Source organism: Chiloscyllium punctatum, chromosome 22, assembly GCF_047496795.1.
Source record: "Chiloscyllium punctatum isolate Juve2018m chromosome 22, sChiPun1.3, whole genome shotgun sequence".
NCBI classification, from domain to species: domain Eukaryota; kingdom Metazoa; phylum Chordata; class Chondrichthyes; order Orectolobiformes; family Hemiscylliidae; genus Chiloscyllium; species Chiloscyllium punctatum.
In genome coordinates, this window is record NC_092760.1 from 7,770,620 (window position 1) to 7,842,708 (window position 72,089).

Genomic DNA, 72,089 nt, shown 5'->3' on the forward strand with positions numbered 1-72,089 from the left:
AATCATTTTGTCACTTTCCCTTTCTGTGGTGTTTGTACCTGAAATAAATAGATGTATTTTTCAGACTTTTTATTTCTATAAATCTCTTGGTCCTGACCAGATATATTCAGGAACACTGCAGGAGGACAGGGAAGGAATTGCGGGGTCCCTGGCTGATATTTTTGCATCATACTTGGCCAACAGGTGAGGTCCCGGAGGACTGGAGGGTAGCGAATGCTGTGTCCTTACTCAAGAAGGGCTACGACGAAAAACCTGGGAACTATAGATCAGGAAACCTAAAATCTGTAGTAGGTAACTTACTGGAAAAGGTTCTGAGAGATAAGATATACATTCATTTGGAAAGACAGGGTGTGATTAGGAGTAAGATTAGAGTAGTGCTAGAAAATCACAGCAGGTCAAGCAGCATCTGAGGAACAGGAAAATCAATGTTTCAGGCAAAAGCCCATCATCAAACTCAGCACAGCTTTGTGCATGGGAGATCATGGCTCACAAATTTGTTTGAATTATTTGATGATGTGAGCAGCAACGTTGAGGAGGTCCGGGTGGTAAACATCGTCTATATGGATTCCAGTAAGGCCTTCAAAAAGGTTCCATATGGTACGCTGTTCTTGAAGGTTAGATCACCTGAAATTGAGGTGGAGCTGCCAAATTAGATACAAAATTGTCTTGAAGGTAGGAAGCAGGGGTAATAGCGGAAGGATGCTTGTCAGCCTGGAGGCCTGTGACTAGTGGAATGCCTCACGGTTTAGTGCTGTGACCACTACATATTACATATATCTATGATTTAGATGAGAATGTACAGGCATGATTTGTAAGTTTGAAGATGACAAGAAAATTAGCATCATCGAGAGTGAAGAAGGTTATCAGAAATTTCAGAAAATGCAGCAGTATCTTGATCAGCTGGAGAAGTGGCTGAGAAATGGCAAATGGATTTTAATATAGATCAGTGTAAGTTCCTGCATTTTAGAAAGTCAAATCAAGGTTGGAGTTTCCTGGTGAATGGTTGGGTCCTAAGGAGTGTAGTGGAACAGAGGGACCTTGGGATTCAGGTGAATGGTTCTCTGAAAGTTGACTCAGAAGTAGACAGGGCAGTGAAGAAAGCGTTTGGCACACTGTTCTTCATCAGGGTATATCATGGAGTATTGACATTAACGAGTTACGTTGCAGTTATACAGGATGCTGGTGAAGCCATATTGGTAGCGTTATGTTCAGTTTTGTTCACTTTGCTATAGGAAGGATGTCATTAAACTGGAAAGAGTGCAGAAGAAATTTACATAGATATAGCGAAGGACTCAATGGTCTGAGTTATTGGGAAGGTTGGACAAGTTAGGACCTTTTACTGAAGATGTATGAGGCTGAGGGGGAATCTGATAGAAGTGTATAAGATCATGGGAGGGATGGACAGAGTGAACACACTTTTTTTTGCCCAGGGGTTGTGCAATCACGGACTAGAGGGCATCAGTTTAAGGTCAGAGGGGAAACAATAAAAGAGAACTGGAGGAGCGACTGTTTTATACACAGAGTGTGGTACGCATATGGAATGATGTGCCAGCTGAAGTGGTTGAGGCGGGAACATTCGCAAAATTTAAAAGGCATTTGGACAAATACACGGACGGGAAAGGGTTAGAAAGATACAGGGCAATGGCAGGGAAATGGGGTTTGCGTGGATGGACATTTTGATCGGAATGGAAGGGCCTGTCTCCATGTTGTCGGACTCTCTGACTCTAACAACCATTGCTTGTGTCCCACTGAATGTTATATTGTACTTTCCCAATTCACTGGAGCGAACTTGACCCTCCAGGATACCATGATGTTTGACCAGAATGTTCAAGCATTCTATATTATATGCAGATACCATGTAAAATGCACCTTATTAATGTCACTATTCCTTAAAAGCTGTTTCAGAGCAAGGTTATCAATTCATCCTTCTGATCACACAACACCAAATCCAAAATAACCTGCTCTCTAGTTTGCTTCACAACATACTCTTAAACCCACCTCAAATACACTTACAGAATTTATTTTTCACAATGTGAGCAGTCACTTAGTTAATGCAGTTTAGATGCAACTTGAGACTTACCAGTAAAGCTGCAGTATCCACAATACTTGTCTATCGAATTTCGAGAGTATATGATGCTCAGATTTTCTGCAACCGTTTTGGTTTCGATATATAACACACCAATATTTGCTTCTCCTTGCTATTTGTAAACTCTACCTAAACTGATTCTGTGGAATCTGAGGGACAGTTCTGTGCCATTATTAATGATAGACTTGGACAAGACATTCGGGAATGCTCACCTCGACACTGAGATGATCTGAAGAAATGCCCATCAATACAGGACAAGCATCAATATCCTCCCCGCTCTGAAAGGATAAAGCTCACCGTATTCTCTCTGCTCCCTCACACTCACTGTGTATCTGTTATAGCACCTACGCACAGACAATCCTCATGGTCTATTTCCAAATAAGGCTCACGCACTACTAATCTCACTATTGAATTCAGCAACTTCCTTCCCACACTTTCTCTGTCACCCACGCAATATCCCCCCACACAATAACGCTATATGGATTCAAAACTGTCAACTGACTCATTCCGGACACCTCACAATTCCCCCCAGCCCCACCTACACCAGCACTAATAGCAGGGCCACCCACTCCTGCCCTCAATCCCTCTCTCCCTTTCTCCCATTCCAAGAGAAACAGCCTGGAATAGGGCAGAAATGGCCAAGCCGGGTGGTGGAATTGCCATTATCCATTCCCTCACCCCTCTAACCCAATCATGTGGGGAGGACACTAGTACAAGATGGAGTGTACTGGGATGCCACGCATGAAGGTTCTGAAACATCCATATCCCACTGACTGATTAAGGAACAGTGCTCAGTGAAAGATAATTCTTACATTCAACCCACTGGCAGTTCCAACAACAGGCCTTTCACTTCCCCCCCAAAAATACAGATGCAGACACTGAAATACACAGAATTATTGGTAAACACCCCAACGTACGAACAGACACAACACATACAAGGGGATAGGCAGATTCAACACGTAGAAACACACACAGACATATAGAGTGACACACAAATAGACACAAGCACAGATACAACACACAGGCTGATACACAGAAAGACAGACGTAGACGCACAAATACACAGATGACAAGAAGATGTGGACACAAACACACTCTCACTGACACGAGTGTCATTAAGACACAAATAGATAAGCTTTTGATTTGTAAGGGGATCAAAGATTCTCTGGGGAAGGCAGGAGAATGACGTTGAGGAACATATAAGAAATGATTGAATGGCATATTACAAACGATGGGCCGAATGGCCTCATTCTGCTACATTATTCATGCTCATGTGGTATTATGCTATCAGGTGCTCTCTTCCTGAGACAGCAGAAGAGGCTGGGTTTGATACATATTCCATTTGAAAGGGTCAGTGGCAATGTGGGACAGGTTTGGAGTCCGGAATAGTTTATGTTTATTTCTAATTATTCTTTCCTTATTTCTGAAAAGAGGTGGTGATTTGATGTTCAGTTTTAAAATAACAGGTCCCACAAAGAAATAAGGACGTCCCTTTCACTTTAGTGTTGTGCTTCCTGTGGTGTCCTCATCCTTAGGGAGCAGTGAAGACTCTTTTATAAAGTCATAGAGATGTACAGCATGGAAGCAGACCGTTCAGTCCACCCTGTCCATGCCGACCAGATATCCTAACCCAATCTAGTCCCACCTGTCAGCAACCGGCCCATATCCCTCCAAACCCTTCCTATTCATATACCCATCCAAATGCCTCTTAAATGTTGCAATTGTACCAGCCTCCACCACATCCTCTGGCAGCTCATTCCATCTTCGTTCCACCCTCTGCGTGAAAACGTTGCCCCTTAGGTCTCTTTTATATCTTTCCCCTCTCACCCTAAACCTATGCAATCTAGTTCTGCACTCCCGACCCCAGGGAAAAGACTTTGTCTATTTATTCTATCCATCCCCCTCATAATTTTGTAAACCTGCATAAGGACACCCCTCAGACTCCGACAAGCGAAAGATTAGGGAGTATTAGGGCCCGAGGATGCAGCCTGATAATATGTTAAACACGTGCTTCACTTTGGAGAAGCAGTTCCTGGATTCACTCAGTCCCCTAATAGAGTGCTTTAAGCAAAGTGACACACAAGCTGAGGAAGAATTGGACGTTTATGCAGGATAAAAAGTGGCAAATCCCTAGATCCGGATGAACTGTACCCTAGGCTGATGTGGAAGATGAGGGAAGAGTTTGCAGGCTCCGAAAAACTTTGTGTTTTTTTTTTATTTGGGATCTGGCCACAGAGTTGGTGTGATTGAATAGGACAGCATTTAATGTAGTTTCAATTTCCACACAGTGTGAGAAAAAAAATGCAATGAGTTTAAAGACCACCAAGTCTCACATCAGTGGGAGGAAAACAACTGTAGAAAATTGTGAAGGCTGATGAGGCTCGATCACTAAATATCTTCAAGGCAGAGATGGACAGATTTTTAAACAAGTGTTATGGGGAAAATGTCGGGAAGTGGAATGGAGGGTTGTCAGAATAAATATATGCAAATTGAAAGGAAAAAACAGACAGCGAGCGGATCGGCATACTGTCGCTCATATGTCCAATGGTAAACTTATTTTCCCAATAGCCTGTATTCAGTGAAATTTCAACCTCTTTCACTAGGGAGTGAGACGCAGTTTGGAATGCAATCAATAGATTCAAGGTATTCAGAAATGCAGTACTAATAGTCAGAAAAGACCAGAGGAATGCGAAAACGCGGTTTGGATGTCGGTGTAATACTTGCATCAGCGCAGTCACCACTACCAGAAGGAAGACCTCAGTAAGACACCTTCCAAGGTCAAGCGGTGACCTGCACTGACGAAAAGGTCACTATGTGCCTGGTGTCAAGGAGTGCTTCAGGCCCTAACACTTTTTCCCTGAAGTGTCTCCCTCCTTCCCTCGCCAAAACTAAATGTGGATTTGTCCATCGACATGCTGCCAGTAGCAGAGTAGATAGTCGTGCTTTGATTTGATTGGTTTCAGTGAGCAGCAGCTCAACAAAAGGTGCAGATAAGCTCAGGTAAACTCCTTTGAACTCTAGGTTTACAGCAGTCGAGATGGCAGTCAGGGCAGTCGCATGTTCCTCCTGCAGGATGTGGCAGTTCAGGGAGACTTCAACTTCGTGATGAATACACGTGTGTGGGAAGTGCACCCAGCTCCAGGTGCTGGGAGACACGTTCGGGAGGTGGAGCTGGATGCACTCCGGATCATCTGAGATACTGAGAACTACATAGAAAAGGTTGAAGATGCTAAAGAGATGTGAATGCAAGTCTGGAGATGTCACAGAGGTAGGAACGCAAGGCTGGAGATGTTACACAGAGAGGAAGGCAAGGCTGGAGATGTTACAGTGATAGGAAAGCAAGGCTGGAGATGTTACAGTGATAGGAAAGCAAGGCTGGAGATGTTACAGAGAAAAGCAAAGCTAGAGATGTTACAGAGATAGGAAAGCAAGGCTGGAGATGTTACAGAGATAGGAAAGACAGGTTGGAGAAGTTACAGGGACAGGAAAGCCAGGCTGGAGATGTTACAGATATTGGAAATCAAAGCTGGAGATGTGACAGAGATAGGAATGCAAGTCTGGAGATGTCACATAGTTGGGAAAGCAAGGCTGGAGATGTTATAGAGATAGGAAAGCAAATCTGGCGACAATATAGAGATAGGAAAGCAAGGCCGGAAATGATACAGAGATAGGAAAGCAAGGCTGGAGATATTGCAGAGACAGGAAAGCAATGCTGGACATGGTACAGAGATGGGAACCCAAGTCTGGAGATGTTACAGAGATAGGAAAGCAATGCTTGAGATTTTACAAAGACAGGAAAGCAAGGCTGGAGATGTTACAGAGTTGGGAAAGCAAGTCTGCAGCGGTTACAGAGAGGTGAAAGCAAGGCTGGAGATGTCACAGCGTTGGGAAAGCAAGTCTGGAGCTGTTACAAAGATGTGAAAACAAGGCTAGAGATGTTACAGTGAGAGGAAAGCAAGGCTGGAGATGTTGGAAAGATAGGATTGCAAGGCTGGCGATGTTACAAAAATAGGAAAGCAAGTCTGGAGACAATACCGAGGCAGGAAGGTAAGGCTGGAGATGGTACAGTGGTAGGAAAGCAAGGCTAGATATGTTACAGAAAAAGGAAAGCAACGCCAGAGATGATACAGAGATAGGAAAGCAAGGCTAGAGATGTTGCAGAGGTAGGAAAGGAAGGCAGGACATTTTACAGAGATAGGAATGCAAGGCTAGAGATATTACAGAGAGTGGAAAGCAACGCTAGAGATGTTAGAGAGAGAGGAAAGCAAGGCTGGAGATGTTACAGAGAAAGGAAATGAAGGCAGGAGATTTTACAGCGATAGGAAAGCAAGGCTAGAGATGTTGTGGAGAGAGTGGAAAGCAGGAATAGAGATGTTACAGAGATACAAAAGCAAGTTTGGAGATGTAGCGGAGAGATAGGAAAGCAAGGCCGGAGATGTTACAGTGATAGGAAAGCAAGGCTGGATGTGTTGCAGAGATAGAAAAGCAATGCTTGAGATGTTACAGAAAATGGAAAGCAATGCTGGAGATGTTACAGAGATATGAAAACAAGGCCGGAGATGATACAGAGATACAAACACAAGGATAGAGATGTTACAGAGTTGGGAAAGCAAGTCTGGAGCGGTTACAGAGATATGAAAACAAGGCTGGAGATGTTACAGAGATAGAAAAGCAAGGCTGGAGATGTTACAGAGATACAAAAGCATGGCTGGAGATATTGCGGAGAGAGAGGAAATCAAGACTAGAGATGTTACAGAGATACAAAAGCAAGGTTGGAGATGTTGCGGACAGACTGAGGAAAGCAAGGATGGAGATGTTACAGTGATATGAAAGCAAGGCTAGAGATGTTGCAGAGATAGGAAAGCAAGGCCAGAGATGATACAGAGATACAAACACACGGCTAGAGATGTTTCAGAGTTGGGAAAGGAAGTCTGGAGCGGTTACAGAGATGTGAAAACAAGGCTGGAGATGTCACAGCATTGGGAAAGCAAGTCTGGGGCTGTTACAGAGATGTGAAAACAAGGCTGGAGATGTTACAGAGAGAGGAAAGCATTCTGGAGACGATACAGAGATAAGAAAGCAAGGCTGGAGATGTTGCAGAGATAGGAAAGCATGATTGGATATGTTCCAGAGAAAGGAATTCAAGGCTGGAGATGTTACAGAGAGAGGAAAGCAGGTCTGGATACGATACAGTGATAGAAAAGCCAGGCTGGAGATGATACAGTGATAGGAAAGCAAGGCTGGTGATGTTACAGAGATAGGAAAGCAAGGCTAGAGATGTTACAGAAAAAGGAAAGCAAGGCCGGAGATGTTACAGAGTAAGGAAGGTAAGGCAGGAGATTCTACAGAGAGAGGAAAGCAAGGCTGGAGATGTTACAGAGTAAGGAAGGTAAGGCAGGAGATTCTACAGAGAGAGGAAAGCAAGGCTGGAGATGTTACAGAGATACAAAAGCAAGGATGGAGATGTTGTGGAGAGAGAGGAAAGCAAGACTAGAGATTTTACAGAAAAAGGAAAGCAAGGCTGGAGATGGTACAGAGATAGGAAAGCATTGCTGGAGATGATACAGAGAGAGGAAAGAAAGGCTGGAGATGTTACAGAGATAGGAAATCAAGGCGACAGATGTTACGGAGATACAAAAGCAAGGCTGGCGATGTTACAGTGATAGGAAAGCAAGGCTAGAAATTTTACAGAAAAAGGAAAGCAATGCTTGAGATGTTACAGAGATATGAAAGCAAGGCCAGAGATGATACAGAGATACAAACACAAGGCTAGAGATGTTACAGAGTTGGGAAAGCAAGTCTGGAGCGGTTACAGAGATGTGAAAACAAGGCTGGAGATGTTACATAGATACGAAAGCAAGGCTGGAGATCGTACAGAGCTGCGAAAGCAAGTCTGAAGATTTTACAGAGACAAGAAAGCAATGCTGGAGAAGTTACTGAGATAGGAAAGCAAGGCTGGAGATGTTATAGTGATCGGAAAGCAAGGCTAGATATGTTACAGAGAGAGGAAAGCAAGACCAGAGATGATACAGAGATAGGAAAGCAAGGCTAGAGATGTTGAAGTGATAGGAAATCAAGGGTGGAGATGTTACAGTGAGAGGAAAGCAAGTCTGGATACGATACAGTGATAGGAAAGCAAGCCTGCAGATGTTACAGTGATAGGAAAGCAAGGCTAGAGATATTACAGAGAGAGGAAAGCAAAGCTGGCGATGTTACAGAGAAAAGAAATAGATAAGAAAGCAAGGCTAGAGATGCTACACAGACAGGAAAGCAAGGCTGGAGATGTTAGAGAGATACAAAAGCAAGGCTAGAGATGTTACAGAAAAAGGAAAGCAAGGCTGGAGATTTTAGAGAGTAAGGAAGGGAAGGCAGGAGATTTTACAGTGATAGGAAAGCAAGGCTAGAGATATTACAGAGAGTGGAAAGCTAGGCTAGAGATGTTAAAGAGAGAGTAAAGCAAGGCTGGAGATGATACAGAGAAAGGATATGAATGCAGGAGATTTTACAGAGATAGGAAAGCAAGGCTAGACATGTTACATAGAGAGGAAAGCAAGGCCGGAGATGTTACAGAGGTAGGAAAGCAAGGCTGGATATTTTGCAGAGATAGAAAAGCAATGCTTGAGATGTTACAGAAAATGGAAAGCAATGCTGGAGATGTTACAGAGATATGAATGCAAGGCCGGAGATGATACAGAGATACAAACACAAGGCTAGAGATGTTACAGAGTTGGGAACGCAAGTCTGGAGCGGTGACAGAGATGTGAAAACAAGGCTGGAGATGTCACAGCGTTGGGAAAGCAAGTCTGGGGCTGTTACAGAGATGTGAAAGCAAGGCTGGATAATGTTGCAGAGATTGGAAAGCCAGGCTGGAGATGTTACAGTGTACAGAAGGAAAGGCAGGAGATTTTACAGAGATAGGAAAGCAAGGCTCGAGATGTTACAGAGATACAAAAGCAAGGTTGGAGCTGTTGAGGAGAGAAAGGAAAGCAAGGCTGGAGATGGTACAGTGATAGTAAAGCAAGGCTGGAGATGTTACAGACATAGGAAAGCAAGGCTAGCGATGTTACAGACAGAGGAAAGCAATGCTTGAGATGTTACAGAGATATGAAAGCAAGGCCGGAGATGATACAGAGATACAAACACAAGGCTAGAGATGTTACAGAATTGGGAATGCAAGTCTGGAGTGGTTAAAGAGTTGTGAAAGTAAGGCTGGAGATGTCACAGCGTTGGGAATACAAGTCTGGGGCTGTTACAGAGTTGTGAAAACAAGGCTGGAAATGTGACAGAGATAGGAAAGCATTCTGGAGACGATACAGAGATAGGAAAGCAAGTCTAGAGACGTTACAGAAAAAGGAAAGCAAGGCTGGAGATGTTAACGAGAAAGGAAAGCAGGGCCGGAGATTTTACAGAGTAAGGAAGGGAAGGCAGGAGATTTTACAAAGATAGGAAAGCAAGGCTGGAGATGTTGCAGTGATAGGAAAGCATGACTGGATATGGTACAGAGAAACGAATGCAAGGCTGGAGATGATACAGAGATAGGAAAGCAAGGCTGGAGATGTTACAGAGAGAGGAAATCAAGTCTGCAGATGTTACCGGAAAAGGAAAGCAGGGCCGGAGATGTTACAGAGTAAGGAAGGTAAGGCAGGAGATTCTACAGAGAGAGGAAAGCAAGGCTGGAGATGTAACAGAGAGAGGAAAGGAAGGCTAGAGATGTTACTGAGAAAGGAAAGGAAGGCAGCAGATTTTACAGAGATCAGAAAGCAAGGCTAGAGGTATAACAGAGATACAAAAGTAAGGCTGGAGACGTTGCGGAGAGAGAGGACAGCAAGGCTGGAGATGTTACATAGAGAGGAAAGCTAATCCGGAGATGTTACAGAGATGTGAAAGCAAAGCTGGAGATGTTACAGAGAGAGAGGAAAGTCTGGAGATGATACAGAGATAGGAAGGCAAGGCTGGAGATGTTGCAGAGAGATTGGAAAGTAAGGCTGGAGATGTTACCGAGACAGGAAAGCAAGGCTGGAGATGTTACAGAGATAGGAAAGCAAAGCTAGTGATGTTATAGAGAGAGGAAAGCAAGGCCGGAGATGGTACAAAGAAAGGAAAGGAAGGCAGGAGATTTTACAGAGATACGAAAGCAAGGCTAGAGATGTTATAGAGATATAAATGCAAGGCTGGAGATGTTGTGGAGAGATAGGAAAGCAAGTCTGGAGATGGTACAGTGATCGTAAAGCAAGGTTAGAGATTTTACAGAAAAAGGAAAGCAGTGCAGGAGATGTTACAGAGAGAGGAAAGCAATGCTGGAGATGTTACAGAGAGAGGAAAGCAATGGTGGAGATGTTGCAGAGATAGGAAAGCAAGTCTGGAGACGATACAGAGATAAGAAAGCAAGGCTGGAGATTTTACAGAGATAGGAAAGCAAGGCTAGGGATGTTACAGAGAGAGGAAAGCAAGGCTAGGGATGTTACAGAGATACAAAAACAAGACTGGAGATGTTGCAGAGAGATAGGAAAGCAAGGCTGGAGACGTTACTGTAATTGGAAAGCAAGGCTAGAGACTTTACGGAAAAAGGAAGTCAAGGCTGGAGATGTTGCAGAGATAGGAAAGCATGACTGGATAGGTTGCAGAGATAGAAAAGCAATGATTGAGATGTTACAGAAAATGGAAAGCAATGCTGGAGATGTTAAAGAGATACAAAAGCAAGGCTGGAGATGTTACAGAGAGAGGAAATGCAAGGTCGGAAATGTTCCAGAGAGAGAGGAACGTAAGTCTGGAGATGTTGCAGAGATAGGAATGCAAGACTGGAGACTTTACAGTGATATGAAAGCAAGGCTAGATATGTTACATGTGAGAGGTAATTTCGGTTTGCAACTTTAAGATGTGCCGAGACCACAGACTGATCTACAATAAAAGATAAAACTTTTGCTTCTTTTCTAAAACATTAGACTTTTGCTTTCTTAAAACATTTTGTATACTCAAAAGTAGAATAGTTTAAAATAGTGCATGCAGTTTGTGAGCAGAGTAAAACAAGCAGGCCCTTGATTGATGAAACCATAAACACAGGCAGGGAAGGATGAGTCCTTGACTGATAAAGACTGCAGGACAGGGAAACGACTCGAGAGACATCTGCTACAGATTGATACAGAGACATCTGCTACAGCACAGACAGAGAAGAATAAGTCTTTGACTGATAAGACTACAGGGAGAGAAAAATAACACCTCTAGGGTCTGGAGGCATGAAGGGGAGGGTCTGAAGACATTTGTTGCAGACTTTGTGATAAGGATGCAAGTTAGAGAATAATGATGTTTTTAAGAATGTGAACCTCATGGCTCGTTAAGAGCCAGGAAGGGGAGGGTCTGGAGACATTTGTTGCAGACTTTGTGATAAGGATGCAAGTTGGAGAATAATGATGTTTTTAAGAATGTGAACCTCATGGCTCGTTAGAACCAAGGAGGGGAGGGACTTGTGCTGTATATAATGAGAAACTTTGTAAGCCTCAGCGCGCCTTTTACTCAGAAGGCTGCCCATCTCTGCAGACTTGCTAATAAAGCTTTGTTTTCCTGAATTTGTCTAGAGCGATTATTAAGAAGCAATTTTCGTTTCTAACAACTTGGGGGCTCATCCGGTCAACACTCCGGCCGCAAGGGGAGCTGAGGAAGGACATCGGAGAAGGTGCACCCTGCCGATTTCGGCAGTCCCTGATTCCTTGCTTGTCGCCCCGCGCGGCTTGAGCGAGTGATACCCGGGAGGCTCAGGAAAACAAAGGAGGGGTGTAGCCGAGGCAGTGGGGACGGTTAACGATCGAGTAATTTCGGTGCACCGAACCCAGGTAAGAAAAAACTTGCGGGGACCGTGTTTCCGGAGGCCTGGGGACCTACGGGGTGCCTGTGGATTTTTCTACAGAGACGTGGGACTCAGCTATCTAGAGACCGGGGCTTGCCTGTGAGGGATTTTGCAGAGACCGTGTTTGAGGAGGAACGTGTACCTACGGGGTGCCTGTGATCTGTGTCACAGAGACGTAGGACACAGGAATCCAAAGACCGGGAGTGCCTGCAAAGGAACCTGGGCGATCACGGAACTGAAGGTCCGGGAATTGGCTAAATTGTGATAGATTATCACGGGAAAATTACGAAGTCCTCGGCAATGGGAAATAAGGGATCCAAGGCGAGTCAGGGAAAGGTAGGCTTGAACAGAGACAATGACAAATACCCCGGGGTACCTGACAATAGTCCGTTAGGAAGAATGTTAAATAATTGGGATCAGGGCGGGAGAAAAGGAAAATCTAAAAGGAAGATGGTATAATACTGTGAAAAGTGGTCCCAGAAATTAATTCAGGGCGACTCAGTGTGGTGGCCTAGATTCGGTACTGACGAAGACTGGGTCCGGCAAGCTCTCATTTTATATGTCAATTCAAAACCGGGTGATAATCTAGAAGAAAGTGATTATGCCTTTTGTTGGGTACCGGTTGCGATATCTTGCCAAATGCAGGCAACTAATGAAGACTCTAGAAGACAGAAAGAATGGGAACCTTTAGATCACTTACCGCCGCCCTACGTGACCCCGTCTGCCCCACAAAATGTTCCTCCGGGTGACGACGAATCAGGGGAAGGAAAAGAAAAAGGGGAGGAATCACAGGCTACCTCAGGGGTGCAGACCAGATCTCGAGCTGGAAGGGGTCACGGACAAAACCCTACCTCAGTTGAATTAATGAATCCACTCCGGGAAGTGCCCATGGGGGGCGAGGAAGGAGGGACGGGCTATGTGAACGTTCCCTTGACGAGTACTGAAGTACGGAATTTCAGGAGGGAGATGAAGGGTCTACTAGAGGACCCCATGGGCCTGGCTGAACAATTAGATCAGTTCCTGGGTCCGAATACTTACACGTGGGAAGAGATGTGTTCCATCATGAAAACATTGTTCTCTAGCCAGGAACGACAGATGATACGACAAGCTGCGCTGTTGGTCTGGGAGAAAGAGGGGGGAGAAGGAGGGGAGCAGAAGTTTCCCCTCACTGACCCCGAGTGGGATAAGAACACGGAGGAAGGACGGCGCAACATGAGAGACATGCGGGAATATTGGATAAAAGGAATAAGGCAGGCAGCCCCGAAGGGGCACAATTTTACCAAGGCCTTTGGTAATCATCAAAACCCGGAGGAAACCCCTACGGACTTCCTAGACAGGATTAGGAAGAACTTGCAGCAGTTCGCTGGGGTGGACCCTGAGACAGACGTGGGGCAACAACTCATACGGGTAGAGTTTGTATCAAAAGCCTGGCCGGACATACGAAAGAAGTTAGAGAAAATGGATGATTGGGATAGTAAATCTCTAAGTGAACTACTACGGGAGGCGCAAAAGGTGTTCGTGAGAAGGGACGATGAGAAGCAAAAGAAGGCGACAAAGATAATGATGCAAGCGGTGCAAAAAATGACAGCTGGAAGAAGGGAAAAGGGGGAGCCGTGGCAGAAACAGGAGAGAGGAGAGTCGTGGCAAGAGCAGAGGAAAAGAGAACCATGGCCGGAACAAAGGAAGAGTGGAGGAACGCGAGACCGCGACAGGGAAACGAAGAGGATACTCAGATGTTACTACTGTAATGAAGAGGGACATTTTAAACGGGAGTGCCCCCGCTACAAGCGGGAGGTGCGGTCGTACGCCCTGATGGAGGAAGATTAGGGAGGTCGGGGGTTCCTACCCTTGGGGCAAAACGACTATAGACAGGAACCCCTGGTAAACATGAAAGTAGGACCCCAAGGATCGGAGATCACATTTATGGTGGACTCGGGAGCCGAAAGATCAAGTATAATCCAAATACCCCCCGGCACCCGAACAGGAGGAAAAGTTATGGGGGTATCTGGAATTGGAGGACAGAAATTACAAGTCCCAATGGTGGAGGATGTGGAAATTGGGTATGAAGACAGAACTACTAAACGAGACCTCCTCCTACTGCCATCGGCGGGGTTTAATTTGTTAGGAAGAGACTTGCAGGTCAAACTAGGGATCGGAACGGTACCAAGTAACGGGGAAATGGTGGTAAGGTTGTTAGCCCTCACCGAAGAAGATGATCAACAAATAGACCCGGAAGTATGGTACCGAGAAGGGAACAGAGGGGGTTTAAACATCAAACCTCTCCAAATCACCATGTTACCAGGAAGAGGCCCCGTGAGAAGGAAACAGTACCCGATTGCTATGGAAGGACGCGAGGGGTTACAACCTGTGATAGAAAGATTAATCACAGATGGACTACTGGAGGAATGTATGTCCCCTTTCAATACTCCAATACTCCCTGTGAGGAAGCCGGATGGGACATATAGTCCAGGCTAGATACCCGGTGGTACCCAATCCCTACACGTTAATGAGTAAAATTTCACCCGAACACGAATGGTTCAGCGTAATAGATCTGAAGGATGCCTTCAGGAGTTGCCCCCTTGACGAAGAAAGTCGGAACCTTTTTGCCTTTGAATGGGAGAATCCCTTCACAGGACGAAAGCGACAGTTAAGATGGACGGTCTTGCCGCAGGGATTCACGGAGTCACCCAACTTGTTTGGACAAATACTGGAGCAGATCTTAGGAGGATTTCGGTGTAACGCGGAAAATCAATTGCTCCAATATGTCGATGATCTCTTACTCTCAGGACCAAGAGAAGAGGAGGTACGGGCAGACACCGTTGCCCTGCTGAACTTCCTGGGGAAACAGGGCCTACGCGTCTCCAGGACAAAACTCCAGTTTGTGGAGCAAGAAGTAAGATATCTGGGCCATCAAGTCAGTAAGGGGCATCGCCGTATCACGCCAGAACGAATATCAGGGATTACGGGTATGCCAATACCCAGGACGAAGAAGGAAATCAGACAATTCCTGGGGCTAGTAGGATATTGCCGGATATGGATTAAAAGTTACACCACTTTAGTAAAATTCTTGTACGACAAACTGGGACAAGAAGGACAAAAGGTGGACTGGTCAGATGAGGAGGAGCAGCGATTTAATATTATTAAAAGTAAACTGATCCGAGCTCCGGTATTGGCTTTACCCACCCTGAAGGAACCATTCCAGTTATATGTCAATAGCGCCGGCGGAATTGCCAAGGGCGTGCTTACCCAGCTGCGGGCAGGGAAACGTCAGCCGGTTGCATTTTTGTCAAAAATGTTAGACCCTGTGTCATGTGGATGGCCGACCTGTATACAGGCAGTGGCAGCTACGGCAATGTTAGTGGAAGAGGCCCGAAAACTTACCTTTGGAGGAAGGATCACAGTATATTCCCCACATTCGGTTAGTGCCATACTGGCTCAGAAGGCTCACCGCTGGTTAACAGACTCTCGCATCCTGAAGTATGAGACGATTTTGATGACCGGGGACGATCTCAATTTTGCAAAAGATCTCAGTTGCAACCCAGCCCAGTTTCTATACGGACGTCCTGTAGATGGAGAACAGGAGCATGATTGTGTGGAATTTGTAGACTTGCAGACCAAGAGCCGAGAGGACCTGCAAGAAGCCCCGCTGGGTGAAGGACAGGAACTGTACATCGACGGGTCCTCCCGGTGCATCAGTGGGGTACGGTACAGTGGCTATGCTATCATAGATGGTGCAGCGAAGCAGACGATCGAGTCCGGACGACTGCCCGGGAAGTGGACAGCCCAATCCTGTGAGTTGTACGCCCTCCAGAGGGCCCTGAAGTTGTTGGAAGGGAAGGTGGGAACCATATATACTGACTCAAAGTATGCATACGGGATCGTTCATACTTTTTGGAAAATCTGGAAAGAGCGAGGATTGATAACTTCCCGGGGAAAAGAATTAGCTCACGAACAAATGATCAGCCTAACGTTGGAAGCCCTGGCGTTACCTACGGAACTTGCAGTAGTCCATGTACCCGGTCACCAGAAGGGGTCGACACCGGAAGTGGTGGGAAACCGGCTGGCAGATGAGGAAGCCAAGCGGGCAGCGGTCGAAAAATCCGTCCAATTGTTAACGTTAATACCGTTGAGGGAAGGGCTCACTAAACAACCCGTCTTCAACCAGGGGGAGATTGATAAAATGGATCAATTGGGTGCCCGGCTAGATACTAACGGGAAGTGGACGGTTCCTGATGGGAGACAAGTACTGAACAAACAGATCACCCGGGGCATTCTGCACCGGTTACACCATCAGACCCACTGGGGAGTGCAAGCCATGTGCGACACGATCCTGAGAGACTATGTATGCAGGGGGATACACACATTAGCCCAACAAGAGGTAGTCGGATGCCCCACTTGCCGGCGGATTAATCAGAAAGCCATGCGTTCTATGCCAGCCGGTGGTCAGCCCCTCGCAATTAGGCCATTTCAGAGGATCCAGGTCGACTTTACAGAATTACCCCCAGTGCAGCGATGGAAATATCTGCTCGTAATAGTAGACCATTTCACTCACTGGGTAGAGGCTTTCCCAACTGCCAAAGTCGATGCACCAACCGTGGCCCGACTGTTGTTAGAGAACATAATCCCGAGATATGGCATAATGGAATCTATCGACTCAGACTGCGGGACGCATTTTATTTCTAAACTACACCATTTGATCTGTACTGCCCTGGGTATCCAATGGAAATTCCATGCACCCTGGCATCCTCAGAGTTCGGGTCGGGTTGAGAGAATGAATGGCACACTCAAAACCCAATTGACTAAGCTGGTGTTAGAAACTAAGTTACCTTAGCCGAAGTGCCTTCCCATTGCCCTATTGAGGATACGTACGGCACCTCGCCGGGATGTCGGGGTTTCCCCCTATGAAATGCTGTTCGGATTACCATATTGGAGTAGGGTTGATGGATGTCCCACTCTACAAGGGGGAGATGTATTTATCAGAAACTATTTACTGGCCTTATCCCGTTCTTTTGCAGAACTCCGGAGGAAAGGTCTCCTGGCTCAGACTCCACCGCTCGACTTCCTCCTGCATAAGGTGGAGCCCGGAGATTGGGTACTTGTTAAGACCTGGAAGGCCGAAAAGCTCCAGCCGTGGTGGGAAGGACCGTTCCTGGTTCTGTTAACAACTGAAGCAGCTGTTCGGACGAAAGAAAAAGGGTGGACCCACGCATCAAGGATAAAGGGGCCTGTTCCGCCTGAAGGAGAAAGCACTTGGACATGCGAGCAAGGGGACAAGCCGTTGGTGGTAAAACTGAAAAGACAGCGATAATGAACTCTACTTGGACTGTATTGGTGGGGATATTGATCAGTTTACTCCTGTATGTGGGGGAGGGTGAGGGGAGATGTGACAAATGTCGAACTATAGTAAGACTTGGGATTCGAATCTACACGGGATCATTTGTGTCCCATTCCTATGTGGACGATTGGTGTTATGATGTGAGTGCACGCCATGAATGTTGGGAGGTCGGAAGACCCTATTATCAGGTGTATAATAAAGGGTACGGTGGCAAAATCCATGGATGCCCTATAAATGAGCGCTGGGTATGTATTAGCAAAACTGGAAGGTGGGACCCATCTTCCGTGTTGCTCAGGGAGCAGGTTGACAGAGTCAAGGAGACCAAGATACAGAACACTGATCGGGGGTTGGGGAAAGAGCAAGACCGTCAGGGAACGGTCGTGCTCTCTAAAGTGCCATCTGTATACGAACAGGTAGAAGAAAATATTGAACTCCCTGATATTACACAAAACCTGTTTATTGATCTCACCTCTAGAATAGCCACTGTTTTAAATGTTAGCAATTGCTGGGTTTGTGGAGGGCCGCATATGTCAGAACAATGGCCGTGGACTGGCCAAAGCTTAGACATAGGGGAATTACTGCAAACCACTTGGACTCATGTCAACGAAAAGAAAAGCCAGGGGTGGAGACTGACAAACAGCCCTGAGGGCCAGTTCTGTATTGAAGGCAAGGGGACCGTGGAGGTAGGGATTAGTCCCTGTCAGAATGTATTGGATGCGACCACGCGAGTATGGTGGCCTGAGGATATTACTTGGTACATTGCAAACCGAGATCATGGCTCGTGCGTTCCATTACGTATTGATTCCTCCTCTGACGAGCTGGGGGCTGATTACTGGAATTGCAGTGGTCCTGGTCCTTATGAGGGCGTCCCTGGGGTGAAGGAGCTGTGGGATGACGTTGTGAGGCAGGGAGGGCCTGCTCCAGATGGCCTATTTTGGATATGCGGTAATCAGGCATACCCCAAACTGCCCATGGGATGGGCTGGGGTATGCTTCCTGGGTCTAATACGACCTGCGTTCTTCCTATTACCCCGGGAGGAAGGCGATGATTTGGGAATTAAACTCTTTGACTCCCTTAGGTCACCAAGGGATATCCAAGTCGGTGATTGGGGGGATGAGTGGCCACCGGCCCGGGTTATTGAATACTACGGGCCAGCTACATGGGCACAGGACGGATCATGGGGATACCGTACTCCTATCTATATGTTAAATCGAATTATCAGGCTCCAAGCAGTCGTAGAGGTTATTACTAACCGGACTGCCCTGGCCCTGGAGCTGCTGGCTAAGCAGCAGAATCAGATGAGGGCTGCTATGTATCAAAACCGACTTGCCTTGGATTATCTGTTGGCCTCGGAGGGGGGCGTGTGCGGGAAGTTTAACCTGACTAACTGCTGTCTAGAAATTGACGATAATGGTAAAGCGGTTTTGGAAATTTCCGATGAAATTCGGAAATTGGCCCATGTGCCAGTACAATCTTGGCGTCCTCTTAGTGGTATCGGATGGTGGGGTGGTCTCCTAGGTGGTAGTTGGTGGCGCACGGCGCTACTGATGGTTGGGGGGTTGTGATTCTTCTTCTCGTATTACCCTGCCTAATCCCCTGTATTCAGCTTCTAATTCAGAAAAATATTTCCCGACTCCAGGCAGTGGTGTTTCCACAACATGGGACACGGGAACTTAAGGTGATGTTGCTGCGAAAGTCCAAAGATTTCCCAGGCCCTTAAGGAAGGGGGGGGTCTTATCTTGATCAGGCACATCTTAAAAAGAGAAAAGGGTGGAATTGTGAGAGGTAATTTCGGTTTGCAATTTTAAGATGTGCCTAGACCACAGACTGATCTATAATAAAAGATAAAACTTTTGCTTCTTTTCTAAAACATTAGACTTTTGCTTTCTTAAAACATTTTGTATACTCAAAAGTAGAATAGTTTAAAATAGTGCAGTTTGTGAGCAGAGTAAAACAAACAGGCCCTTGATTGATGAAACCATAAACACAGGCAGGGAAGGATGAGTCCTTGACTGATAAAGACTGCAGGACAGGGAAACGACTCGAGAGACATCTGCTACAGATTGATACAGAGACATCTGCTACAGCACAGACAGAGAAGAATAAGTCTTTGATTGATAAGACTACAGGGGGAGAAAAAAATAACACCTCTAGGGTCTGGAGGCATTTGTTGCAGACTTTGTGATAAGGATGCAAGTTGGAGAATAATGATGTTTTTAAGAATGTGAACCTCATGGCTCGTTAGAACCAAGGAGGGGAGGGACTTGTACTGTATATAATGAGAAACTTTGTAAGCCTCAGCGCGCCTTTTACTCAGAAGCCTGCCCATCTCTGCAGACTTGCTAATAAAGCTTTGTTTTCCTGAATTTGTCTAGAGCGATTATTAAGAAGCAATTTTCGTTTCTAACAACAGCTATACAGTCATGAGTGGGAAGGGAATTCCCTCCATGAATAAAGGAAATCTACTGCAGAGCTCTCACAAAGTGAATTCCTCCCCTCAGTAAACTCTCCCATCACATGACCCAACATATCAGCAAAAGCAGGTCGCACCGCGCATGCTCTAGCCAACACAGTGACCCGCGGATGATTGATGTCAGCACCGGATCAATGAAAGGACGGTGGGCGGAGCTGAGGACCGAGCGGGATGTTGGTCCTCCAACCAATCAAAGTAAATGAAGGGCGGAGCTAAACTAAACCATGTGATCACCCTCGCGCGCGGCGCCGAGTCGCCGTAATGAATGTTCGGGAAGTTATGGAGAGAAAGGATACGGTCAGGAAAGAAATAAACAGGGAAACGGGAGAAAAACTGTGTTGCTATGAGCGGAGAGGTTTTACAAACAAATTGTGCACGTCGGAAAACATAAATTTGAACGTTCCAGTCCCGTGTTTGCAGTAAATGGAGAATTGCCTCAGCGCGGCTGCAGACCTGAGTAAGCGCCGCCATCTTTATTCGGGACAACGATTCACTGGACACGTGCGCGGCCGCCATCTTTGTAGGGGGCAAGGTGCAGCCAGGCGCATGTGCAGCCTTTCTCTATTATAGAGTCATTATGATCACAGCAGCCAATACTGCTCTGATTCACCTCTGGGCTCCCTCATGACCACTTTGTCAATATCTAGCTTCCTCAGTGTTAGAAACGAAAATCGCTTCTTAATAATCGCTCTAGACAAATTCAGGAAAACAAAGTTTTATTAGCAAGTCTGCAGAGTCGGGCACCCTCCTGAGTAAAAGGCGCGCTGAGGCTTACAAAGTTTCTCATTATATACAGTACAAATCCCTCCCCTCCTTGGCTCTAACAAGCCATGAGGTTCACATTCTTAAAAACATCATTATTCTTCGATTTACACCCTTATCACAAAGTCTGCAACAAATGCCTCCAGACCCTCCCCTCCCTGGCTCTAACGAGCCATGAGGTTCACATTCTTAAAAACATCATTATTCTTTGATTTGCACCCTTATCACAAAGTCTTCAGAATCTCCAAAGTTGTTTCTCTCACCCTGCAGTATTATCAGTCAAGGACTCATCCTTCCCTGCCTGTGTTAATGGTTTCATCAATCAAGGGCCTGTTTATTTTTACTCTGCTCACAAATTGTCAGCATTCTGCACAATTTAAACTATTCTACTTTTGAGTATACAAAATGTTTTAGAAAAGAAACAAAAGTTTTGTCTTTTATTATAGATCAGTCTGTGGTCCAGGCACATCTTAAAGTTTAAACCGAAATTACCTCTCACAATTCCACCCTTTTCTTTCTTTAAGATGTGCCTGACCAAGATAGCCCCCCCTCCTCAAGGGCCCGGGAAATCCTTGTCTTTCGCAGCAACATCACTTTAAGTTCACACGTCCCATGTTGTGGAACCACCACTGCCTGGAGTCGGGAAATATTTTTCTGAATTAAAAACTGAATACAGGGAGTTAGGCAGGGTAATACGAGAAGAAGAATCATGCCCCCCCCAACCACCAGCAACGCCGTGCGCCACCAGCTACCACCTAGGAGACCATCCCACCATCCGATGCCACTAAGAGGACGCCAAGATTGTACTGGCACATGGGCCAATTTCCGAATTTCATCGGAAATTTTCAAAACCGCTTTACCATTATCGTCAATTTCTAGACAGCAGTTAGTCAGGTTAAACTTCCCGTACACACCCCCCTCCGAGGCCAACAGGTAATCCAAGGCAAGTCGGTTTTGATATATAGCAGCCCTCATCTGATCCTGCTGCTTAGCCAGCAGCTCCAGGGCCAGGGCAGTCCGGTTAGTAATAACCTCTACGACTGCTTGGAGCCTGATAATTCGATTCAACATATAGATAGGAGTACGGTATCCCCATGATCCGTCCTGTGCCCATGTAGCTGGCCCGTAGTATGCAATAATCCGGGCCGGTGGCCACTCATCCCCCCAATCACCGACTTGGATATCCCTTGGCGACCTACGGAGAGAGTCAAATAGTTTAATTCCCAAATCGTTGCCTTGCTTCCGGGGTAATAGGAAGAACGCAGGTCGTATTAGACCCAGGAAGCATACCCCAGCCCATCCCATGGGTAGTTTGGAGTATGCCTGATTACCGCATATCCAAAATAGGCCATCTGGAGCAGGCCCTCCCTGCCTCACAACATCATCCCACAGTTCCTTTACCCCAGGGACGCCCTCATAAGGACTAGGACCACTGCAATTCCAGTAATCAGTCCCCAGCTCGTCAGAGGAGGAATCAGTACGTAATGGAACGCAATTTCCATGATCCCGGTTTGCAATGTACCAAGTAATATCCTCAGGCCACCATACTCGCGTGGTTGCATCCAATACATTCTGACAGGGACTAATCCCTACCTCCACTGTCCCCTTGCCTTCAATACAGAACCGGCCCTCAGGGCTGTTTGTCAGTCTCCACCCCTGGCTTTTTCTATCGTTGACACAGGTCCAAGTGGTTTGTAGCAACTCCCCTATGTCTAAGCTTTGACCAGTCCACGGCCATTGTTCCGACATATGCGGCCCCCCACAAACCCAGCAATTGCTAACATTTAAAACAGTGGCTATTCTAGAGGTGAGATCAATAAACAGGTTTTGTGTAACATCAGGGAGTTCAATCTTTCCTTCTACCTCTTCGTATACCGATGGCACTTTAGAGAGCACGACCGTTCCCTGACGGTCTTGCTCTTTCCCCAACCCCCGATCAGTGATCTGTATCTTGGTCTCCTTGACTCTGTCAACCTGTTCCCTGCGCAACACGGAGGATAGGTCCCACCTCCCAGTTTTGCTAATACACACCCGGCGGTCATTTATAGGGCATCCACGGATTTTGCCACCGTATCCTTTATTATATACCTGATAATAGGGTCTTCCACCCTCCCAACATTCATGGCGTGCACTCACATCGTAACACCAATCGTCCACATAGGAATGGGACACAATGTTCCCGAGTAGATTCGAATCCCAAGTCTTACTGTAGGTCGACATTTGTCACATCTTCCCTCACCCTCCCCCACATACAGGAATAAATTGATCAATATTCCCACCAATACAGTCCAAGTAGAGTTCATTATTGCTGTCTTTTCAGTTTTACCACCAACGGCTTGTCCCCTTGCTCGCATGTCCAAGTACTTTCTCCTTCAGACGGAACAGGCCCCTTTATCCTCGATGCGTGGACCCACCCTTTCTCTTTCGTCCAAACAGCTGCTTCAGTTGTTAACAGAACCAGGAACGGTCCTTCCCACCGCGGCTGGAGCTTTTCGGCCTTCCAGGTCTTAACAAGTACCCAATCTCCGGGCTCCACCTTATGCAAGAGGAAGTCGAGCGGCGGAGTCTGAGCCAGGAGACCTTTCCTCCGGAGTTCTGCAAAAGAACGGGATAAGGCCAGTAAATAGTTTCTGACAAATACATCTCCCCCTTGTAGAGTGGGACATCCATCAACCTTACTCCAATATGTTAATCCGAACATCATTTCATAGGGGGAAAACCCGACATCCCGGCGAGGTGCCGTACGGATCATCAATAGGGCAATGGGCAGGCACTCTGGCCAAGGTAACTTAGTTTCTAACACCAGCTTAGTCAATTGGGTCTTGAGTGTGCCATTCATTCTCTCAACCCGACCCGAACTCTGAGGATGCCAGGGTGCATGGAATTTCCATTGGATACCCAGGGCAGTACAGATCAAATGGTGTAGCTTAGAAATAAAATGCGTCCCGCAGTCGGAGTCGATAGATTCCATTATGCCATATCTCGGGATTATGTTCTCTAACAACAGTCGGGCCACGGTTGGTGCATCGGCTTTGGCAGTTGGGAAAGCCTCTACCCAGTGAGTGAAATGGTCTACGATTACTAGCAGATATTTCCATCGCTGTTCTGGGGGCAATTCTGTAAAGTCAACTTGGATCCTCTGGAATGGCCTAATTGCGAGGGGCTGACCACCAGCTGGCATAGAACGCATGGCTTTCTTGTTAATACCCCGGCAAGTGGGGCATCCGACTACCTCCTGTTGGGCTAATGTGTATATCCCCCTGCATACATAGTCTCTCAGGATCGTATCACACATGGCTTGCACCCCCCAGTGGGTTTGATGGTGTAATCGGTGCAGAATGCCCCGGGTGATCTGTTTGTTCAGTACTTGTCTCCCGTCAGGAACTGTCCACTTCCCGTTAGTATCTAGCCGGGCACCCAATTGATCCATTTTATCAATCTCCCCCTGGTTGAAGACGGGTTGTTTAACGAGCCCTTCCCTCAACGGTATTAATGTTAACAATTGGACGGATTTTTCGACCGCTGCCCGCTTGGCTTCCTCATCTGCCAGCCGGTTTCCCACCACTTCCGGTGTCGACCCCTTCTGGTGGCCGGGTACATGGACTACTGCGAGTTCTGTAGGTAACGCCAGGGCTTCCAACGTTAGGCTGATCATTTGTTCGTGAGCTAATTCTTTTCCCCGGGAAGTTATCAATCCTCGCTCTTTCCAGATTTTCCCGAAAGTATGAACGATCCCGTATGCATACTTTGAGTCAGTATATATGGTTCCCACCTTCCCCTCCAACAACTTCATGGCCCTCTGGAGGGCGTACAACTCACAGGATTGGGCTGACCACTTCCCGGGCAGTCGTCCGGACTCGATCGTCTGTTTCGTTGCGCCATCTACGACAGCATAGCCACTGTACCGTACGCCGCTGATGCACCGGGAGGACCCGTCGATGTACAGTTCCTGTCCTTCCATAGCAATCGGGTACTGTTTCCTTCTTACCGGGCCTTTTCCTGGTAACATGGTGATTTGGAGAGGTTTGATGTTTAGGCCCCCTCTGTTCCCCTCTCGGTACCATACTTCCGGGTCTATTTGTTGATCATCTTCTTCGGTGAGGGCGAACAACCTTACCACTATTTCCCCGTTACTTGGTACCGTTCCGATCCCTAGTTTGACCTGCAAGTCTCTTCCTAACAAATTAAACCCCGCCGATGGCAATAGAAGGAGGTCTCGTTTAGTAGTTCTGTTTTCATATCCAATTTCCACATCCTCCACCACTGGGACTTGTAATTTCTGTCCTCCAATTCCAGATACCCCCATAACTGTTCCTCCTGCTCGGGTGCCGGGGGGTATTTGGATTATTCTTGAACTTTCGGCTCCCAAGTCCACCATAAATGTGATCTCCGATCCTTGGGGCCCTACTTTCAAGTTTACCAGGGGTTCCTGTCGATAGTCCTTTTGCCCCAAGTGTAGGAACCCCCGACCTCCCTAATCTTCCTCCATCAGTGCGTACGACCGCACCTCCCGCTTGTAGCGGGGGCACTCCCGTTTAAAATGTCCCTCTTCATTACAGTAGTAACATCTGAGTATCCTCTTCGTTTCCCTGTCGCGGTCTCGCGTTCCTCCACTCTTCCTTTGTTCCGGCCATGGTTCTCTTTTCCTCTGCTCTTGCCACGACTCTCCCCTCTCCTGTTTCTGCCACGGCTTCCCCTTTTCCCTTCTTCCAGCTGTCATTTGTTGCACCGCTTGCATCATTATCTTTGTCGCCTTCTTTTGCTTCTCATCGTCCCTTCTCACAAACACCTTTTGCGCCTCCCGTAGTAGTTCACTTAGAGATTTACTATCCCAATCATCCATTTTCTCTAACTTCTTGCGTATGTCCGGCCAGGCTTTTGATACAAACTCTACCCGTATGAGTTGTTGTCCCACGTCCGTCTCAGGGTCCACCCCAGCGAACTGCTGCAAGTTCTTCCTGATCCTGTCTAGGAAGTCCGTAGGGGTTTCCTCCGGGTTTTGATGATTACCAAAGGCCTTGGTAAAATTGTGCCCCTTCGGGGCTGCCTGTCTTATTCCTTTTATCCAATATTCCCGCATGTCCCTCATGTTTCGCCGTCCTTCCTCCGTGTTCTTATTCCACTCGGGGTCGGTGAGGGGAAACTTCTGCTCCCCTCCTTCTCCCCCCTCTTTCTCCCAGACCAACAGCGCAGCTTGTCGTATCATCTGACGCTCCTGGCTAGAGAACAATGTTTTCATGATGGAATACATCTCTTCCCACGTGTAAGTATTCGGACCCAAGAACTGATCCAATTGTTCAGCAAGTCCCATGGGGTCCTCTAGTAGACCCTTCATCTCCCTCCTGAAATTCCGTACTTCAGTACTCGTTAAGGGAACGTCTACATATCCCGTCCTTCCTTCCTCGCCCCCCATGGGCACTTCCCGGAGTGGATTCATTCTTGCAATCGAGACAGGGTTTTGTCTGTGACCCCTTCCAGCTTGAGATCTGGTCTATACCCCTGAGGTAGCCTGTGATTCCTCCCCATTTTCTTCCCCTTCCCCTGACTCGTCGTCACCCGGAGGAACATTTTGTGGGGCAGATGGGGTCACGTAGGGCGGCAGTAAGTGATCTAAAGGATCCCATTCTTTCTGCCCTTTCGAGTCTTCATTAGTTACTTGCATTTGGCAAGATATCGTAACCGGTAGCCAACAAAGGGCATAATCCCTTTCTTCCAGATTAACATCAGGTTTTGAATTGACATATAAAATGAGAGCTTGCCGGACCCAGTCTTCGTCAGTACCGAATCTAGGCCACACACTGAGTCGCCCTGAATAGGTTTCTGGGACCACTTTTGACAGTATTTTACCATCTTCCTTTTAGATTTTCCTTTTCTCCCACCCTGATCCCAATTATTTAACATTCTTCCTAACGGACTATTGTCAGGTACCCCGGGGTATTTGTCATTGTCTCTGTTCAAGCCTACCTTTCCCTTACTCGCCTTGGATCCCTTATTTCCCATTGCCGAGGACTTCGTAATTTTCCCGTGATAATCTATCACAATTTAGCCAATTCCCGGACCTTCAGTCCCGTGATCGCCCAGGTTCCTTTGCAGGCACCCCCTATCTTTGGATTCCTGTGTCCTACGTCTCTGTGACACAGATCACAGGCACCCCGTAGGTACACGTTCCTCCTCAAACACGGTCTCTGCAAAATCCCTCACAGGCAAGCCCCGGTCTCTAGATACCTGAGTCCTACGTCTCTGTAGAAAAATCCACAGGCACCCCGTAGGTCCCCAGGCGTCCGGAAACACGGTCCCCGCAAGTTTTTCTTACCTGGGTTCGGTGCACCGAAATTACTCGATCGTTAACCGTCCCCACTGCCTCGGCTACACCCCTCCTTTGTTTTCCTGAGCCTCCCGGATATCACTCGCTCAAGCCGCGCGGGGCGACAAGCAAGGAATCAGGGACTGCTGAAATCAGCAGGGTGCACCTTCTCCGATGTCCTTCCTCAGCTCCCCCCGCGGCCGGAGTGTTGATCCCGGACAACGAGCCCCCAAGTTGTTAGAAACGAAAATCGCTTCTTAATAATCGCTCTAGACAAATTCAGGAAAACAAAGTTTTATTAGCAAGTCTGCAGAGTCGGGCACCCTTCTGAGTAAAAGGCGCGCTGAGGCTTACAAAGTTTCTCATTATATACAGTACAAATCCCTCCCCTCCTTGGCTCTAACAAGCCATGAGGTTCACATTCTTAAAAACATCATTATTCTTCGATTTACACCCTTATCACAAAGTCTGCAACAAATGCCTCCAGACCCTCCCCTCCCTGGCTCTAACGAGCCATGAGGTTCACATTCTTAAAAACATCATTATTCTTTGATTTGCACCCTTATCACAAAGTCTTCAGAATCTCCAAAGTTGTTTCTCTCACCCTGCAGTATTATCAGTCAAGGACTCATCCTTCCCTGCCTGTGTTAATGGTTTCATCAATCAAGGGCCTGTTTGTTTTTACTCTGCTCACAAATTGTCAGCATTCTGCACAATTTAAACTATTCTACTTTTGAGTATACAAAATGTTTTAGAAAAGAAACAAAAGTTTTGTCTTTTATTATACATCAGTCTGTGGTCCAGGCACATCTTAAAGTTTAAACCGAAATTACCTCTCACACTCAGTCTCGAACCATGGGTGTATTTTTGGTCCGTTTACTACTGTATTATTACTTTTATAGACCCTTTGTAAATGAGTTTTTCACTGCGGCCCAGCCCCTGACCATGGACTGCTCTATTATCAGATTACTTTTTTCTTGAATATTTTTGACAGACAAGAATTCTTTTTTCCAACAAGCAAGTGTATTTTCCTTCCATTTCTGACGATCAAATTCTGCACCATTTTCATTCCCTGTAATCCATTTTGCACTCCCTGAAACATCAACTGTATTTCTCCTTCCACAGATACCAGTGATTAATGCCAAAGCCCTGTTGCTTGTGGAGAGGGTGATGTTTGACTTTCTTGTACAGCTGCAGTTTGTGTGGTGGAGGTGCTCCTACAATGTGGTTGGGTAAGTGGCATTATAGATTATTCATTCAGCAACAGTGATGATTTGAAAATAATGTCCAAATCAACAACAGTTTGTATTTTTATTATCATGCTTATAATTTCTCAAAAATACTATTGAGAACTTTAGACATAAGGCCAGAGATGGAGATATTAGGTCAGGTGACCAAAAGCATTGCCAAAAAGCAGGTTTTGAGGGATGTCTTAAAGGTGGAAAGCAGACCTGTGAGGTTTTGGTTGCGAAGTTCAGACCAAGCTGCTGCAGCAACTGTCGAAAAAGCCACACAGGTGAAGTAATGAATTAACAAATGGTTGGGAGTCTCTAAGAAAGTGGGTTGTCGAGGTCTCAGTGTGTGTGGTGCAGGGAGCTAGGGATTATCACAGCCAGGAATTAAATCAAGTGTGAGAATTTTAAATTGAGGGATATTGGCCAGGTGCTGGCAGGTGAGACTAGATTGGGTTGGGTTATCTAGTCAGCATGGACGGGTTGGACCGAAGGGTCTGTTTCCTTGCTGTACATCTCTATGGCTGTATGTTGATTATAATTAGGAGCCTTTTGATGAATCAACAAGCAGAGATTTAGACTTTCTTGAGATTACAGGGAGGTTGAATGTGGCAAGCTGGACCTGAGTGTGTTTGGAAAATGAAGTCTGGAGATGAGACAAGGGTGGAATCAGCTAGAAATAGTGGTCTTGGAGTGGGGCTGAGTTATCTCACACACCTCACCTCCCCTCTGGGATTAAGCTGGTTGCCAGATTGTGAATCAGGGCAGTAACACAATCGGGAGCTGAGTGGCCCTGGTGGAGCCTAAAATGAGGGTCGCTGATCTGACTGTTGCTGAGCAGCTGCTGCTTGGTAGCCCTGTCGATGACATCTTCCATCACTTTACTGCTAATCGAGTGTGGACTGATAGAGGGAAATTGGCTGGGTTGGATTGCCCCGTGTTTTTGTGTTGAACATCCCTGGGCAATGTTCCACATTGTAGATAGGTGCCAGTGCTGGAGTGGTACTTGGCTTGGTGGGTGGCAAGTTCTGGAGCACAAACCATCAGTATTATTGCCAGAATATTGGCAGGGCCCGTAGCCTTTGCACGACTTAACAGTTTCTTGATGTTATTCAAACTCAACTGAACTGCTTTAAAACTCACATCTGTGATGTTGGAAACCACTGGAGAAGGCTGAGATGGATCATCCCACTTTGCACTTCTGGCTGCAGATTGCTGCAAATGCTGTCATCTTATCTGGTGCATGGATGTGTGAGGCCCCTCCATCAGTAAGGGTGGGGATATCTGTGATGCTTCCTGCAGTGAGTTGTTTAATTGTCCATCACCGTTCACAACTGGGTGTGGCAGAACTGCAGAGCTCCGATCTGTTCCATTGGATGTCGGATCACTTAGCTCTGTTGTTTGCTGCTGATGCTGTTTGATATGCAGATAGTCCTGTTTGGTCACTTCACCCAGTTGGCACTTCATTTTTAAGTCTGCCTGGTGCTTCTCATGGCATGCCCTCCTTTACTGTCCATTGTGATGGGTGAGTGCGGGATGTACAAACCCATGAGATTACAGATTGTGCTGGAGTACAGTTCTGCTGCTGTTGATGTCCCACAGTGCCTCAGAGATACCCAGTTTGAGATCCTACATCTCTTCAAAGTCTATCCCATTTAGAACGGTGATAGTGTCACTCAACACGATGGAGGTTTTTCTCAACTTTAAGGCAAGACTTTGTCTCCAAGAGGAATGTGTGATGGTTGGTCTTACTGATACTGTCATGGACAGATGGATCTGCCGCTGGTCAATTCATAACAATGAGATCAAGTATGTTTTTCCCTCTTGTTGGTTCCCTCACCACCCTCTGCAGACTCAGTTGAGCAGCTATACCCTTTAGGACCTGGCCAGCTCAGTCAGTAATTCTGTTGCAGAGCTAGTCTCGATTGTGGACATTGAAATCCTGTACCCAGAGTACATTTGACACCATTTTATTGCCTCAGTGCTTCCTCCAAATGTTATTCAACATGAAGGAGGAGTGATTCATCAGCCAAGGGAGGACGGGACGTGGTAATCAGCAGGAGCCATGAGACTTCCTGGTCTCCGGAGCCAATGCTGTGTACTCCGAGGGCCAATCCTCCCCATCTGTACACCACTGTGCCACCACCTCTGCCTGGTCTGTCCTGCTGGTGGGGCAGGACATATCCAGAGATTTTAGGAGAAAGTGAAGACTGCAGATGCTGGAGATCAGAGTCAAGGGTCTGGTGCTGGAAAAGCAAAGCAGGTCAGGCTGATGAAGGGCTTAGGCTAGAAACGTCGATTCTCCTGCTCCTCGGATGCTACCTGACTGTTGTGCTTTTCCAGCACCACACTCTCGATATCTTGGGATGGTGATGGTGTCTGGTCGTTGTTTGTAAGGGATGATTCCGTGGGTATGACTATGTCAGGCTGTTCCTTGACTAGTCTGTGAGACAGCTCTCCACATTTTGGCCCCAAAAACCATATGTTAGTGAGGAGGACATTGCACTATCGAGGGGGCTGATTCTGTGGTTGTAATTTCTGGTGTTTGTTAGTTGCCAACTGGTCCATCCAGTTTCATTCCTGTGTTGAGACTTTGCAGTGATTATTTCAGTGAGTAGCTGGCTGGGCTGCTGTCAGGTTGGCAGGATTTTTTTCGCCAATGATAATGGTTTCATGGAGATCAGGAGATTCCTAATACGTTGTTTTTTTTTCTTGAATTCAGATGCCACCATTTGCCAAGATGGGATTCGAACCTGGACTTCAGTCATTTGTTTTAATATTCTGGATAAAACCTAAATACATCAGGTTTGTTCATTCATTTTAAATATCACTAACCCTGGTTTTGTTTCTTTGTAAAACACTGCCCATCATCCTATCTCCTCCATCCTCCCCTCCAACAACGAGTGAGGAGCACATGGAGTTTCTCTGTCACTAAGACTGAGATAATCCGATCTGCTGCTTCTCTCCTCCCGCTAGCCCACTGAGCCAAACTGCCTCACGTGGTGTTCCTGGTTTTGTCCTGAACCTACATCTATCTCCAGTGTCTTGTCAAGTCTTATCAGAGCTCACTTTGACACTTTACCCTAATCTCACTAAACTCACTTTCCAACTCTCTTTCCTCTGCTGCCGCCTCATCACTCCCCCTCGTCAATTCATAGATATTGTTCCTTGTTCTGTCTGTTGGTCTTTTTTTTTGGTTATGTCCTTCTCTCCCATTCTGTGAAAAACTAATACTTGACCTCACTGTTGTTGGAAAATCCTGCTCCATCTTCACTCTCCTTTTCCTTTCTGAATTCCTTGCATTTGGTGTCCCTCAACGATGTATCCTTGGTCTCTCCTGTATCTCACGTACATCATGCCAGGAGGTGATATCATCCAAACACACTGTGTTAGGTTTGACATGTACACGGACGATGCCCAGCTCTCCCTCCCCATCATCCCTCTCCATTACTCCACTGTTACTCAGTTATCAAACTGCTTACCACACTCCTACTACTCGATTAGCTGCAGTTTCCTCCAATGAAACATTGTCATGGTTAAACCCATTGCCTTACATTTACCTTTCTGCTGAGCCCCTCCCTCTCACTGGGAACTCTCTGAAGCAGAATGACACTCTTCACAATATTGCTGTTATATCTGACCCCAAGGTGACCTTCTGATCAGACATCCACACAATCACAAACACCAGGAATTCCAATCTCTTAAACGTTACTTTTTTCCACCTCACCCCAGCTCCATTGCTACTGAAACCCCTTACCCGCGTCTGTGTCACCTTAAACTTGAATCCAAAACCGAACCCTTGATTCCGTGACTCATAATCTGGTTTCAGACTCCCCTCTCAGTGTTTACCCTCAGACACATCCTCTCAGTGTTTATCCTGTCAAACCCCTAAAGAATCCCATCTGTCTCAATGTGATCACCTCTCTTTCTCCAAAATCCAGTGAGTAGAGACCCAACCTTTTCAACCATTATTTAAAAGATAATCCCTCCAAACCAGGGATCATCTCATTGAATCTTCCCTGAAATGCCTCCAATAAAGTGACACATTTCCTTATCTAAAGGGACCAAAACTGCTCTCATTACTGCAGATATGGTGGTCTCACCAGCACTTCCACACGTTACTCTCAGGTAGAGACTCCAAACTCTAATACTGAAAACTTTTGAAACAGAACATTCGATTCCCCTTCCTGATTTCCTGGTGTAACTGTGTGGTAGCTTTCTGTGTTTCCTGAACAATTACCACAGGTCCCTTTGTGGTGCAGCTTTCTACAGTTTCCACCATTTAAATAGTACTTTGTTCTTTTATTATCTCCTCCAAAATGAGCAACTTCCCATTTTTCCCACGTTACACCCCATCTGGCAACTTGTTGCCCCCTTCTCCTGTGCATCTCTCTCTTTTCATAATCCTCCTAGACCTTTACAGTTATGCCTTTTCTAGGAGATATCCCCCCTTCCCATTCTTCCAAACATTTACTGGGAGCACTGGGCAGTGGGAAGCAGGTAGAGTTGCTATCTTTTTAGGGATACGCTTTGGAGTGATTGAGAGGATCTTCCTACCCATTGGTCAGGATGGAGACAACTTGCCCATCGTTAGGCATTAGCCTTTCACACCCATGTCTTATTGATGAGGCAGAGCGGCAGCACGGAATGAAAGAAAAGAAAGGAATTCTTGTTCCCCATATCTCACTGACCCTTGGATCATTTTCTCCAATGTGTCAAAGAACTGCTGTGTTCAATTACATGAGATCTCAAGTTGGAATCTCCTAGAAACCCACAGATTTCCCTCTGAGTTGACTGCTGATGTCCTCTAGGGTAATATGTACAGTAATCCTGGGCCACAAGGAGGGGATGCTGTGAGTTTCTAACTTTAACTGATAGTGACAGATTTTATAAACTTGTATTACGGGATATTACAGGTGGACATTCAGTTGGTAATCTCAGTAAATATTCTGCTAAACTCTGATTGAATTACTCAGTATATCAGGATCTGGATATTCACATTGTGTGTGTGAGTATTGTGTTCCAGATCAATCCCATTTGCTGCTTAAAAATTCTCCTTTGAATCATCACATTCTCTCAAAAGGTCTCCCCAAACCTTCAATGTGTCATGTAATCCTTTTATGATGACCTGATGAGTGTAAGGTTTATAATTCGAATGTGTAATTTTTGTATAAGGATGTCTCAGAGAGGGAGCAGAATATTCTTAAAGGGGAGAATAACCATTTTGAGGGGAGGCTGTTGTTTATTGGTATCAATGACATAGGAATAGAAGAGTTCACATTATTGGATCATTGGAATCTCTTGTGGGGTAGAATTGCCCTCCATCAGAAGGATGGATTGTACTGGCACTGGAAGGGAACAGTTGCTAGTGCTATTCAGGAGGCATTAAACCAGTGAAGGATTGTGGGTAAACTCAGAGAGAGAGTGAGGGAAGAGCTCAGTCTGACGCTGGTACAGTTCAGACGTCAAACAGTCAAGGCAGACAAGGGCAAGGCACAGAATGAGCAGTTATACTGCATATGTTTCAATGCAGGGGGCAGAGGAGCTCAGGGTATGGTTTTGAACATCGCACTGGAATATTATAGCAATTACAGAGGCATAACTTAATGACGGATAGGGCCAGCAGCTTAATGTTCCACTGTATAGATGCTATAGCAAAGATAGAAAGGGGGCAACAGAGCAGGGGGAGAGGTATTTTTGATAAGGGATAACATTACAGCTGGGCTTCAAGAGGGTATTCCTGGGAGTACATCCAGGCAGAACTGAGAAATAAGAAAGGGATGATCTCCTTATTGGGATGGTACTATTGACCGCCCCCCAACTTCCCCAATACTCAGCAGGGAGTTGAGAAGCAAATTTACTAAGAGATCACTTATCTGTAAGAATAGTATGGTTGGGTACAAGACTTGACCTTCTTTGTTATTCATTCACAGGATGAGGGTGTCACTGGCTGGGCTCAAAGGGCAGTAAAGAGTCAACTACATTACTGTGGGTCTGGAGTCACATGTAGGCCAGACCAGGTAAGGATGGCAGATTCCTTCCCTGAAGGATGTTAGCGAATCTGATGAGGGTTTTTTTTCGCAATAATCAACAATGGATTCGTGGTCTTTAATAGATTCTTAATTCCAAATTTTTATTGAACTCACATTCCACTGTCTGCCGTGACCGGATCCAAACCCTGGGCCTCAGAACGTTATCTGGGTGTCTGGATTATCCATCTAATGATAATCTCACTCGGCCATTTGGCAGGGTGAGAGACTGAAGTATCCGTGGGGCAGCACATCAGCACCAAAGATCCCATGGTCTCTGCAGAAGATAGAAAGGGCTGGGGAAGGAGATATATCCCTGGTGGTGGGGTCTGATTGTAGGTAGCAGACATAGCAAAGGTTAATGGAGATTAGTGGGTGGCAGGTGAGGACCGGGGGATTATATTCTTATTGTGGTTGGAGGTGTGGGGGGAAGGCAGAGGTACAGGAAGTGGAGGATATGCGTTGGAGTGCATTGTTGATCAAGTGGGTGAGAAACGCGGTCCTTGAAAGAGGAAACCTTTCTGGGATGTCCTGGAGTGGAATTGCTTCTTCTGGGAGCAGATATGGCAGAGGCGGAGGTATTGGGAGTACAAGATCACGTTTTTACAGGAATATACTCGAGGGTAATCAGGAGAGCAAAAAGGGGACTTGAAATATCTCTAGGACATAGTTTAAGGAGAATCCAAAGAGATTCTACAAATACTTTAAGCATAAAATAATAACCAGACAGACAATAGGACCCCTTAAAGATCAATAAGGCCATCTATGGAACAACAGGATGTGGGAGAAATACTATGCTCTTCTATTCTACAGAGTTTGGATAAATAAGTAGTGATAACTTGAAAAGTGTCTATGTTACAGAGGAGGAAGTACTGGATGTCTTAAACAGTAGCAAGGTGGATAAATCCCTGGGACCTGATCAGGTGTATCCCAGAAATTTGTGGAAAGCTAGGAAGGTTTTGGCAGTGCCCCTCCCTGAGGTATTTATATCATTGTTTGTGACAGGTGAGGTGCTGGAAGATGGGTGCCATTATTTAAAAAAGGTGGTAAGGAAAGGCCAGGGAACAAGAGAACAGTCAACCTAACGTCAGTGGTAGGTAAGTTGTTGGAAGGGATTCTGAGGGACAGGATTTACATGTATTTGGAAAGACGAGGATTGATTAGGGCTAGTTAACATGGCTTAGTGTGTGGGAAATTCTTCCTCTCTCTAACTTGATTGAGTTATTTTGAAGATGTGACAAAGGTGATTGATGAAGGCAGACTCTGGACGTTGTCTATATTGACACTGAACCATGTTCCACAAAGCAGACTGGTTAGCAAGGTTAGATAACATGAAATGTTGGGAGAACTAGCCATTTGGATACAAAACTGGCTTGAAGGTAGGAGGCAGAGGGTGGTGATGGAGGGTTGCTTTGTGGACTGGAGGCCTGTGAGCAGCATTGTCCTGCTGGAATGGATATTGGGTCCTTAAATAAATGACTTGGATGTGAATATATGAGATATGGTCAGTGGGTTTACAGAAGACACCAAAATTGGAGGTGTAGTGGACAATGAAGAAGGTTAGTTCAGAATGCAACAGTATCTTGACCAGATGGGACATTGGAGCAAGGAATGGCAGACTGGGTTCAATTTAGACAAATGTAAGCTGTTGGATTTTGGAAAGACAAATCAGAGCAGGACTTGTACACTTAATGGTAAAGTCCGTGGGAATGTTGCTGAACATAGAGACCATGGAATGCAAGTTCATTGTTCCTTGAAAGTAGAGTCGCAGGTAGGCAGACTAGTGAAGGTGGTCTTTGGTATGCTTATATTTATTGGTCAATGCATTGAGTACAGAAGCTGGGACGTCAAATTGTGGTTGAACAGGACATTGATTAAGCCATTTCAGGAATTATGTTTTAAGTTCGAAATTCCCTGTTCTGGAAAGGATGTTGTGAATCTTGAAAGAGTTCAGACAAGATTTACAAAGACTTTGCTAGGGTTGGAGGATTTGGGCTACAGGGAGAGGCTGAATAGGCCAGGGTTAATTTCCCTGGAGAGTCAAAGACTGAGAGGTGACTTCATGGAGATTTATAAAATCATGAAGGGCATGGATAAGGTGAACAGCCAGGGTCTTTTCCCCCCAGTTAGGTGGGTTCAAAACAAGATCACATTGGTTTACGTTGAGAGGGCAAAGATTAAAAACGGATCCAAGGGGCAAAGTTTTCAAGCTGTGTGTGGTGTATGTGTGGAATGAGCTGCCAGATTAAGTAGTGGAGGCTGATACAATTACAACATTTGAAAGGCATCCGATTGGGTACATGAATAGGAAGAGTTTCCAATAATACGGACCAATAGCTGGCAAATGGGGCTCCATTTGTTGAGGATTCCTCGTTGTCATGGACCAATTGGACCAAAGGTCTGTTTCTGTGCTGTACATCTCTATGACACTAATAAATGAAAATAAGATGTGTTCCTCTTTTGTGGAGAGCTAGCAGAAGCACAGATAATTGTCCTTTGAGCTGAGAAGGTTAAGCAATGATTTTGACCAGGTGCAAATTTGTTTCTAGGATATCTAATCTGCAGAGAGAGGGGAATTGTTAACAATGTCACAATTTTAGTAACTATTTTCAGGTAATTGGCAAATAATGTGAATATGTGAACTTTTTTTATTCAGTAAGTTCTGAGTATCTGGAACAGTCTGAATGGCAGCTGGACACAGACTCAGCAGTTATTCATAAACAGATTTGGAATTTTACTTTTTAAGGGAAGATTTGGGGGTCTATGGGCAAATGGGAAGAGAATTGGGACAGATTTGCAGCATCTCCAGAGGGAGAGGGTACATCCCAGATGGGCTGAATAGCCCCAGCCCCTGTGCTCTGTGATACTGCCCCATTGACTGTGAATATTGAAGCTCATCCCAGGGCAGAGAGAGGGAGGATCCCACCACTCACCTCACAATGGGCCCCGAATGATTGATGTCAGCGCAGGTCAATAGTGGACAGAGAGCAGTACTGGAGGACCAGGTTGTACCAGTTTGTCCTCCAACCAATCGGAGTGAATGAGGGCATCCTCAAGGCTGGAACTAAAGAAAGGCACATATCGCAGAGATCTGAGAAACTGGAGGACATGAGATAGGGAGCGTTCTGTGGCTGGTGAGGAATTATATAAATAAGGAAGAGTTGTGAGGCTGGATGAGGTGACAGTGATCGGGAGAGTTGAGGATGGAGGAATTTAGAGTTAGTGAGGATTAGAATCATATTGTTATCCAGCAAGGAAACAGGCCCTGTGGTCCAACCAGTCCATGCCAACCATAATTCCAAACTGAACTAATTGTACCTGCCTCCGCTTAGTCCTCATCCATCCAAATATTTCCTATTTATGTACTTATGTGAAAGTCTTTTAAATATTGTGATTGTATTCACAGCTACCACTTCCTCTGGAAGTTCATTTCACACGTATAATTTTTTTTTAAAACCCTAATGTCTTTTCCCAAATCTTTCTAATTTCTTCTCAAAATGAATGCACCTGAGTTTTGAATTCCCCCCCCACCCCCGGCTATCCAGCCTCTCCTTCGAACACAATCCCTCCATTCATGGAAACATCCTGGTAAATCTCTTCTGAACCTGCTCCACTTTAATAATATCCTTCCTATAACAGCACAACCAGAACTGGACAGAGTATTCCAGAAGAGGCCTCCCCAATGTCCTGTACATGCTCAACATAACGTCCCAACTCCTGGACTCAGAGGTCTGAACAATGAAGGTAAGTTTGCTAAGCACCTTCTTCACCAGCCTGTCTGCATGTAACACACACTTCAAAGACCTGAAGCCCTCGGTCTCTTTGTTCCCATATCACTACTCAAGACCCTACTTTTATTGAGTGTCAGTCCTACCCTCGATTATTTTGTCAGGATGTTATATTTTGCATTTATTCCAATCCAAAAAATTTTTGAGTATAAAGGCAGTAGGAGTATAATTAAGAGGGGAATCAGGAGGCAAAAAAGGGGACTACTAAGAGATGTACTACTAAGACTTTATAAAGCTCTGGTTAGGCCCCATTTGGAGTACTGTGTCCAGTTTTGGTACCCACACCTCAGGAAGGACATACTGGCACTGGAACGTGTCCAGCGGAGATTCACACGGATGATCCCTGGAATGACAGGTCTAGCATATGAGGAACGGCTGAGGATACTGGGATTGTATTCGTTGGAGTTTAGAAGATTAAGGGGAGATCTAATAGAGACGTACAAAATAATACATGGCTTTGAAAAGGTGGATGCTAGAAAATTGTTTCTGTTAGGCGAGGAGACTAGGACCCGTGGACACAGCCTTAGAATTAGAGGGGGTCATTTCAGAACGGAAATGCGGAGACATTTCTTCAGCCAGAGAGTGGTGGGCCTGTGGAATTCATTGCCACGGAGTGCAGTGGAAGCCGGGACGCTAAATGTCTTCAAGGCCGAGATTGATAGGTTCTTGTTGTCTAGAGGAATTAAGGGCTACGGGGAAAACGCTGGCAAGTGGAGCTGAAATGCGCATCAGCCATGATTGAATGGCGGAGTGGACTCGATGGGCCGAATGGCCTTACTTCCACTCCTATGTCTTATGGTCTTATGGGACGTGAGATAGCTTTGGCGAATAGGGTTAAGGATAATCCAAAGGGCTTTTGTAAATACATGAGGAACAAAAGGCCAACTAGGGAGAAAATAGAGACCCTCAAAGATCAGCAAGGCAGCCATTGAGTGGAGCTGCAGGCGATGGGCGAGATAGGAAACATGTATTTTGCATTAGTGTTTACTGTGAAAAAGTACATGGGAGATATAGAATGTGGGGAAATAAATGGTGACATCTTGAAAAATGTTCATATTACAGAGGAGGAGGAGGAGGTGCTCAATGAGTGGCTAAGGAGCTGGTGCAGGGGAAAAGGATTCACGTTTTTTGGATCGTTGTGATCTCCTCTGGAGTAGAGTTGACCTGCATAAGAAGAATGGTTTGTACCTGAATTGGAAGGTGTCTAATATCTAGGCAGGGAGACTTGCTGGTGATACTCGGGAGGCATTAAACCAGTGAGGGAGTGGGTGTAAACCCAAGAAGATGCTGAGAAAAGTGGTATGTCTGAGGCTGGTAGAGCTCAGAAGTCAAATAGTCAAGGCAGGCAAGGGTCAGTATTAATATGATGGGCTGAATGAAGTCGGACTGAGCAGTTGCACTGCATTTACTTCAATGCAAGAGTCCTGACAGGGAAGGCAGATGAGCTCAGGGTATGGTTTTGAACATGGCACTGGGATATTATAGCAATTACAGAGGCACCACTCAGGGATGGATAGGACTGGCAGCTTAATGTTCCAGGGTATAGATGCTATAGGGAGACTAGAAAGGGGACAAGAGAGGGAGTGGCATTTTTGATTTGTGATGGCATTATGTTTTTGCTTAGGGAAGATATTCCTGGGAGTACGCCCAGTGAAGTTATTTAGGTGGAACTGGGAAATAAGAAAGGGATAATCACCTTATTGGGATTTTCTGCAAGGATTTCGTCCGGGTGCTCTGGTTTCCTCCCACAGTCCAAAGATGTGCAGGTTGGGTGGATTGTCCGGGCTGAATTGCCTACAGTGTTCAGGGATGTGCAGGTTGGGTGGATTGTCCAGGTTGAATTGCCCACAGTGTTCAGGGATGTACAGGTTTGGTGGATTATCCAGGCTGAATTGTCCATAGTGTTCAGGGATGTGTAGGTTGGCTGGCCCTGGGAAATGCAATGTTACAGGGGAAGGTTAGGAGGCTCTCCAGGTCAAGATCAATGTGATGGGCTGAATGACCTGCTTCCACACTGTTGGGAGTCTCTGATGATTCTACTAGTTTTAAAATAGTTACAGAAAATAATATACCAGATCTAAACGTTAAGGTTCTGAATTGGACAAAGGCCAATTTTGATTGGACAAGGCAAGAACTTTCATCTGGCCCCTTAAGCTTGCTCTACCATTCAATAAGATCAGAGCTGATCTTTTCATGGCCTCAGCTCCACATTCCTGCTCTCTCATCATAACCCTTAATTCCTTTCCTGTTCACAAATCTATATTTTGCCTGAAAGGCATTCAAGTTGACAACGTCAAATGATGCACTCGGCAGGGAATTCCACAGATGCACAACCCTTTAGCTGAAGAAGCTCCTCCTGAACTCAGTCCTAAATCTACTCCCCCTTATTTTGAGGTAATGCTCTGTAGTTTGACCCGCCCGCAGTGGAAATAGCCTCCCTGCTTCTGTCTTATCTACTCCCTTCATAATTTTATTGTTTCCTCTCCAACCTCCCATTCTTCTAAATTACAATGATTATAGAACCAGTTTTCTCAATCTCTCCACATACACCAACCCTCAACTCCCAACTCAAATTAGTGAACCTCCTCTGTACTCCCTCCAGTGCCAGTACATCCTTGCTAATGCAAGGGGACCAAACCTGTACACAGTACTCCAGGTGTGGCCTCTCCAGCACCCTGTACAGCTGCATCATAACCATCCCTCTAGCAATGAAGGACAATATTCCCTTCACTGCCATAATTACCTGCTGCACCTGCAAACCAACTTCCTGTGATTCATGCACAAGGACACCCAGCTCCCTCTGCACAGCAGCATGCTGCACGTTTTCACCATTTCATCATCAGTTTGCTGTTAGTCCGACCAAAATGGATGACCTCACATATCCCAACACTGAACTCCATCTGCCAGACCCTTACCCACTCACTTAACCTGTGCAGACTGACAGAGGCCTCTGCAGACATTGCTCTACCTCATCTTTGTATCAAATATGAACTCTGACACCGTACACTTGGTCCTCAACTCCAAAACATTTGTGTAAATTGCAAACAGTTGTCGTGCCAACATTAATCCAAACACCCGTTTATTCCCATTCTTTATTTTTTGTTGGTTAACCGATCCAGTATCAATGATAATACATTACCCACAATGCCATGCATTTTTACCTTATTCAGCAGCCTTTTGTTGGCAACGTATCGGATACCTTCTGGAAATCCATGTACACCACATCCACAGAGTCCACCTTGTCCAACGTACTCGTCGTATCCTCAAATAATTCCATTAAATGCGTTAAACGTGACCTGCGTTTCATGAATCCATGCTGTGTCTGCTCAATGAGACAATTTCTACCCAGATATCTCACCACTACTTCCTTGAGAGATTCAAGCATTTTCCCCACTACAGAAGTTAAGCTAACGGGTCCTTTTTGAAAAATAGTAACACCACATTTGCAGCTTCCAGTCTGTCAAAACCATCCCAGAATCCAACAAATGGTAGTAAATTATCACGAGGTCTATTTGTTACTCCCCCCCTCCCCCACCATCTCCTTTAGTCCCTGGGATGCATTCCATCAGAGCCTGGATACCCATCTACCTTTAGGCTGTTACCTTTCCCAACATTTCCTCTTTACTGAGAATGATTGCTTCTGTCTCCTCATCTGCCATTGCCTCCATAGGCCTGCGACAATGAGAGTACACAGACAGTATGTTCCTGTTAAGTTCAAGGCTGGTAGGTGTAAAGAATGCTGCCTGACGAAAGATATTGTGGGCCTGGTCAAGAAAATGAAGGAGGCATATGGCAGGTACAGAGAGCTGTGTTTGTGTGAATCCCTCGAGGAGAATAGGGGCAGTAGGAGTATACTCGAGGTAAACCAGGAGGGCAAAAAGGGGACATGAGATAGCTTTAGGAAATAGGCTTAAGGAGAATCCAGAGTGATTGTACAAATACACTAAGGACAAACGAGTAACCAGGCAGATAATAGGTACCCACAAAAATCATCAAGGCTGATGTGGAACAGCAGGAGGTGAGAGCGATTCTGTATGAGCGGTGAGATTTTACAAACAAAATGTGCACGTCGGAAAACACAAATTTGAACGTCCCAGTCTCGTGTTTACAGTAAACGGGGAATTGCCTCAGTGTGGCTGCAGGCATGAGTGCGCGCCGCCATCTTTATTCGGGGCAAGAATTCTCTGTACACATGTGGAGCCACCAGTTTTGTAGGGGGCAAGGTGCAGCCAGGCGCATGTGCAGCCTTTCTCTGGTACAGAGTCATTGGGCAGGATTTACACAGAGCACGTTCAAACTCAGAGAAATGGATGTTTATTTCTGGATTTTTTTCGTCATTCATTTAAATAATTTGGTATCGTAAATGAGTTTACAGGTCATACAAAATTGGAGGGGTGTGGATAATGAAGAAGGTTACCTCAGATTACAATAAGATATTGATCAGATGGGGTTTAATTTAGGTAAATGTGATGTGCTGCATTTTGGAAAAGCAAATCAGGGCAGGACTTGTACACTGAATGGCAAGGCCCTGAAGACGTTTGCGCAACAAAGAGAGCTTGGACTGCAGGATCATAGTCCTTTCAAGTCAAGTTGCAGGCAGATAGGATGATGAAGAAGGTGTTCAGTATATTTTCCTTTATTGGTTTGAGCATTGAATATGGGATGTGGGAGGTCATGTTGCTGTACAGGACATTCGTTAGGCCACTTTTGGAATATTGTGTGCAATTCCGGCCTGCCTCCTATCAGAAGGGTGCTGTGAAACTTGAAAGGTTTCAAAAAAGACTTACAAGGATGTTGTTCGGGTTGGAGGATTTGAGTTGTAGGGTGAGGCATAAAAGGCAAAGGTGCTCCGGTGTTAGAATCATGAAAGTGTTGGCCCCTTAACAGCGCATCAATGAATATTCATGGGCTATGCATATACCTACGTGAACACAGGCCACTCACAATATGAACACCTATCTCCCTCTCTCTGCCTTCATTCCTTGTCTATGTGCCCTTTCCTGCTTCCCTTGTAACATTGTGGGTCTGGTTACCCTCCCTGTACTGCAGCTATTCCCCTGTGTTTCTGTGTTTGCCTCAGCTCTCATGGCCCAATTCAGAATGTGGTTAGAATTATCTCCCACTGAGAGTCCCATGTTTATAATTACAGTTAAATAGGGTCCCATGTCATCTTTTAAATACATCAAACCGATTTCATCATCACAGGTTGGGGTTTGGTAATCCCCCGTGGTCCTTACATACATCAGGCTTCCTTTCTGTATGATCCTCGATATCACCCTTTTGTCTCTGAGTCACCAAAGTTATTTTAGCCCATTCAGCCTGTCCCGTCCCCAGTGTGTCCCTGTAATATCTGTAAATGCCTGGAGCCACTGATCGGCTGTGCATTGGGGGAACCGACTCTCACCCTCACCCTCTTATTGCAGGGACAGATTCTGCTGTACACGTCAGGGCATCTTGGGCCGAGGGTGGGTCCGTACATCATTTTCGGTGAGACTGTGTACCTCTACTAATTCATCCATATTGTCCCAATAAGGCCCATTATTACCAATTCTTTGTCAGGCTGGGTGTTCATTCACCAACATCTGTCGTTCAGCTGGATAAACGGTTCAGGTTTCGTTTCTGTCAGTTCCCCTTGTTGCTCCCTACTGTCTGTCCAAGTTTGAGCTTTGATGCACAGTGGAGCCATAGACAGGGCCTTCTGGGTCTTATAGGGCGGTGGGTCATCCCACCCATTGTCGTCCCTCTGTCCATACGTGGCTGCTTCACCATCTAACCCGTTCCAGTCAGTGTCACCATCCTCACTGCCTTCTGAGGAGAGCGGGGCACTAGGTACCTCCCCCACTGTAACTACCACCTGGCCCTTTGGCTTTAAGGCCTCACGTCTGAGAGCCACCACCTTCACTTGTTCCTGTTTCCCATAATAATGTAACACATCCTGTCATTCCTGGAATAAAACAGAGCAAAATGTAAATTTGGTTTGACTTGGAATATTAATAATTTGACATTCACTTTGACATATCTATAGAGGTGAGAATTGTACTGTGATTATTTAAGTGAATTTAACATGATCATACAATGAATATAACTCTGATAATCAACGACAATGAATGAACTGAATAATATGTGATTATTTGTACCAGTTCTTGCATTGAAAATTCAATTTTATTTTAATGCTTGTCACCCATTACACCGTGGGCATTGTTATTAGGGAATAAAGTAATGGAAGGATATCAGAGAAAATAAATAGACTTTAATTTTAGCTTCACTGCAATAATGAACCAAAACAATATTTGGAAATATGGTTAAACTACATAACAAAGTTTCCAGTGTCATTATTGACATGAAAACTATTTTAGTTTGCAAGTTGTTTTGCTCTAAGAATAATTGGAAATGAATTGTGATTATGAATTGACCATTTAAAATATATTTTGAAGAGAATAGTCAGATATATTTTTTGGAGGAAACTTAGGAAAGGAAATAAATATGTATGCATTGGTATTAATAGTTTTAAAATGTTTGGAAGTTGACTAGAATTATTTAATCGAGAGAGGCTGCATGATTATTAAGACTAATTCACCTTTTTCATTTCATTGTTGGTTTCCCTAGAATCTGTTGTGGTGTAAGCTCTTGTTGTGTGCAATGGACTGTCACTAATAGCTTAATTAACTTGCGAGTCTCAGATCAGGTTTCCTTTGTCTGTAAGTCAGTCTGTAAGTGCGCGACACACCTGCTTTTCTGAAGGGAAACAGAGACTCTTTTCAAAGGAAATAAGTGGCAGTTCTCACTGAGAATGATTTCTACCACACACCATAAGCAGGGAAGTGTTTTTCTGAAGAATTTCATTGTCTATCTACAAACTGATGGTGTGTTTGTCATATACCTGTGTTTGTCAGTTTGTGGAGGATTCAGCACCTTTGTTTTGAGCTAGTTTTATACAAGTAGTTGGTTCATTCTGTCTTTGCCAAGAATGTTGTTTACTTTCCCCTTTTACTGTGATTCTGCAGGTTAGAATATTCTGAGAGTCTGTAATATTCAATAACTGAACATTGAATGATTTTGACTCTAACAGAGCAGTCGCCTTGTTTTCAGCTAATTATTCACTTTCCATTTCCTGGTTGTGTTGAATGTTACAGAAACAGGCTCTGAGCAATGTTTCCATTCACTTGTGTTGGAGTCACTGACAGCCACGTGGTCAGTCAGTTTCAGGCTGATGGATCAGTTTCTCTGTCCTATTAGATGGTGGTCACTTGCTCAGTTTCTGATGGCTCACCTCAGTGTCAGTCCATCAGCTGCTGAAACCCTCCATCCAGCATTTGTTTCCTCTCACAGTGACTACTCCAATACAGTCCCAGCTTGTCTCCCACCTTCACCTCCACATCCTTATGATCACCTCAGATTCTACTGTCTGTGTCCTTCTAGCAAGTCACGTAAGACATCTCCCTCCATTTTAACCTCATCGACATTATGTTCAGAAATATGATTTCAAAATTTGGTTCAATGCTTTTAAACCTACCCATGCCTTCACCCTGTCCTCCCAGTGTAGTTCCACACCTCCCTGAGGTAGCTGCACTTATCCAATTCCAGCTGCATGAGAGTTTCTTGTTTTCATCTCCTCCCTGTTGGTGGCTTTAGTTTCAGCTGCTTTGAACCTAAACTTGGTAATTCTCTTCCCCCAATCCCTTCAACTCTCCTCCATTCTATCAGCACTCCTTTATTTAATCCAGTTTGATCAAGGTTTTGGTTTCCACCCGTAAAACTGTCCCTTTGTAGCTCGGTAACAGCCTCGTGTTATCATTGCTGAACTGTTAATCCAGAGACCCAGCGAATATTCTGGGGACCCTGATTCAAATCGCATTACAGCAAATGTGGACCTTGAATTTAATAATCATCTAAAATTATGGGTCTGTTGATGACCATGAAACTATTATTGATTGTCAGGAAAAACCCATCTGTGTCACTGATGTCCTTTAGGGAAGGAATCTGCCATCCTTACCTGGTCTGGCCTACATGTGACTCCTGACCCACAGCAATATTGTTAACTCTTAACTGCTCTCTGGGTAATAAATGTTGCCCTAGCCAGTGGCGCCTACATCCAGTGAATGAATTTTAAACAAAGCTCTCAGTCTGGGATCATGTGAGAAAGAAGCAGAAGGTGACCATTATGCCCCTTGAGCCTGCTCCACCATTCAAGAAGACCAAGCCTGATCTGTTTGTGATTTTTATTCCATCTTGCCCCAATGCCCCTTAACACGAATCTATCAACCGGTGTCTTAAAAATACTCAGTGAATCCACCTTCTGGGGCAGAGTTCCAAAGTTGCACAGCCTTCTGAGAGGAAACAAATTTCATTATCTATGTCCTGAAAGGGTGAAGCCAATTTTAAAGCAGTTCCCTCTAGTTCAGGAATGACCCACAAGAGGAAATATCCTTTCCACATCCGCCTTATCAAACCATGCAGGATCTTATATACTTCAGTCATGTCACCCCTCACTCCAACTGAAACAAAACCAGCCTGTCCAACCAACCCACATTTTATTTCTGTCATGCCGGTATGAGTGGGGTTGAAATGTTGTCTAATCTTTATTATGCAGTGAATGTGTTCCTTCACTGTGTGGGTTTCAAGAATCAACATGAGCCATACTAGCTTTCCTGTCTCACTGTATTACATATAGCTTACATCACTGTCGTGTTTCCATGCCTCCCTACTTTGTCTAATGAAAAGGAAGGAGAGATAGATTGAGAGAAGTTGTTTGAAAATTTGTTGTCGTCAAAAAAATATTTGGTCTTTTTGTAGAGATTGCATTATAATTGAAATAACCAGTTCGTTAAATATTACTGACAAAATAGTACCAACAATTTACCAATGACTGAGGCCAGGATTAATACCCAGTTATTTCCCTTCTTTTTCCTTACTCCCTTCTTGTGGTTGGGGGTTATATTAGCAATGTTCCTGTCCTCTGGGACAGTCCCTGACTCCAGTGATACTGGAAAGCTCACAATTAAAGCCTCCACTATCCCTTCAGCTATCACCTTCTGGGGCGTGGTCCATCTGTCCAGGTAATAGATCTATTTTCAAATTTTTCAATTTTTTAGCATTTTCTCCTTGGTGACTCTTAAATGCTCTCTGGGTAATACATTTTGCCCTAGCCAGTGGCACCTACATCTAGTGAATGAATTTTAATCAAAGCTGTCAGTCCTGGGATCATGTGAGAAAGAAGAAGGAGGTGACCATTCGACCCCTCGAGCCTGCTCCACCATTCAATAAGACCAAGCCTGATCTGTTCGTGATTTATATTCCACACTCATCTCTGTTCCACCGCCACCCGCCCCACCCCCACCCCCGCCACCCCGACTGTCCCTGAAATTTTGGGATATTATTTGTGTCTTCCACCATGGAGACTGATGCAAAGTACTTATTCAGTTCCTTATCCATTTCTTTGTTCCCCATTACTATTCTTCCAGCCTCAATTTCCAGCAGCACAATGTCCATTTTCGCCTCTCTTTTGAACTTTATGTAACTAAAGAAACTCCGGCAATCATGTTTTTAATATTACACACTCGCTTTCTCTCATGCTTAATCTTCTTTCTCCTTATGTTTTTTCTTCATTGTTCTCCATTGTTCTTTTTTGGCTTCCCATTTCACTGACATCCCACTGCCCTTTGCCATGTGATATGTTGCTTGTATGCTTTCCCTGACTTCCCGAGTCAGCCATGGTTGCCTCACCCTCCCTGATCCATGCTGCTTTTTCCTCGGGATGAATTTTTACTGTGTCACCCGGACACTCCCAGAATCCCTAGCCATCACTGTTCCACTCTCTTTCCTGCTTGACTCCTCTCTCAGTCAATTCACTCCAGCTTCTCCCTCATGTCTCTGTAGCTGCCTTTATTCAGCTGGAATACAGTTACATCTGATTCCATCTTCTCCCTCTCAAACTGCCGTGTAAATTCTATCATATTATGGTCCCTGCCTCCTCAGTGTTCATTCACGTTAACCTCCCTTATCAAGTCTGCCTCATTGCACAACACTAAATCCAGAATTGCCTGTTCCCTAGTGGGCTCCACTGCAACCTTCTTCAAAAAGCCATGTTGCAGAGATTCCACAAATTCATTTTCTTGCAATCCACTATCATCCTGATTTTCCCAGTCCCCCTGCATATTGAAATCCCCCCGATCACTGTAACCTTACCTTCCTTACATGCTTTTCCTATCTCCTCATGTAACTTATGCCCAAATCCTGACTATTGTTTGGAGCTCTACAGATAACTCCCATTATGTTTTTTTTAACCTTTGCGGTTCCTCATCTCAACCCACACAGATTCTACATCATCTGAGCCAATGTCATTTATTGCTCTTGACTTAATTCCATTTCTTACTGTTCACTAACCCCAGCCTCTCTGCCCACCTGCCTGCCTTTTCATTTGGATGTGCATTCTTGGATATTTAGCTCCCAGAAAGCTTCAGCCTTATCTTTTGCACTGATGTGTTCAGCTCTTCCATCATTGATGATGGGAATATTTGTAGAACCTCCTTTTCCGGTGAGTTGTTCAATTCTCCACCACCATTCTCGACTGGATGTGGAATGAATGTAGAGTTTAGGTCTGATCTGTTGGTTGCTGCATCGCTCAGCTCTATCTGCAGGTGGGACCTGTCTCCAAAAGGACTGTGCTGTGGTAACCGACACTGACATGGACTGTCTCATTTTCTTCTTCAATCCAATCAAGCGAGCTATTGCATTTTATTCCCTCCGTTTTCCGATCTTAATAAATATCCAATCAATTTCAGAGCAAAATGCTTTCAAAATATTGAATCAATTTATTTGTTTAGATACTAGCACTAATTATCAAGTCATTGCCTTGACAATAATTGCATAATAATTTAAATTAGTTTTGCTAACAGGTATATTGTGGTTCATATATCAATTTAATTTATTGACTCTTAGGACAAATAGTATAACATTTTCTTTTTTCAGAATTCTAACAACAATTATTAAGTCATCAGCATTACAATAATTACACAAAGCTTTAACTTATTCTGGCTAACAATTACAGTGAATTTCATATTTGAAAATAATCTAGTGTTCCCTTGTACTAATACAGTAATATAAAAATCCATTTTCTTTCAGATCATCACACATACAAAAGAATCAATGATTTCTGATACAACACTCGTTGTAAAAATCTGACTTTTTTCTCATTAAGAGTCATCGAGTCATAGAGGCATACAACATGGAAACAGACCCTTCACTCCAACCCATCCATGCCGACCACATTTCCCAACACAATCTAATCCCACCATATCCCTCCAAACTCTTCCTATTCATATACCAATCCAAATGCCTCTTAAATGTTGCAATTGTACCAGCCTTCACCACTTCCTCTGGCAGCTCATTCTATACACTTACGACCCTCTGTGTGAAAAAGTTGCCCTGTAGGTCTCTTTTATATCTTCCCATCTCAACCTAAACCTACCATCTTTAGTTCTAGACTCCCCGACCCCAGAGAAAAGACTTTGCCTACTTACCCTATCCATGCCCCTCAAAATTTTGTAAATCTCTATATGGTCACGCCTCAGCCTCCAATGCTCCAGGGAAAACAGCCCCAGACTGTTCAGCCTTTCCCTGTAGTTCAAATCCTCCAACCCTGGCAACATCCTTGTAAGTCTTTTCTGAACCCTTTCAAGTTTCACAACTTCTTACCGGTAGGTAGGAGGCCAGAATTGCACGAAATATTCCAACAGTGGCCTAACCACTGTCCTGTACAGCCCAAAACATGACCTTCTGACTTCTGTACTCAATACTCTGACCAATAAAGGAAAGCATACCAAACGCCGCCTTCACTATCCTATCTACCTGCGACTTCACTTTCAAGGAGCTATGAACCTGCACTCCAAGGTCTCTTTGTTCAGCAACACTCCCAAGGACCTTACCACTAAGTGTATAAGTCCTGCTAAGATTTGTTTTCCCAAAATGCAGCACCTCGCATTTAACTGAATTAAACTCCATCTGCTACTTCTCAGCCCATTGGTCCATCTGGTCCAGATCCTGTTGTAATGTGAGGTAGCCCTCTTGGCTCTCCAGTGCACCTCCAATTTTGGTGTCATCTGCAAACTTACTAACTATACCTCTTATGCTCGCATCCAAGTCATTTATATAAATGTCAAAATGTAGAGGAACCATCACCGATCCTTATGGCACTCCACTGGTCACAGACATCCAGTCTGAAAAACAACCCTCCACCACCACCCTCTGTCTTCTACCTTTGAGCCAGTTCTGTATCCAAATGGCTAGTTCTCCCCATATTCCGTGAGATCTAACCTTACTAATTAGTTTCCTATGGGAAGAACGCCTTACTGAAGTCCATATAAATCGCATCTACTGCTCTGCCAAAATCAAACCTCTTTGTTACTTCCTCAAAAAACTCAAGCAAGTTTGTGAGATATGATTTCCCACGCACAAAGCCATGATGACTATCCATAATCAGTGCTTGGCTTTCCAAACACATGTACGTCTGGTCTCTCAGGATTTGCTCCAACAACTTGCCCACCACCGAGGTCAGGCTCACTGGTCTATTGTTCCCTGGCTTGTCCTTACTGCCCTTCTTGCCCTAACGTTGGCACCACATTAGCCAAAGTCCAGTCTTCCGGCGCCTCACCTGTGACTATCGATGATACAAATATCTCAGCAAGAGGCCCAACAATCACTTCTCTCGTTTCCCGCAGAGTTCTCGGGTATACCTGATCAGGTCCTGGGGATTTATCCACCTTTACCCATTTCAAGACATCCAGGGTTTCCTTCTCTGTAATCTGGACATTGTGCAAGATATCACCATCTATTTCCCGACAGTCTATATCCCTTCCATATCCTTTTCCACATTAAATACTGATGCAAAATACTCATTTAGTATCTCCCCCATTTTCTGCGGCTCCCCACAAAGGCCGCCATTTGAATGACCTCGGTAACTTCAAATTTATTAATTTTGAAAACCTTAATTACTTTTCCCTGCAATAATTCCTGTTTATGTCCACACATAGCTCAGTCAAATAGCAAGGTGAGATTTATCATTATTCTAATGTTCGCTAATAGAGCTTTGAAAATCTATTTGTTGCTAATATGTAATAACTGTTCAGTTCAGTACATAGAACATCGAACAGTACAACACAGTACAGGACATTTGGTCCATGTGCTAACCTTTTATCCTCTTCTAAGATCAAACTAACCTATATTCCCTTCATTTTGCTATCATTCATGTACGTAGCCATGAGTTACTTAGATACACTTACTGTATCTGACTCTACTACCACTGCTAGTACATTCCGCACACTCATCACTCTGTAATAGGAACCTTCCTCTGACATCTCCACTAAGCATGCCTCCATTCACCTTGAAATTATGCCCTCTTATGATAGTCATTTCCACCTGGGAAAAAGAGTCTCTGGTTGTTCACTCGATCTAAGCCTCTCATCACTCTATCTAAGCCTGTCTGTCAAGTTGCCTCTCATCCTTCTTTGCTCCAATGAGAAAAGCCCTAGCTCCTTCAACCTTTCATCAGAAGACGTGCCCTCTACTTCAGGCAGGATCCTGGTAAACCTCCTCTATGAGGGATCTATGGACATGGACTCCAAGATCCCTCTGTTCCTCCACACTGCCAAAAATCCTACATTTCATTCAATAGTCTGCATTCAAATTCAAAATTCTAAAATGAATCTCTTCACACTTTTCCAGGTTGAACTCAATCTCCTACTTCTCAGCTCAGATCAATGTCAATGTCCCGTTGAAATCTTGAAACACAGTTTAAAAGACAAATCAAATGAGTCCTAGATGAGTGTTCGCTACAAATAAAGGTACGTAGAATTCAGGAAGAGCTGACCTATTTGAATGATTAAACAATTCCTTCTAGAAAACACAGTAACTAAATCTTTCTTACAATTCAGTAATCCTGCAACTAGATTATACTTCTCAGTTTACATATCTTAATGAATATCTAATTAATGTCTGTGTAAACTGCTGGAAAATGTTTAATCATTTCATTTGTTAAACGCCACCGTTAATTATCACATCGCTGTCACAATAAGTGAACTCTATTTTAATTATTGACTGAGGTCAAGTGACCTGTGGCCCGAAATTGAATGTTTGAAATTCACCGACAGCCACAGAAATCTGATCGAAAAGAAACCTGCTCAAATGAAATCAAACAGAGCCAGCATCATTCAGCTCCAGAAAAGAGGTCACAAAAGTTCCGGGGATCCAGTGACAACCAGCCTGAGAGTTGTGTATTCGAGAGGTTGAACCAGATTTTCTGGCATCTTGGCTTCCAGCCAGTTCCTGAGCATAGCACGCCTCTCATGGGAAGGAAAACAGTGAAGGATGTTTGTACCAACCCACTGGATGGATCGAATACAGCTCATGATCATCCTCAAAATTTTGTCACAAGATTATTAATCATTTGCCAAATCATGCAAAATAGCCCAATGCTACTGAAATCAAATTACTCTTAATCACTGCACATAAAACCAAACGATGGTCTTCAAGGTCACCTAATCACTGTTCACTGAATATTTCTTTGTAATAATCTTATTTTTCCCAGGATGAATAACCACAACAAACATCACCATAACACCCCATCCAAAGATATGCAATAGGCACCTTCTTATAATTTACACACATCTTTCTCTGACCAATAATCACCCTTCATCATTAATAGATGAGCAAGCTAATACTGACATTTATTGAGATGAAGAAATTCCTGAATATTACTAATGTTTGTGATAGGTTTCTCGACTATTCATCACAGCAAAAGTGTAATTATGGCTCACTGTATTTGTAGCTGCAAGCATTTGCGCATAACCGATTATACATTTTTTCAGAGAAATTTTGAAAATAATTGTGCGACAAATACTGTTGCCTATTTTTTGCTGTGATACCCACATTCCTAATCTATTTATTCTCTTCCCAACTCTGACTCAAATTTGTAAATATTGATGATATGAAAAATTCCATGAAATTATTCTTTTTGGGAAGAAATGTAAAGCAAGAAATTCTTGAATAACTGAGAATTATGAATGACAAAACAATGATAATTAATAATCACTGAATGTCTAATATGTTTTTTGTCAATCTACCAAAAAAGCAATTTAATCTTCAAGTCTCTGATCTCAATAAAAAGTCTAATCAACATTAGAGCAAAATAATTTTAAAATATCGAATCATTTAATTTGCCAGAGTACTAAAATTAATTGTAAATTCATTGTCACTCCATTAACCAGACGGTAATTCAGTTAAATCTTTGTGACAAGCATCGTGAGATTCCCATTTTAGTTTAATATGTTATTTCTTACAATGAAAAATGTAGTCATTCTATCCAGGTTAAAACATCCACAAACCAACCAATGAAACAACCAAGCATTCATAGTAAATATGTTATCTCTTCTTGATGTGAAAACACAAAGTAATCATGGAATTAATATGAAACCTTAAGTCATGTCAGATTGCTATTCTACCCTAATAATTACTGTTCATGTCTACACTTTACACAGTTGCACAGTAAAATCAGATTTCTCACCAATTTAATGTTTGACATTAACTGTTTTTCAGACTAATTGTTGCTTATATCCAATATTTAATAATAGTTCAATCCAGTACATTCATCCCAAAGTGTAGTATCATGTTTCCATACATTGACTTGTGTAAACACATTGCACTGTACAGTTTTGCAATCATAGCAAATGCTGATTTTTATTGTAATAGTGCAATGCTAGTTGATTTTTAGTTCAATAATGGAATTCGTGTTGATGTTTATTTTAATCCTGTTTCATTTGCTTTGATTATATTTCAATTCCATACGAACATGCATTTTAATTTAAATGATTACACTAAAAGCTACATTGTGTTTCTTGCTAAAAAAATTTTTAAAGTTCCCATTCCACTTTCTTTTGTGAGAAATGAAGTTACCTACATCTCTTGTTCAGGTCAACAAACACAATAACTTTTGAATTCTTGAAAGTTGTACCCCTTTTTTTTTTAAAAAAAGGAAAGTATCTTTTAGCTGAAATATCACGTCAAGAGATTTTTTGCTTTTTCAGATCATGTGCCCTGCAGAAGTGTTTTTATGTTCAATTTGTTAAAACAAACAGCTGCTTTGGAACTGTTGATTTTGTTTTAATGTTTATTACAACATTACTTATTAATGTTCAATAATCACAAAATCATGCAAATTGATTTTCTATCAAATGTCATTGACTGTATCTTGTGGTCACTCAGATATTCACTTTCTTTACCAATAATTTTCTTCCAAATTCAGGTACTAATGTTTCAACATTGATCAGGATAAAATCACATAAATTAAAAATACATGTTTCTACAATTAATTGAATTGAATGAAATGCATTACTGTATTTTTTGCGAGAAATGAAGTTACCTACATCACTTGTTTAGTTCAACAAACACAATAACTTTTGAATTGTATTGTCTGCATTTTTCATCAAAAATAAATTATTTTCAATAATAACTGAATGGCTCATTTATTGTTCCCAGTCCATCAATCTCGCGACTATATTTCAGTTTTCAGTTTACTGAGCATAATGAACGTCTGATCAACATCAGAGCAAAGTGTTTTTAAAATATTGAATTGATTTATTTGTTCGGATTACAGCATTTATTTTGAATTCATTAGCCTTATAATAATTGCAGAATAATTTGTTTGTGTTTCTAACGTGATCCACATTTTAATTTAATGTATTGTTTAATTTAATCCACTGTAACAATATTGTTGTTTTCAGGTCAACTATCCCACAATGGAACCAGTGATTTTGCATCCAACATATTTTGAAACTATCTGACTTTTACTGATTTGAATGATCACATTAATCTCAGCCGTAGAAATTCAGGGAACTGCAATTACATTTCACTGCAATAATTCTTGTTCATGTCTACACATTGCACAGTCACATTGCAAAATTAAATTGCTCCTTCTTCTAAGTGCGTAGATAGATTTTCAAAATTCTAATTTCTAATAATTGTTCAGTTCAGTAAGGGGTATAAATGTGCAATAATGGCTCAGTGCAAGAACTGTTGTGAAGATATTGCAGTGTACAATCTCACAATCATTGTAAAGATCAATTTCTGCTTTAACCATGGAAACATAGTTGAATTGATTTAATAATATTTCACTTCAATGTTCATATTCATTGTGTTTTTAATCACAATAAGAGTGAACTATTTTACATGACAAAATTAAAATTCATTCCACTTTATTTCTGGACACAAAACAATCACAGTCAACTTTGAATTGTAGAATGGTAGATTGGCACAGCACAGAAACAGCCCATTCAGCCCAACTTGGCATGCTGGCCAGGTTTCCTAAACTAAACTCGTCCCATTTTCCTGTGTTTGTTCCATACCCCTCTGGATGTTTTCTATCCATGTAACTGTCCAAAAGTCGTTTACATGTTGTAATTGTACCAGCCGCTGCCTCTTCCTCTCACAGCTCATCCCATATGTGCCAAACATATTGTACGAATAAAATTGCCCATCAGATCCCTCTTCGATCTTTCCCCTCTCAATTTAAATATTATTTACACTGTAGAATCTTTAATACTGCAAAGTTGATAGGTATTTAGAAGCAGCATAATCCCCTTTATATTTTAATCAGTGACCTAAAGCCAATAAAGTGCAGATATTGTGGTCATAGCAATGAACAACAGATACAAGTTGAGGAAATGTTGGATTGAAAAACAATTCAATAGACACCTAGATATGTTCTAACCAACTCACAGAGGTGCTTTGACACATCTCTGTTGAAGGTGGGAATTCAACCCATGCCTCCTGGTGTATTAGTACAGACATTACCAGAGCGCTCAATAATGTTCCCATGCAGGATGGGCAGGACTATAATCATATACTTACTATGGTTACTCAATGGGAAACTGCTCAGATATTTATTGTGATAATTGGACTAGGATTGTATTAGACAGTTCAGTGTGTAATGGACCAATTAAAATAATTAGTAATTTCTAATACTGATGGACCGAAGCGACATTGATCTCAATGAAATAAAAATGTCACGATAGTCAAATAATTCGATATGTTTGAAACAATTATTCATATACAGAAATTAAAATTAAACTGCTTTGTAATGCATATGAATTGGAAATAAAGAATTACTCATTCAATGTGACTACTCAGCGAAAGACAACTTCCCTCATTTTCACAAAATTGTGATTTCTAAGAATTCAAGTTTTACTGTAATAGAACAAACATTTCGGGTGTAGGTTTGCTCGCTGATTTTTAGGTTTGATATCCAGACGTTTCATTACCTGGCTAGGTAACATCATCAGTGGCGACCTCCAAGTGAAGCGAAGCTGTTGTCTCCTGCTTTCTATTTATATCTTTCTCCTGGATGGGGTTCCTGGGGTTTGTGGTGATTTCATTTCCTGTTCGTTTTCTGCGTGGTTGATCGATGGCATCTAGATCCATGTGTGTGCTTATGGCGTTGTGGTTGGAGTGCCAGGCCTCTAGGAAATCTCTGGCATGTCTTTGCTTAGCCTATCCCAGGATAGATGTGTTGATCCAGTCGAAATGGTGTTTTTTTTTCATCCGTGTAAAAAAAACACATTTCAACTGGGACAACACATCTATCCTGGGATAGGCTAAGCAAAGACATGCCAGAGAATTCCTAGAGGCCTGACACACCAACCACAACGCCATAAACAAGCACAGAGATCTAGATGCCATCTGTCAACCCCGCAGAAAACGAACACGAAATGACATCACCACAAAACCCAGCAATCCCACCAAGGAGAAAGATATAAATAGAAAGCAGGAGACAACAGCTTCGCTTCACTTGGAGGTTGCCACTGATGATGTTACCTAGGCAGGTAATGAAACGTCTGGATATCAAACCTACAGCTCAGCGAGCAAACCTACACCCTAAACCTCAACCTGAGGTATAAACCGTCACAAACCTTGCGAGAACAAACATTTGTTAATTCTGTTTTGCGTACGGAAGAAATACATGAAATTGAAATGATATTTAGCATGAAAACAGTTAGTTCTTATTGTAATAATCAGAAAACAGAAATGTTGGCATTGAAATGAAAAACAATCAGGACAAGAATGCAAAAAACGGTGGCTACTGGAAATCAGAAACAAAATCAGAAATTGCTGGAAAATAGTTCAGCAGATCTGGCAGCATTTGTGAAGAGAAATCAGAGTTAATGCTTTGGGTCCAGTGACCCATCTTCAGAATGCATTTTTGCTCACAGTCAGTTCAATCCAACTAAGCTTCCACACTTCAAACTATTTTTGGTAAGATTAAGAGATTGTAGAGTGCAATACGTTTTGCATCAGTTGATGTACTGAGCCGTAATTCCTCATCTAAAGTTGGAGATATTAGATTTCAACAATGATTACCGGTTTGTTAATTGCAATAATTAGTTTTAAAATGGCTGATAGCAAATTTAAGAATGATGAGAAAACCCTTATTGCAATGTAATTGTGCAATATGTTGGAAAGAACTGAAATATTTATGTGAAAAATAGTTAGCCACTTCTTAATTGACAAGGCTGATTAATATTCCTTCCATTAATATGAGAATTCAAATGAAAGAAAACGAGATAGTTATTATGAATTTTGGATGAGAAACCATTGGTGGATTGCAGGTCTGTTGACCTGAAAAGAAAGTTAATATTTCATTATGATACTTGCAATCAGAAATAATGGATTAAACTGAAATGTGAATCGCCTGATGCTCATTACTAAGATTAAAATACATTATGGTGTGGTAATTGAAATGACAATAAACTAACAATTAATGTTAGAACTCAACACTTAAAATGATTCAATATTTTCAAAGCTTTTTTTTTACTCGGTATTCATTAAGATCAGAAAACTGAGAATTAAAATATTGGGTTAATTTAAAAACAAAAATAGACCTTCAGAGATTATTCATCAGCATTGTTCTGTCATTGAAAAACCACATTTATTCAAGAATTCTGCATTTCTTTCATTTTCTGTCTTTTTTTCCAAAGGGATCTGTACTGAAACTTTTCTGTTTGTGATAAAAATGTATATAAGTGACATGGATTAAAATCGAATTGAGTGAGTTAATAGATTTGCAGGCATTACAAAGTTCAGTGGAGTTGTGGATAATGTAGAAGGTTGTCAAGGAATACTGCAGGATAAAAGATAAATTGCAGATATGGGCAGAGAAATTAAAGGTGAAGTTTAATCCATATAAGTGTGAGGTGTTTCACTTTGGGAGATCTAATACTCAGGAAAAGTGTATAATGGCAGGACCCTGAGCAGCTTTGTTGTTCAAAGTGATCTTGGCGTTCAAGACCATGGCTCCCTGAAAATGACCATGCAAATAGATAGGGTGGTAAGGAAGGCAAATGGCATGCTTGTCTTTATTGGTCAGGGAACTGGTTACAAGAGTCAGGAAGTCATGTTGTAACCAAAGTCATGTTATAAGACTTTGGTTAAGGCATACTTAAACGATTGTATTCATTTCTGTTCGCCACATTACAAGACGGGTATGGAGGCTTTGAAGAAGGTACAGAGAGCAGTTACCAGGATGCTGTCTGGATTTGGAGAGGCGAGAAAAACTCATTCTACCTTTTTGTGGAGTGGCAGAGGCTGGGGGAAGACTTTATGTAAGTCTATGCAATCATGAGATACATAGATAGGGTTGACACTCTGAATGTTTTTCCCAGAGTTGAAACGTCAAAACTATGTGACTTGCGTTTAAGGTTAGAGGAGACAGTTCAAGGGGCAATTTGTTTTTTTACACGGGAGTGGGGGTAGGTGTCTGGAATGAACTTCCAGCGATGGTGGGAGAAGCATATGCATTAAGGCTCTTTACTGTTCATTTAGATAATTTGGAAGGATATGGACCAAGGGTAGGCCGAAGCGGTGAGTTTCTTTTGCATTATGTTCAGCACAACGTTATGGGCCAAATGACTTATTCCTGTGCTGCACAGATCATTGAGAGAAAACTAATGTCTCACTCATATGACATTTAATCTAATCAATATTAATCACTGGTGTCAGAAATACGAATAAAGTAAGTAGAGAATGAACTTAACTATAATCAAAAGATATAGTCAATGACATTTACAGAGGTATTTTTTTTATATTTGTTCTGAATTGTCAGAATTGTCAGATAACTTTGGTGGTGATGTATTGAAATGTTTACAGTTACAGATGTGCTGAGCCAAAATTACACTTTTTATACTGAAGATTGAACTAGAAACATGTTAGAACGCTTGGAAATATTCAGTAAGGTGAGATTCGCACATCAGTTTAATCCATTATTTCTTAGTGCCGATACTGCAATTAAAAAAAACCGTTCAGGTCTACACGAAAAAGCATTGCTTTTCCACCCAATGCTCATTGGAAATATTTGAATGCTACTCATTTCTACAAGAAACGTAATCACAACCTGATCAATTATGAGATATCTAATGGCATTTCACCAATAATTACTGTTTATTTCGACACATTGCTCATTCAAATAGCAATGTGAGATTTCTCATTAATATTCAGTTCACTGACAGTATAATAATAATTTTGTTATTGCTAATATCTAACCATTGCCTATCCAAATGGAGTATGAAGTTGGAATTATGGCTCAGTACATCAACTGGTGGAAATAAATTGCAGTGTTCACTCCCCCAATTATTGTGACTATCAATGTGTATTTTAATTTGGTTTGATTATATTGTTCTTCAACGCCAAGATTTATTGTATTTCTGTTCACAGTAAGATTTAAATATTTTAAAGCTAAAATAAATTTCAAATTTGTGACATTTTGTATAAACAAGAAAAAAGGATTTTACAGCTGTTTGCTCTTTCCTTTATCAATCAGAGTGAATATGGAATTGTTGGAAGTTATACGTTTGTGGAAGGAGGGGAAGTTCTCTGCAGCTGAATAATCACTGTGAATAACATTTTCTTCAGATTGCGTCCTACTGCTAAATGTTCTAATGATCTTTCTATTATAAGAAAAAAAACACTTTTTATGAATTTACAATAAGTGCATGATGTGTCTATTTATCTTTCTCTCAATTATCATAATCTTAATTTTTAAGTAAAAGCATATGTGATTAGTTCCATCATTATTGTGAATTGCCATTTCATTCTCAGTCGATTCCACAGAAACAGTCTAATTAATTACCAGCCCAGTTATCGGAATGAACACTGGTTCGTTTGCATTTGAGTAATCCCAATCGATTATAATCCCACCCTTCCTTGGTGGGAAGATAACGAAAGGAACTTGTGGAGCTCTACTAGTGTCTCTCTCCTAGGAGAATCAAAGTAATCACAACCTGATAAATTATGAGATATCTAATGCCATTTCACCAATAATTACTGTTGGAGGTGTGAGTTCATCTTGAACAGAGATGCATCAGAGCAGCTTAGAATGGTGATTAGAATATAACTAAGCGGAGTTTGCATTGTTTTTAAATCCAGTTTTGGATCTGCTTCTGTCTGTGATTCATTCTAATAATCTCACAATCTGCAATCTTTTATCTGCAGGTTATTAATAAAAGGATGTATCACATTGCATTGTCTCTAAATTTTAAGTTTGAGGACTTAGTAGTTTTCAAAATTTAATATATCTAAGAAATGAAATTCATTTGATTTTAAAATCAAAATACCTTGCTACATCCAATTATTATGCATTTGGTGGACAACAGGATTTTAATTCCAATCAGATCATGAATGCCCAAACATTGTTTATTCTGTGAACTTAATTCTGCAGAAGAGATTCAATAAGCATTTAGCACATCAGTATTGTATATTTGAACACCTCACATGTACTTATCCTTATTTTCTAGTCCAAGCAAGATGAAAAAAAAGTTCGATTTTTCTTCAGTAAAATGAAGCAAATGCCACTTGCTTGTACCCTTCAGTTCTTCAGATTACCTTTATTATACAATACAATGTTGTAATTCATCTCATTATTGCTATGTCTTTTATTAAGTTTAATTTCTACTTAATGTTCAATTGATGAACTGCCTGAGAGTTCGGTTTATTTTTCCTCCTAGCAGAGCGCTTTAGGGAACATCTCTGGGACACCCACACCAATCAACCAAACCGCCCCGTGGCCCAACATTTCAACTCCCCCTCCCACTCTGCCGAGGACATGGAGGTCCTGGGCCTCCTTCACCGCCGCTCCCTCACCACCAGACGCCTGGAGGAAGAACGCCTCATCTTCCGCCTCGGAACACTTCAACCCCAGGGCATCAATGTGGACTTCAACAGCTTCCTCATTTCCCCTTCCCCCACCTCATTCTAGTTTCAAACTTCCAGCTCACTTACTGTCTCCTTGACTTGTCCGACCTGCCTATCTTCTTTTCGACCTATCCACTCCACCCATTGTACTCTATGCTACTCTCTCCCCACCCCCACCCTCCTCTAGCTTATCTCTCCATGCTTCAGGCTCACTGCCTTTATTCCTGATGAAGGGCTTTTGCCCGAAACGTTGATTTCGCTGCTCGTTGGATGCTGCCTGAACTGCTGTGCTCTTCCAGCACCACTAATCCAGTATTTGATTTTCAGCATCTGCAGTCATTGTTTTTACCTTATTTTTCCAATGGCCGAGTCAAATTGATTGTAAAGATGAAATGCTTTGAAAATCGATTTTGCATATATCTCACTTATCACATGTGGTTTTTCAGTTTGTTTCACGAAGTTAAAAAAATCACACAACACCTGGTTATAGTCCAGCAGGTTTATTTGGAAGCATTGGTTTACCTGGCGCTGTCTGTGCATCAGATCACCCGATACAGAGGCAGCACCTTGAAAACTAGTGATTCCAAACCAACCTGTTGGACTATAACCTGGTGTTGTGTGATTTTGAACTTTGTCCACCCCGGTCCAACTCCAGCATCTCCAAATCATTGTTGCACAAAGGAATCCTCGTAATTTTATAAAGAAAATATGACATTAGTTAAGACTTTTAACACACGATTATTAATCCCTTCCGTTATTAGTAAAATATCTCAATGTAATTTTTTAAAAATGCTCACAGACACGGCGCATACAGTCACACAAAGTCTTCCTGGTCATCTAATTACTGCTCAGGAGAAAAACCTGAGGAAGTATCTTATTGTCCTGAGAACAAGAACCACAGTAAATATTTGGTGAACAATTCCACCCAATACATGCACTTGATTTCTTACATCTGACTTCAGTAATTGCACAGGAAATATTTCACTCAAACCAATAACCATGCGTTATTACAAATGACCGAGGATTCGAACATCAACATACGGAGCCGCTTTCCAATCAGGGTTCCAGTTGGAGTGTCGCACAATAAAGTAACTTAATTTTGACTTAGTACAACTGTAGGTGAAAACATTTTGAGCTCGCACTTTAAACATCTTTATCTGCTTCGTCAGAGAAATACTGAATGGTGACACTGTAAAATTAATTTATTTTGACTTTCACTCCTGCAAATACTCGTGAATTGCTTCTCGTTTTCTTCCTAGTTCTGATACAAATGTCGAAATAAATTACGATAATAAAAGTTTAGGAATAATAAGAGTGTTCTTTGCAAGGACGATATGAAGATGTTCACAGTCGTCGAATTACTGTTGAGTAGAACATTTTTCATAAGGGTCTTATTGTAACGAGCCAATGCTTTTTGTGACTGTTTTTAGTTGTGACTGGTATTTTTGTGACTCGTGTTTTTTGTGTTCAAGTGAGTAAATATTTAAACGTCAAACCTTCAAAACCTTTGAGGGACAAAGAAATGATGAGAGCAGAATCGCTGACACTCCAAGAATCTGTTATTCAAAATATTTGGAAAGGCACACTTGGTGACATACAAGGAATAAATTTCACAAGTATAGAAATAGCCTGTGGCGAGGTAAAGTTGTAGGGGTGGGGTGGAGTCGGTTGGAAGCCGCGGGGAAACAATGTCTCAGTTGGTTGACTTTAAAAGTCTAGAAATTTCGTGAACATGCACAGCTGAATAAGATTTTGTTTCAAATACCCTGGATTTGGAAAGATTTGGCATACTATGCCACCTGAAACATTGCAAATGGAACTCAGTGGATTTTTTTATTGTAAAGGAAAGATATTACATAATGAACAGTAAGTGAACCGTTACTTGGAGATCGACTTCCTGCTTTAATCACGTGGCTAAAAGATGTGATCACCATGATGTTTGGTCCATTTAGTGATCATTGAACTCTGCCAAAGCACGAGCAACAAAACTGTTGGTTTTACTTTTGGACTTTAATCGTCTCTTTTTCTAAGCAGTATTTTCTTTCAGCTGAAATAAATCGGAACAAATTTGCATCTATCATTAATCGTTCCAATGAGATAAATCTTATTCACTTCCAATTATTACAATGAACAGTGTGACTTTCAGTTTAATTAATAAAATGAAACGATCAAAACAGCGTTTCTTGCGATTTAACACAATTCAGTTAATCCATATGAAAATGGCTATTGAACCGCAACCTCGTCTTTATATCCCTCTCCATGGCTACTTCTTCACGTGAGAGAGAACGTCACTGAAGAAATTATGAGTCAAGGCAAAATGTGGGTGTGAATATGACGGGAAATTCTTGTTTGATGTTTCATTCTGACACAGTTCTGATTCAGAATGAATCAATGACAGATGTTCATTCCGACGAGCATGGCTATTTCTTGAATTTTGCTGTTATTGTAATTCTGGTGAAAGCAGAAACAGTATGATGTGGAATCAATTTAGCTCTAGACATTTCTCATCCACGGATTTCACCACATGTAACCTTGATGAGGTCACATGTCACCCCTTTCCAAAACGTGCTGAGGAGACCGGGAGATTATGGGTTATTATACTACGGTGCTCCACATTCACGGGTTGAGTCACATTTTGGTTGCTCTTTCCACATAACACTACTGCATTTTTATTTTGCATCTCACACCTCTGGTTTACACTGGATCGAGAATTTTGTTCTTGCCCTTCACTGCACGGGAAATTCACGAATGATAATCACCACATTAAAATTGAAATAAAGAATGAGAGCAGATGTTCTAATCAGTTGTAAATTAAATTGGTGTTATGAGAAGGTACACATTTTTTTCTTTATGTCCCTCATTCCATCTTGTCCTTCCATTAATTTAAATGACTGATAGAGAAATAACTAACAAGTGATCGGGAGCACAAGTTTATCCAATGGGATTATTCATGATTATTTTAAACTAACAGTCCACACAATGATTTGATCAGTATTTCAAACAGACACTCGGAATTGGAACCGCAGCAAACTGCTCCAATGAAACGAACCTTCATTCTTTCACATGCAGCGTGATGACTGACTCGCTAACTGTACAAGGTCGACCAATTTTCTTCAGCAATCATAGCGTCTGTAAACCGCCACCTGTGCTGTGCAGAGTGTCATTTGTTGTTCCCAGGTCACTGCATATTTCTTCTTCATGACCTTATGAGCTTCGTTCCTGTTTGATAAACCTTTTCTATCATTTCATCGCATCCACTCACAATTCTCAATTTATGAATAAAATTTGGCGTTAGACCAAATGTTAACCAAAGTGGACGTATGCCATTCATCCCATCGAGTCTGCCCCACCATACAACGAACTCATGGTTGATCTGATAATCTTCAACTCCATTCTGCTCACTTACCTCGACAAACTTCATCATCTTTCTGATTAAGTACCTGACACAATTTGAAAATAACCAACAACTTAGCCTCTACTTCGGTTGCCAAAAAAAAGCCACATATTCTCTGAGCATGGAAATTACTCTTCATTTCTCAATTAACTGAGCGCTATCTCATTCTGAGATTATGTCCTCTGGTGCACGGCACCTGCCTGTATCTACCCAAAATCCCACGACTTTGTTTCAAGGAGAATAATCCCAGCCTGACCAATCATTCCCCGAAGCTCCATTTTATCCAAAGTTGACAACATTCTCGTAAATCTCTGCTGTCCCTTACAGCACGGGAACTGGAACTTGAAATGAAATTGCGATTGGAATCGGATTAGTCCACACAAATACAATAATAATAACTTTGACAAATGAGAATCTAATTATATTCTAATGACATTCAATGGTTTCGTTGTAACTGACGGCCTCCGTGCAATCGCCCTCAGAGCTAATATTTAGGAGAAATGGAACCTGACCGCCCATATAAAGAAGTTGACGACAAAAAAATGTCCGTCAGTCGACTTCGTTTGATTATTAACACAACTCATGTCTCCGTGAAGCCTGCATCATCTTTAAGGCACACATTAGATGTGTAACAGAACTCACTCCATTTGCCTGGATGTGTGCAGCTTCAATACTACTGAAGGAACTGGACATCCTCCACGACAACGCAGTCACTTAACTGTACCACGTTCAATACCCGAATGTTTATTACCCTCACCGCTAAGGCAAAATTGCAGTAGAGTGCACCACCTACAAGATGCGGTAGAGTAAGTCATCTAGGCTGTGTTTCCAGAACATTCAAAGCTCAAAAACTGTACCGACGAGAAGGACAAGGCTGAAGATGCACTGAAGCGCTCCTATTTGCAAGTTACCCTCCAAGGCACATAAAGGCATGACTTGGAGATGTATCAGTGGTAAATTCACTGAGTGATGAAGCGGTCTTGATGGCCAAAGTTGTATACTTCAGCCCTCCATCATTTATCTTACATCTTTTAAAATGTTGATGATTGCATTGACCAGACTTGTGCTCATTCTTTTAGTTGTTTCCTAAACTGGTGGTTGCTAAAGATCGAATATCATCCACCGTCTGAGATCAACAACAGAAAATATCCAAGGATACTCTCGACCAACTGAGCTCCCTGTCCAAAAATCTTCAGTGATCAGTGAATATCCACTCCAAGATCTCTTTGTTCCTGTTTGTTCCGTTCACCATTCAGAATCCTCACTGTTATTGTTACAACTCCCCAAATTCATTACACTTACTGGTCTGGATTCAATTCCATTCGCCGCTTTTATTTTCCACCTGATTGATACATCTCTGCAGGCCCTGACATTATTCATCATAGTCAAATACACGACCAATTGTTGCATCCTTTGCAAACTTCTAAATCATGACTCCTACAACTATGTCTGAATCGTTGATCTACATCAGGAAACAATGGAACTCCCCTGGAAACAGGCGTTCAAACATGCTTCATTGCTGGATGTGATGAACACCTGCAATAACAGCACAATCGGACCCCTGATGTCATTTGTAAACCTGATGGTGACTCTGCCAGTTGGCCTCCTGAGTGATCCCTTCTCACATATGGGAGTGGTGAATGACCTATCCACATTGTGCCTGGGCACGTAGGTTTACACTTCAGCGGGTAATTGAATCCTTTCCGGATGTCGCCCTATGGAGCTGACTTCTTGGCGGTGTGGGTATCCATGTGTCTATTTAGCTTGGATAATCAGTTGAATTTGAGTCCAAACAGAGATGACTCCCAATTTTCCACGTCATCCATTTTTCTATTCTTCTATATTCTCCCATGGAGTGTGGCCATCATGATCTGAACATTATTTGTTGTTCATTCTTAATTCACCTTGAACTGAGTCAGAGTGATTCTATGGGTGAACCGCACTTTTGTCAGTCTGGAGTCATATGTTGGCACGTCTCGTTAAGGACGGCAAATTCCCCTTTCAAAGGGACAAGAATGAATGAGTATTCGGAAATCAAAATTTTTTGCCTCTGTTCCTCTGATCGGGGTTAATACTCCAGATTTTATTCATCGATGTAAATACCAGCAGCTGCCATGTTCCAGTCTCCAAGGGTTGCTCGCCCACGATATCGCCACTACATTTGCATTTGACTCGAGGATTGGTGAGTAGCGGAAAGCATAGGGATCAGTCAAAGAATGAAGAATATAGATAGACAGGAGAGTTGAGCGGAGAAGTGGCAGATGGAGTTCAATCGAGGCAAATGTGAAGTGATGCATTTTGGGAAGCCTAATTCTAGAACCAACTACACTGTAAACGGGACAGCCTTGGAGAAATTTGATGATCTGGGAGTTCAGGTCCTTTGTACCATGACGATGGCGGCACAGGTGGATAGAGCGGTCAAGAAAGCATATGGCATGCTTGTCGTCATAGGGCCGGGCTTTGAGTCTAAGAGCTGGCAGGTAATGCTAAAATTGTACAAGATTTTGGTTCGGCCACGTTTAGAATACTGCGCACAGTTCTGGTAAAGTTACCAAAAGGAAGTGGACGTTTCGGAGAGGGTGCAGAGAAGGTTAACGAGGATGTTGCTGGTATGGAAGATGCTTGCTGTGAAGAGAAATTAAGAGGTTTATGATTGTTTTCAGTAGAAAAAAAACGAGATTGAGGGGTCCTGATTGAGGTCTACAAAATCTTGCAGGGTACAGACCGGGTGAATAGAGATATGCTTTTTTCCCCAGGTGAGTTATTCAATAATGAGAGGTCACGCCTTCAAGTTGAGAGGTGAAACGTTTAAGGAGAGGGTGGCAGGTGCCTGCCAGCAGAGGTAGTAGAGGCAGGCACGGTCGTTTCATTCATGGTGCGCCTTGAGAGATGCGTGAGTAAGTGGGGAGCAGACGGAAACAGATGCTGAGGAATTGGGTGATAGGTTTAGACAGTTGATTTGGTTCAGCTCAGGCTTGGAGGTCCAAAGGGCCTGTTCCTGGGCTACAAATGTTATGTGTTCTTTGTTCTTCTTTGTTCACTACACTACCATCTCAATGCTACGTTGCTCCATCTCAGAGAATGACATTGGAAATTCCAATCATCTCAGAGGGAGTGAGAATATGACATGTGGCTGTGTCGGAATGAAACTGATGTACGCTGTACTGGAGTGTTTGCTGGGAGCAAGAGGATGATGTGATCAAAAACTTATAAAAAACTGTTCTTACTGTCAAAATAACACAACAGTGCATTGTTAAGGAAAATTGCACTGAATGCTTGCAATACATCGACCTCTCGCTTAAGGCTGCAGCACGCTTCCGCTGAGCCAATCTGCAGTGCGGGTTAATGCTGTTGTTGTATCTTAATAATCTAATAACCGGAGACAAATATGCCCTTCCTCCCCGACTTTGACCAGGAGAACTCCCAGTCTCGGAATTTCATGCCATTCTGTACCATCATAGAAGGACAATGTGCTCACCGATCGCATTACTGGTGTGACAGAGTAGCTTCAAGTGTTCATTTCCATCACAATTTCCAGTTTGATCTTTGCAGCCCATTGATTCTGGTTGGAGGGCCTGGGATTATGTGATCCACTGCAGAAATGGGTACTTCCTTCTGTGGGGAAGCTCGTGAGGCAACAAATGTGAAACCACATTGCTGATGAAACATACATTTCAACAATATCCTGCAGTATCCCTTGAGAATTTGATGTTATGTCAAAATCTATCAACCTCAGTCTTCAATATGCAGTACTCGATGGATCTTCCTCAGCCTCTTGAAACATCCAATTTGAATATACAGCCAATTCTGAGTTCCCACATGTCTATTATTGCTCGCCATATAGTCCTGTTGTGTCTCTCCATTCTTCCTAACATGTCCTATGTTTCTGTCGTTACTGCTCTTTTCAAACACGCATCTCTGCATGGCCCAGTGATCGTATAATGTTCAGTGTTGTGCGTTGTGGCCGCAGTAACCTCGTTAGAATCCGAGTTACGGCATGTAACCTTCTCCCCTTTTTAACTCCTTGTGGTACATGCCAACGAAACACAGAAATGAATTAATTGATTTTACATGAAAACTTTCTCTAACATTAATGATTTTTCATCAATTCCTTCTCTCATACATCTCTGTGAGGTAAATATCAGAATTCAGACTCACCCATTCTTGGAGACTTCTCTCCCTCCCACAATCACTGACCTCCTTTAAGCTCCCCCTCCTATTTCCCTTACAATCATTTTCACATTGAACCCTGTTCAGTCTGTGCTGCTGCGCTCGCTGTTGCTGGATGAACGTACCGCAATCATACCATTGCGACCTTCAGACCAATCAATCCATTTCGATACTGTGGTTTTGAGATCAATGGTCAAGTAACAGTTTTTAATGGCATGGATCAGATATTATTGGAACTTCAGGCTCAGGAAAAGAACACAGGGCAGCTCTGAGGAAAAGAAACTTTTTTCCAAAAAGACCTTTTTCTGCAGACTTCCACATCATTTATTTCACTTGCTCAATCGGCTCTATGTAGACTATTCCGTGCAGTTCTGCAATCACATTAGCACTGGAAATGATGCAGGGATGATTTGCCAGGACGTTGTCTGGGTAGAAGAGCTCCTGTTATGAAGAGATTGGATAGACTGAGAGCAGAAGAGATCGAGAGAAGACATGATTGAGATATAAAAAATAATCAGGGATACGGATGGCGTGGACTGAAATAAAGGTTTCCTTATAATGGAGAGATCACTCACGGGGTAATAGATTTAAGAACAGAGGAGGGAAGATTTGAGTGAATGCGCAGACAAACGTTTTGAAACGGCGAGTGGTTGAAAGGAACTCAGTGCATGCAAAGGTTGGAGAGGCAGAAATCCTCATAACTTTCAGAAGTATTTAGATGTGAATTTTTGATGACAAGACCTACAAGGCTGTCGGTCAAGTGATTTAAAAACAGAGTTCGGATAGTTAATCGATTATTGATTTCCATTACTGATACATAGGCTTCTTTTTGCATAGAACTCAAGGGTAATACCACTGCCTGTCACTGCGTGAGATTGGGTTCAATTCGCATCCGGGACGGGCGCTTACAGATTGGGAGGGCTAAGAGGCCAGAAACCCGCATTCGATTCCAGACTGATGTGACTGACTGTGTGGAATTTACACGCTCCTTTTCTCTCTCTTCCGTGTGGGTTTCCTCTGATTGGTCCGATTCCTTCTCACGGTCCAAATGTGTGCACTTCAGGTAGATGGCAAACAAAACCTGAATGGACGGTATAATCAAAGACAAAGTCAAAGTCAAAAGTAGGAATTGCAGCTCAGGGAAAACAGAATGACCATTTGGGGTCAACATTCCTTGGAACAGTTTTTGATTTGCAATGGTAACACTGATTTCTCTCCACCGATGATGCCTGACCCGCTGAGCTTTTGAAAATATTTCTATCTTTGTAGCTGGATCAATGATGCGGGTTTAGAAAGATCGGCGGGGGAGTGTGAATCTCTTCGGCGGCACAGAGCAGACTCAATTGGCCAAATGGTTTCTGTCTGCGTTGTGTCTAATTCCATCAACTCTGATTCTATAAGTTTTGTCCTTTTTTTAGGCTTTGGTATTTCACATCTCCCCTGAAATGTGGTTTGCAGAACAGGACAATCGCCAAACCGTTACCACCCGCTGCCTGGAAGAAGAACGCCTCATATTCTGCCTTGGGACCCTGTAACCATACGGGATAAATCATCTTCAATTCCCCTTCCCCCACATTATCACAGTCCGAAGCATCCAACTCAGCACCACCCTCCGGACCTATTAATCTTTTCCCCCTCTGACTTATCACTTTCTCCCCCGCCTCCATCCAATTATCACTTTCCCAGCTACCTTCCACCCAACCCCAACTGCCGCCCATTTATCTCTCCGCCCCCACCAACACGTCTCATTCCTGATGAAAGGCTTATGCCAGAATCGTCGGTTCTCCTGCTCCTCGGATGCTGCCTGACCTGCTTACTTTTCTAGCACGACAATCTCGTCATGGCGAAGATAAATTAGCTTAGCTCAGGCTCTTTATCTGAGAGCGGAGAAGAGTGAGTGAGGAAGAAATGGAGGTGTACAGTAAGGGGATAGATACGTGTTATATGAATAAATGTGTTATGGGAAGTGTTTACAACCATAGATCTATGTTAAACGGAAGGGGGAGTATAATCAGAGGAGATATAAGAAGAACATTTTCATTCTGAGAGTGTTGTATCATTGGAACTCACTATTTGAACGAGTGATAAAGCTATGATTCATCAAAACACTTCAGGAGTACTTAGCCGAATACTTGAGAAGCTAGAGCACACATGGATAAGGACCAGATACTGGAAAGTGGGACGAAGACGAACAGCGATCTGATCAAATGTCCGAACACCGTACGGAAAGTACGGAGCATGAAAGCATGGGAAGGGTAAAAGCATGGATACTACTGTCGATCTGTTACAAGGGGTCTGTGGAATGCTTCACGAGTCAAAAGGTCACTGTGGCTGGATGGGATAAACGAGTGGAATGCTCCTCCACCAATTAGCAGAGTCAAACTGGGGCTGAACGGTTACTGTGACAGGCTGAGATCATAGCAATTAGTAACGTCAACCTTGCCAGCTAAATATCATCATTGCAGGTTGGGACAAGTCGTCACAATAAATATTTAGGACTTGACTTTAAATATTTAAATGATAGTTGCGTCAGCCTGCTTGAAACCTTTGTAGCAGAAAAAAAGACATTAAATATCTAATCAGCTGGGGACAGGAAAACATTGTGGTAGATGGGGTAGCTAAAAATCTAATCATGACAAGTTATTCTGGGCTGGAAGATCACTGCAGTAGATGTGGCAGTAAAATACATAATCGTGACAATAGAAAAACCCTATTGGCAGAAGTAGAGCGATAATGGTTTATTGTATACCTGGAGTGAAATAATTCTGACTAACACAGTTGGGCATCCTGGTAAGCTAACAAAAATATAATTTTAAAAAGGCTATAAAGAGCCACGGATCCTGAGTTTCGGGGTCGTTCAAGAATTTGCTTTCTGTGTGGCACGGCTTTTTGTCTGCTCATAAAAGACCTACTCCTTGAAGAACTCTCCGCATCTCCTGGAGATTTATTACATTTTCTCCACGACAACCACAACTTTGGGTACAGTAAAATTATGGCTAGCGCGGCTCGGTGGTGCAATGAAAAGCGCGTTAGATTTCTACAGCATTGTTAACATTGCTATACAAAGTTTGTTGTTTTGGGTTTCACCAGAATCGGCGTTCAGATATCAGCTGAATCAATTATTATTCTTTTGATTCATCGTTAATTCCCGTCGTCTGGGGTTCTTGAAATTGCTGTTTACCACAGAAATTTCCTGACCTCCTTGTTGGTGAGTTTCGACGGAATCATATCAATTGAAGCATGATCAGACCAGAATCAACTGCTAACCCACGAAACCTACAAAATTCGTGCAGAAACCCACTGTCTCTCAACGCATATTCCAGTCCCAATAGTTTCACAGGCATTATCGATTGCTTAAATGTCTTTCTCCCTTTGGGCGACAGGCTGTTGTGGATGGACCGGGGAAAGATATTGATGTATTTGGTTAGTCATGACAATGTCAAATG

At 43.2% G+C, this 72,089-nt stretch overlaps 2 protein-coding genes and 1 long non-coding RNA gene across 4 annotated transcripts; 2 read left to right on the top strand and 1 right to left on the bottom strand.

Annotated features, from left to right (window-relative positions):
• Nucleotides 1–11,401: 11,401 nt before the first annotated feature.
• On the top strand, nucleotides 11,402–18,827 carry LOC140493862 (endogenous retrovirus group 3 member 1 Env polyprotein-like). Its single transcript, XM_072592856.1, has 2 exons — nucleotides 11,402–11,913; nucleotides 16,943–18,827. Exon 2 carries the CDS (start codon nucleotides 17,184–17,186, stop codon nucleotides 18,825–18,827), a length of 1,644 nt encoding a protein of 547 aa, XP_072448957.1. The 5' UTR covers nucleotides 11,402–11,913; nucleotides 16,943–17,183.
• Nucleotides 18,828–19,975: 1,148 nt separating this feature from the next.
• LOC140493398 (uncharacterized) lies at nucleotides 19,976–53,960 on the top strand. Of its 2 annotated transcripts, XR_011963664.1 has the most exons (7): nucleotides 19,976–20,192; nucleotides 27,927–28,033; nucleotides 30,756–30,838; nucleotides 33,967–34,053; nucleotides 37,702–37,806; nucleotides 51,570–51,688; nucleotides 51,995–53,960. It is a non-coding gene; the product is annotated as an uncharacterized lncRNA (long non-coding RNA). The 2 variants fall into 2 exon arrangements; XR_011963665.1 differs by lacking the exon at nucleotides 33,967–34,053 and having other exon boundaries at nucleotides 19,979–20,032.
• On the bottom strand, nucleotides 20,828–27,125 carry LOC140493397 (endogenous retrovirus group 3 member 1 Env polyprotein-like). The gene is made up of 2 exons (XM_072591785.1): nucleotides 26,811–27,125; nucleotides 20,828–23,092 (listed from the first exon to the last, which is right to left on the bottom strand). The coding sequence occupies exon 2, from the start codon at nucleotides 22,715–22,717 to the stop codon at nucleotides 21,017–21,019; it is 1,701 nt and encodes a 566-aa protein (XP_072447886.1). The 5' UTR covers nucleotides 22,718–23,092; nucleotides 26,811–27,125; the 3' UTR covers nucleotides 20,828–21,016.
• Nucleotides 53,961–72,089: the final 18,129 nt, after the last annotated feature.

What these genes read in the sequence shown, in the direction of transcription:
- LOC140493862 (XM_072592856.1), top strand. Translation starts at nt 17,184, where the DNA reads ATGCGAGCAAGGGGACAAGCCGTTGGTGGTAAAACTGAAAAGACAGCG.
- LOC140493397 (XM_072591785.1), bottom strand. Translation starts at nt 22,717, where the DNA reads ATGTCGACCTACAGTAAGACTTGGGATTCGAATCTACTCGGGAACATT.